The 65,507-nt window shown below is 72.0% G+C and overlaps 5 protein-coding genes across 5 annotated transcripts; 3 read left to right on the plus strand and 2 right to left on the minus strand.

Moving 5' to 3' along the window:
- The first annotated feature begins 4,066 nt into the window (after positions 1-4,066).
- Positions 4,067-18,741, plus strand: CCDC142 (coiled-coil domain containing 142). Its single transcript, XM_089777689.1, has 11 exons — positions 4,067-4,192; positions 4,763-4,856; positions 5,685-7,118; positions 11,948-12,034; positions 12,113-12,274; positions 14,575-14,735; positions 14,942-15,094; positions 15,427-15,541; positions 16,153-16,330; positions 17,895-18,106; positions 18,374-18,741. The coding sequence occupies exons 1-11, from the start codon at positions 4,091-4,093 to the stop codon at positions 18,628-18,630; spliced, it is 2,955 nt and encodes a 984-aa protein (XP_089633815.1). The 5' UTR covers positions 4,067-4,090; the 3' UTR covers positions 18,631-18,741.
- Positions 18,742-24,922: 6,181 nt separating this feature from the next.
- Positions 24,923-33,889, plus strand: LOC149524469 (programmed cell death protein 4-like). Its single transcript, XM_089777691.1, has 11 exons — positions 24,923-25,065; positions 26,323-26,593; positions 26,829-26,926; positions 27,080-27,193; positions 27,279-27,500; positions 28,369-28,466; positions 28,538-28,652; positions 28,720-28,827; positions 29,814-29,924; positions 30,080-30,219; positions 32,694-33,889. Exons 1-11 carry the CDS (start codon positions 25,033-25,035, stop codon positions 32,743-32,745), a joined length of 1,362 nt encoding a protein of 453 aa, XP_089633817.1. The 5' UTR covers positions 24,923-25,032; the 3' UTR covers positions 32,746-33,889.
- A 573-nt stretch (positions 33,890-34,462) lies between these two features.
- Positions 34,463-37,884, plus strand: MOGS (mannosyl-oligosaccharide glucosidase). Its single transcript, XM_089777652.1, is given in 6 exon segments — positions 34,463-34,585; positions 34,587-34,812; positions 35,859-36,076; positions 36,443-36,633; positions 36,733-37,670; positions 37,673-37,884. Coding segments are annotated over 6 exon segments (1,908 nt in total).
- A 57-nt stretch (positions 37,885-37,941) lies between these two features.
- Positions 37,942-49,674, minus strand: WBP1 (WW domain binding protein 1). Its single transcript, XM_075916694.2, has 4 exons — positions 49,468-49,674; positions 41,285-41,387; positions 39,265-39,426; positions 37,942-39,060 (listed from the first exon to the last, which is right to left on the minus strand). The coding sequence occupies exons 1-4, from the start codon at positions 49,534-49,536 to the stop codon at positions 38,432-38,434; spliced, it is 963 nt and encodes a 320-aa protein (XP_075772809.2). The 5' UTR covers positions 49,537-49,674; the 3' UTR covers positions 37,942-38,431.
- Positions 49,675-52,330: 2,656 nt separating this feature from the next.
- On the minus strand, positions 52,331-59,143 carry INO80B (INO80 complex subunit B). The gene is made up of 5 exons (XM_075916695.2): positions 58,986-59,143; positions 57,742-57,940; positions 57,343-57,461; positions 54,002-54,177; positions 52,331-53,684 (listed from the first exon to the last, which is right to left on the minus strand). Exons 1-5 carry the CDS (start codon positions 59,044-59,046, stop codon positions 53,220-53,222), a joined length of 1,020 nt encoding a protein of 339 aa, XP_075772810.2. The 5' UTR covers positions 59,047-59,143; the 3' UTR covers positions 52,331-53,219.
- Positions 59,144-65,507: the final 6,364 nt, after the last annotated feature.

The raw sequence follows: 65,507 nt of genomic DNA on the forward strand, positions 1-65,507 counted from the left end.
CAGGCGATGACATGGGGGCTCTGGGAGTTCTGGGGTGACACAGGAGGCTCTGGGGGGCTCTTGGGGTGACAGGGCACTCTGGAGGTTCTGGCAGTGACTCAGGGGGTAACAGAGGGCAACTCTGGGGATGACAAAGGGGCTCGGGAGGTTTGGAGGTGACATGGGGGCTCTGGGAGGGACTCGGGGTGACACAGGGGGTTCTGAGGTGACACAGGGGGGCTCAGAGGTTCTAGGGGTGATACAGGGGGCTCGGGGTGACTCAGGGGCTCTGAGGGTGAAACAGGAGGCTCAGAAGTTCTTGGGGCGACAGATGGCTCAGGGGGTGTCATGGGGGACTCAGAGATTCTAGAGGTGACACAGGAGGCTCAGGGTGACACAGGGGGCTCAGGGGTTCTAGGGGTGACACAGGGTCTCGGGGTGACTCGGGGGCTCTGAGGGTGACACAGGGGGCTCAGGGTGATACGGAGGCTCTGGGAGGGGCTGAGGCCGGTGACACGGGGGGCTCAGGGGTTCTAAGGAGGACACAGGGGGCTCAGGGTGGCACGGGGGGCTCAGAAGTTCTAGGGGTGACACGGGGGCTCAGATGTTCTGGGGGTGGCATGGGGGGCTCAGTTCTACGGGTGACACAGGGGGCTCAGGGTGACACGGAGGCTCTGGGAGGGGCTCAGGCGGGTGACACGGGGGCTCAGAGGTTCTAGGGGTGACACAGGGGGCTCAGGGTGACATGGGGGCTCAGAGGTTCCAGGGTGACACAGGGGGCTCAGGGTGACACGGAGGCTCTGGGAGGGGCTCAGGCGGGTGACACGGGGGCTCAGATGTTCTAGGGGTGACACGGGGGGCTCAGGCGGGTGACACAGGGGCTCAGAGGTTCTAGGGGTGACACAGGGGAGCTCTGGGGGTGGCACAGGGGGCTCAGTTCTACGGGTGACACAGGGGGCTCAGGGTGACACAGGGGCTCAGGGTGACATGGAGGCTCTGGGAGGGGCTCAGGCGGGTGACATGGGGGCTCAGAGGTTCTAGGGGTGACACAGGGGAGCTCTGGGGGTGGCACAGGGGGCTCAGTTCTACGGGTGACACAGGGGGCTCAGGGTGACACGGAGGCTCTGGGAGGGGCTCAGGCGGGTGACACGGGGGGCTCAGAGGTTCTAGGGGTGACAGGGGACTCAGGGTGACACGGAGGCTCTGGGAGGGGCTCAGGCGGGTGACACGGGGGCTCAGAGTTCTAGGGGTGACACAGGGGGCTCAGGGTGACACGGAGGCTCTGGGAGGGGCTCAGATGGGTGACACGGGGGGCTCAGGTGTTCTAGGGGTGACACAGGGGGCTCAGGATGACATGGGGGCTCAGAGGTTCCAGGGTGACACAGGGGGCTCAGGGTGACACGGAGGCTCTGGGAGGGGCTCAGGCGGGTGACACGGGGGCTCAGAGGTTCTAGGAGTGACACAGGGGGCTCAGGGTGACACGGAGGCTCAGAGAGGGGCTCAGGTGGGTGACACGGGGGGCTCAGAAGTTTTAGGGGTGATACAGAGGGCTCAGATGGGTGACACGGGGGGCTCAGGGATTCTAGGGGTGACACAGGGGGCTCAGGGTGACACGGAGGCTCTGGGAGGGGCTCAGATGGGTGACTCGGGGGCTCAGGGGCTCTAGGGAGGACACAGGGGGCTCAGGCGGGTGACACGGGGGCTCAGAGGTTCTAGGGGTGACAGGGGGCTCTGGGTGACATGGGGGGCTCAGGGATTCTAGGGGTGACACAGGGGGCTCAGGATGACACGGGGGCTCAGAGGTTCTAGGGTGATACGAAGGCTCTGGGAGGGGCTCAGATGGGTGACACGGGGGCTCAGGGGTTCTAGGGGTGACACAGGGGGCTCAGATGGGTGACACGGGGGCTCAGGGGTTCTAGGGGTGACACAGGAGACTCAGGGTGACATGGGGGCTCAGAGGTTCTAGGATGACACAGGGGGCTCAGGGTGACACGGAGGCTCTGGGAGGGGCTCAAGCGGGTGACACGGGGGCTCAGAGGTTCTAGGGGTGACACAGGGGGCTCAGGCGGGTGACATGGGGGGCTCAGGGGTTCTAGGGTGACACGGAGGCTCTGGGAGGGGCTCAGGCGGGTGACACGGGGGCTCAGAGGTTCTAGGGGCGACACAGGGGGCTCAGGGTGACACGGAGGCTCAGAGGTTCTAGGGGCGACACAGGGGGCTCAGGGTGACACGGAGGCTCAGAGGTTCTAGGGGTGACACAGGGGGCTCAGGGTGACACGGAGGCTCAGAGGTTCTAGGGGTGACACAGGGGGCTCAGGCGGGTGACACGGGGGCTCAGAGGTTCTAGGGGTGACACAGGGGGCTCAGGCGGGTGACACGGGGGCTCAGGGGTTCTAGGGGTGACACAGGGGGCTCAGGCGGGTGACACGGGGGCTCAGAGGTTCTAGGGGTGACACAGGGGGCTCAGGCGGGTGACACGGGGGCTCAGGGGTTCTAGGGGTGACACAGGGGGCTCAGGCGGGTGACACGGGGGCTCAGAGGTTCTAGGGGTGACACGGGGCTCAGGCGGGTGACACGGGGGCTCAGAGGTTCTAGGGGTGACACAGGGGGCTCAGGCGGGTGACACGGGGGCTCAGAGGTTCTAGGGGTGACACAGGGGGCTCAGGCGGGTGACACGGGGGCTCAGAGGTTCTAGGGGTGACACAGGGGGCTCAGGCGGGTGACACGGGGGCTCAGGGGTTCTAGGGGTGACATGGGGGGCTCAGGGGTTCTAGGGGTGACACAGGGGGCTCAGGCAGGTGACACGGGGGCTCAGAGGTTCTAGGGGTGACACAGGGGGCTCAGGCGGGTGACACGGGGGCTCAGAGGTTCTAGGGGTGACACAGGGGGCTCAGGCGGGTGACACGGGGGCTCAGGGGTTCTAGGGGTGACACAGGGGGCTCAGGCGGGTGACACGGGGGCTCAGAGGTTCTAGGGGTGACACAGGGGGCTCAGGCGGGTGACACGGGGGCTCAGGGGTTCTAGGGGTGACACAGGGGGCTCAGGCGGGTGACACGGGGGCTCAGAGGTTCTAGGGGTGACACGGGGCTCAGGCGGGTGACACGGGGGCTCAGAGGTTCTAGGGGTGACACAGGGGGCTCAGGCGGGTGACACGGGGGCTCAGGGGTTCTAGGGGTGACATGGGGGGCTCAGGGGTTCTAGGGGTGACACAGGGGGCTCAGGCAGGTGACACGGGGGCTCAGAGGTTCTAGGGGTGACACAGGGGGCTCAGGCGGGTGACACGGGGGCTCAGAGGTTCTAGGGGTGACATGGTGGGCTCAGGGGTTCTAGGAGTGACATGGGGGGCTCAGGGGTTCTAGGGGTGACATGGGGGGCTCAGGCGGGTGACACGGGGGCTCAGAGGTTCTAGGGGTGACATGGGGGGCTCAGGCGGGTGACACGGGGGCTCAGAGGTTCTAGGGGTGACACAGGGGGCTCAGGCGGGTGACACGGGGGCTCAGGGATTCTAGGGGTGACATGGGGGGCTCAGGGTTCTAGGGGTGACACGGGGGCTCAGGGGTTCTAGGGGTGACACGGGGGCTCAGGGTTCTAGGGGTGACATGGGGGGCTCAGGGGTTCTAGGAGTGACATGAGGGGCTCAGGCAGGTGACACAGGGGCTCAGAGGTTCTAGGGGTGACACAGGGGGCTCAGGCGGGTGTCACGGGGGCTCAGAGGTTCTAGGGGTGACACAGGGGGCTCAGGCGGGTGACACGGGGGCTCAGAGGTTCTAGGGGTGACATGGGGGGCTCAGGCGGGTGACACGGGGGCTCAGGGGTTCTAGGGGTGACATGGGGGGCTCAGGGGTTCTAGGGAGGACACGGGCGAGTTCTGGGGGTGGCACGGGGGGGGGGGCTCAGCCGGGTGCGAGCAGGGACCAGCTGGCTGCCGAGTTCGGAGCCATTTCGCATAGCCCCGCCCCCTCTACGAACACCGGGAACTCCTTAACACGTCACTGCGTGGGCGGGGCAGGGCTCAGGCGGGCGCTCCTCACGTGGCAGTGCCTCGCCCGCTGATTGGCTCCCGGGGGCACTTCGGCAAACGGCGGCCGGTGGGTGTCTGGCGCTGGTTGTCATGGCTACCGAGGTTCCCATGGGGCGGGGCCTGCTCCGAGCGGGCGGGGGAGTGATCCCGCCCCATGCGCAGCCGCGGAACAGGGGGGCCCGGCAGCCCCAGGTACCGCCCCCCGCCCGGGCCCCGGCCCCTCCCCCCGCCCCGTAACCCCCCCCCCCGCCCGGGCCCCGGCCCCTCCCCCCGCCCCGTAACCCCCCCCCCGCCCGGGCCCCGGCCCCGCCCCGTAACCCCCCCCCCCGCCCGGGCCCCGGCCCCGCCCCGTAACCCCCCCCCCGCCCGGGCCCCGGCCCCTCCCCCCGCCCCGTAACCCCCCCCCGCCCGGGCCCCGGCCCCTCCCCTCCCCCCGCCCCGTAACCCCCCCCGCCCGGGCCCCGGCCCCTCCCCCCGCCCCGTAACCCCCCCCCCCGCCCGGGCCCCGGCCCCGCCCCGTAACCCCCCCCCCGCCCGGGCCCCGGCCCCTCCCCCCGCCCCGTAACCCCCCCCCGCCCGGCCCCGGCCCCTCCCCTCCCCCCGCCCCGTAACCCCCCCCGCCCGGGCCCTGGCCCCCCCCCCCCCCCCGCCCCGTAACCCCCCCCGCCCGAGCCCCGCAACCCCCCTCCCCCTCCCCCCGCCCGGGTTCCGGCCCCCCCGCAGTGTCCGGGCGGGCCCTGAGAGCGGCGCGTGTCCCCGCAGGCGGCGGGCGGCGCCGGGCTGGAGAGCGTCCTGCTGCTGCTCATGTCGCGCGTGGGGCCGGGGCCCCTCCCGGCAGCGCCCGGCCCGGGATCAGGTGAGGCCGCTCGCTCGGTCACCGCCTCCCGCCCCCCCCCCCGGCCCGGGAGTCACCGCCTCCCGCCCCCCCCCCCCGGCCCGAGAGTCACCGCCCCCCCCCGGCCCGGGGTCACCGCCCCCCCCCGGCCCGGGATCAGGTGAGGCCGCTCGCTCGGTCACCCCCCCCCCCCCCGGCCTGGGAGTCACCGCCTCCCGCCCCCCCCCCCCCCCCGGCCCGGGGCCCCCCCCCCCGGCAGCGCCCGGCCCGGGATCAGGTGAGGCCGCTCGCTCGGTCACCCCCCCCCCCCCCGGCCCGGGAGTCACCTCCCGCCCCCCCCCCCCCCCCGGCCCGGGAGTCACCGCCCCCCGCCCCCCCCCCCCCCGGCCCGAGAGTCACCGCCCCCCCCCCCCGGCCCGGGGTCACCGCCCCCCCCCGGCCCGGGATCAGGTGAGGCCGCTCGCTCGGTCACCCCCCCCCCCCCCCGGCCCGGGAGTCACCGCCCTCCCCCCCCCCCCCGGGCCTGGGATCAGGTGAGGCTGCTCGCTCGGTCACCGCCCCCCCCCCGCCCGGGAGTCACCGTCCCCTCCAGCAGGCGGCCAGGCCAGCGCTGCTCCAGCTCCTGGGCGGGGCGGGGCGCTGCGGGAGGGCAGGGCTGAGGAGGGGGCAGTGCCGGGTGGCCGTGGTTCCTTGTACCCCAGGCCACGGGGTGAACTAGGGAGCAGGAGCATGATGGGCTGCCGAGGGCACCCCCCCCCCCGCGCCCTTTCTCAGCCCAGCCTGGCCCTGCTTGCTGCTGGGGCGCTTAGGGGGTTCCCAGGGGCTGCAGCCTCCCGCTCCCCTCTCCAGGCTCCCTGAGCGGAGGCTTCGCCAAGTCCCTGCAGAAGGCAGAGGCCCTGCTGTGGAGCTGCGTGACCCCCAGCGTGCGGCGCCTCCTGCAGCAGCATGCGGATGCCAGTGCCTACGACAGCGACGAGGAGGACTCGCCCGGCGCCCTCGCCCGCCTGGCCCAGGTGGAGCACAGCTTCCTGGGGCTTGGACGCTGCCTCTGCGTGCAGGAGAACCCCCGCACGGAGACCTTCCGAGGCCACGTCAAGCCGGCGGCCAGCGACGCGGCCCAGGGCCCCTTCTCCTACCACCCCGTCTACCCCAGCGTGGCCAAGCACTGTGCCACCTTGCACGCCCTGCTGCAGCACCGCCACCGCCTCCGCCTCGCCCGCGAGTACAGCCGCCGCCTCAAGGGGGCCTCCGACTTCGTCCGCCACCTGCTGGCGCTCTTGGCGGGGCAGCAGCAGGTGCTGGAGGACTGGGGAGGGGACCCTGGGGGGAGCAGGCAGCTGAGGGGGCTCTGTGAGGAGCTGCGGACTCACAGCAGCCACTGGAGCGGGCTGCAGCGCAAGATGCGCAGTGACCCCTGGCTGCGGGCGCTGCTGCTGCAGCATCACGAGGCGGCGAGGCACATGCAGCAGGCACTGGGCCTCCTGGCCCTGCACGCCGCCCGCCTGGTGGAGCGCTACGTGGAGGTGCTGCTGCGCAGCCTGGCGCGGGCCAGCCCCGCCACCGCCTCCCCTGCCCAGCTCTCTGACCTGTTCCAGGGCCTGGAGGTGTACAACCACGTGCTGAGCGAGCAGGCCCTGGAGCCCGGCACGGAGCCCGCTGCGCTGCTCCAGCACAGGAGGGCAGCAGGGGGCGGCGCTCAGGCCTATCCCGTGGGGCGGGTGCTGGGCGTGCTGGCGGCCGAGAGAGGCAGGCTGGCTGCTCACAGACTCCACCGGCTCCTGCAGCAGGCGCACGTGTGCTGGGATAAGGCCGGGGTGCCTTGGGCCTCGGACTGCAGTGGCAGCGAGACAGACGTGGGGTGCGCGGGGGCCCCCCCAGGCCTCCCCGAGGAGCTGCATGCGCTGTGCAGGGAGGACAAGCAGCTCCTGGACCTCGTGCTGGGCGTCCTGGTGGCCTCCAGCGACACCCTCTGGCACCATGTGCTCAAGAGGCCCAAGCAGGAGAAGCCCCCAGCAGAGGAGGGCCAGGAGCCCCCGGTGGGGCCAGCAGCCAGCCCAGGCCTGAGCTCGGCCTCTCTGCCCAGCTGGAAGTCCGTGCACTGGCGGGACGCGTCCTACTCGGAGGCTGCTGAGGCTCTGTATGCGCAGTACCGCCCGCTCTTCTGGGAGGCCGCCAGCGCCGCGCTGGCCCATGGCCTGGAGCTGCCCTCTGGAGGCCTGCCCCACGGCACGGGGTGGGCAGCAGTCAGAATGGCGCGAGAGCTGAGCCAGGCGCTGAGTCCAGGTGAGTGAGGGAGGCAGGGCAAGGGGCCTTCCCCTCGGGGGGCGCTGGCTCTGATCTGGGGGGATGTGCTGTGGGGCCTTCCCCTCGGGGGGCGCTGGCTCTGATCTGGCCCCCAGGCTGGCGGGGGGGATGTGCTTTGGGCCTTTCCCCTCTGGGGGCGCAGGGTTTGATCTGGCCCCCAGGCGGGTGGGGGGGGGATGTGCTGTGGGGCCTTCCCCTCCGGGGACGCTGGCTCTGATCTGGCCCCCAGGCTGGCGGGGGGGATGTGCTTTGGGCCTTTCCCCTCTGGGGGCGCAGGGTTTGATCTGGCCCCCAGGCTGGGGGGGGGGATGTGCTGTGGGCCTTTCCCCTCTGAGGGCGCAGGGTTTGATCTGGCCCCCAGGCTGGGGGGGGGGATGTGCTTTGGGCCTTTCCCCTCTGGGGGCGCTGGCTCTGATCTGGCCCCCAGGCTGGCGGGGGGGATGTGCTGTGGGCCTTTCCCCTCTGGGGGCGCAGGGTTTGATCCGGCCCCCAGGCTGGCGGGGGGGATGTGCTGTGGGCCTTTCCCCTCTGGGGGCGCAGGGTTTGATCTGGCCCCCAGGCTGGCGGGGGGGATGTGCTGTGGGCCTTTCCCCTCCGGGGGCGCAGGGTTTGATCTGGCCCCCAGGCTGGCGGGGGGGATGTGCTGTGGGCCTTTCCCCTCCGGGGGCGCTGGCTCTGATCTGGCCCCCAGGCGGGAGGGGGGGGGGATGTGCTGTGGGCCTTTCCCCTCTGGGGGCGCTGGCTCTGATCTGGCCCCCAGGCTGGGGGGGGGGATGTGCTGTGGGCCTTTCCCCTCCGGGGGCGCAGGGTTTTCTCTGGCCCCCAGGCGGGGGGGGGGGGGATGTGCTGTGGGCCTTTCCCCTCTGGGGGCGCTGGCTCTGATCTGGCCCCCAGGCTGGCGGGGGGATGTGCTGTGGGCCTTTCCCCTCCGGGGGCGCAGGGTTTTCTCTGGCCCCCAGGCGGGGGGGGGGGGATGTGCTGTGGGCCTTTCCCCTCCGGGGGCGCAGGGTTTGATCTGGCTCCCAGGCTGGCGGGGGGGATGTGCTGTGGGCCTTTCTCCTCTGGGGGCGCTGGCTCTGATCTGGCCCCCAGGCGGGTGGGGAGGGGATGTGCTGTGGGCCTTTCCCCTCTGGGGGCGCTGGCTCTGATCTGGCCCCCAGGCTGGCGGGGGGATGTGCTGTGGGCCTTTCCCCTCTGGGGGCGCTGGCTCTGATCTGGCCCCCAGGCTGGCGGGGGGGATGTGCTGTGGGCCTTTCCCCTCTGGGGGCGCTGGCTCTGATCTGGCCCCCAGGCTGGCGGGGGGGATGTGCTGTGGGCCTTTCCCCTCTGGGGGCGCTGGCTCTGATCTGGCCCCCAGGCTGGCGGGGGGATGTGCTGTGGGCCTTTCCCCTCTGGGGGCGCTGGCTCTGATCTGGCCCCCAGGCTGGCGGGGGGGATGTGCTGTGGGCCTTTCCCCTCTGGGGGCGCAGGGTTTGATCTGGCCCCCAGGCTGGCGGGGGGGATGTGCTGTGGGCCTTTCCCCTCCGGGGGCGCTGGCTCTGATCTGGCCCCCAGGCGGGGGGGGGGGGGATGTGCTGTGGGCCTTTCCCCTCTGGGGGCGCTGGCTCTGATCTGGCCCCCAGGCTGGCGGGGGGATGTGCTGTGGGCCTTTCCCCTCTGGGGGCGCAGGGTTTGATCTGGCCCCCAGGCTGGCGGGGGGGATGTGCTGTGGGCCTTTCCCCTCCGGGGGCGCTGGCTCTGATCTGGCCCCCAGGCGGGGGGGGGGGATGTGCTGTGGGCCTTTCCCCTCTGGGGGCGCTGGCTCTGATCTGGCCCCCAGGCTGGCGGGGGGGATGTGCTGTGGGCCTTTCCCCTCTGGGGGCGCAGGGTTTGATCTGGCCCCCAGGCTGGCGGGGGGATGTGCTGTGGGCCTTTCCCCTCCGGGGGCTCAGGGTTTTCTCTGGCCCCCAGGCGGGGGGGGGGGGATGTGCTGTGGGCCTTTCCCCTCTGGGGGCGCTGGCTCTGATCTGGCCCCCAGGCTGGCGGGGGGGATGTGCTGTGGGCCTTTCCCCTCTGGGGGCGCTGGCTCTGATCTGGCCCCCAGGCTGGCGGGGGGGATGTGCTGTGGGCCTTTCCCCTCTGGGGGCGCAGGGTTTGATCTGGCCCCCAGGCTGGCGGGGGGATGTGCTGTGGGCCTTTCCCCTCCGGGGGCTCAGGGTTTTCTCTGGCCCCCAGGCTGGCGGGGGGGATGTGCTGTGGGCCTTTCCCCTCTGGGGGCGCAGGGTTTGATCTGGCCCCCAGGCTGGCGGGGGGGATGTGCTGTGGGCCTTTCCCCTCCGGGGGCGCTGGCTCTGATCTGGCCCCCAGGCTGGCGGGGGGATGTGCTGTGGGCCTTTCCCCTCTGGGGGCGCAGGGTTTGATCTGGCCCCCAGGCTGGCGGGGGGATGTGCTGTGGGCCTTTCCCCTCCGGGGGCGCTGGCTCTGATCTGGCCCCCAGGCGGGGGGGGGGGGATGTGCTGTGGGCCTTTCCCCTCTGGGGGCGCTGGCTCTGATCTGGCCCCCAGGCGGGGGGGGGGGGGATGTGCTGTGGGCCTTTCCCCTCCGGGGGCGCTGGCTCTGATCTGGCCCCCAGGCGGGGGGGGGGGGGATGTGCTGTGGGCCTTTCCCCTCTGGGGGTGCTGGCTCTGATCTGGCCCCCAGGCTGGCGGGGGGATGTGCTGTGGGCCTTTCCCCTCCGGGGGCGCTGGCTCTGATCTGGCCCCCAGGCGGGGGGGGGGGGATGTGCTGTGGGCCTTTCCCCTCTGGGGGTGCTGGCTCTGATCTGGCCCCCAGGCTGGCGGGGGGGATGTGCTGTGGGCCTTTCCCCTCCGGGGGCGCTGGCTCTGATCTGGCCCCCAGGCGGGGGGGGGGATGTGCTGTGGGCCTTTCCCCTCTGGGGGTGCTGGCTCTGATCTGGCCCCCAGGCTGGCGGGGGGGATGTGCTGTGGGCCTTTCCCCTCCGGGGGCGCTGGCTCTGATCTGGCCCCCAGGCGGGGGGGGGGGGATGTGCTGTGGGCCTTTCCCCTCCGGGGGCGCTGGCTCTGATCTGGCCCCCAGGCGGGGGGGGGGGGATGTGCTGTGGGCCTTTCCCCTCTGGGGGTGCTGGCTCTGATCTGGCCCCCAGGCTGGCGGGGGGGATGTGCTGTGGGCCTTTCCCCTCTGGGGGCGCAGGGTTTGATCTGGCCCCCAGGCTGGCGGGGGGATGTGCTGTGGGCCTTTCCCCTCTGGGGGCGCTGGCTCTGATCTGGCCCCCAGGCGGGGGGGGGGGGGGATGTGCTGTGGGCCTTTCCCCTCTGGGGGCGCTGGCTCTGATCTGGCCCCCAGGCGGGGGGGGGGGGGGATGTGCTGTGGGCCTTTCCCCTCCGGGGGCGCTGGCTCTGATCTGGCCCCCAGGCGGGGGGGGGGGATGTGCTGTGGGCCTTTCCCCTCTGGGGGCGCAGGGTTTGATCTGGCCCCCAGGCTGGCGGGGGGGATGTGCTGTGGGCCTTTCCCCTCTGGGGGCGCTGGCTCTGATCTGGCCCCCAGGCGGGGGGGGGGATGTGCTGTGGGCCTTTCCCCTCTGGGGGTGCTGGCTCTGATCTGGCCCCCAGGCTGGCGGGGGGGATGTGCTGTGGGCCTTTCCCCTCTGGGGGCGCTGGCTCTGATCTGGCCCCCAGGCGGGTGGGGGGGGGATGTGCTGTGGGCCTTTCCCCTCTGGGGGCGCAGGGTTTGATCTGGCTCCCAGGCTGGCGGGGGGGATGTGCTGTGGGCCTTTCCCCTCTGGGGGCGCTGGCTCTGATCTGGCCCCCAGGCTGGCGGGGGGGATGTGCTGTGGGCCTTTCCCCTCTGGGGGCGCTGGCTCTGATCTGGCCCCCAGGCGGGGGGGGGGGGGGGGATGTGCTGTGGGCCTTTCCCCTCTGGGGGCGCTGGCTCTGATCTGGCCCCCAGGCTGGCGGGGGGATGTGCTGTGGGCCTTCCCCTCGGGGGGCGCTGGCTCTGATCTGGGGGGATGTGCTGTGGGGCCTTCCCCTCGGGGGGCGCTGGCTCTGATCTGGGGGGATGTGCTGTGGGGCCTTCCCCTCTGGGGGCGCAGGGTTTGATCTGGCCCCCAGGCTGGGGGGGGGATGTGCTGTGGGTCTTTCCCCTCTGGGGGCGCTGGCTCTGATCTGGCCCCCAGGCTGGGGGGGGGATGTGCTGTGGGCCTTTCCCCTCTGGGGGCGCTGGCTCTGATCTGGCCCCCAGGCTGGGGGGGGGATGTGCTGTGGGCCTTTCCCCTCTGGGGGCGCTGGCTCTGATCTGGGGGGATGTGCTGTGGGGCCTTCCCCTCTGGGGGCGCTGGCTCTGATCTAGGGGGATGTGCTGTGGGGCCTTCCCCTCGGGGGGCGCTGGCTCTGATCTGGGGGGATGTGCTGTGGGGCCTTCCCCTCGGGGGGCGCTGGCTCTGATCTGGGGGGATGTGCTGTGGGGCCTTCCCCTCCGGGGGCGCAGGGTTTGATCTGGCCCCCAGGCTGGGGGGGGGATGTGCTGTGGGGCCTTCCCCTCTGGGGGCGCAGGGTTTGATCTGGCCCCCAGGCTGGGGGGGGGATGTGCTGTGGGCCTTTCCCCTCTGGGGGCGCTGGCTCTGATCTGGCCCCCAGGCTGGGGGGGGGATGTGCTGTGGGCCTTTCCCCTCCGGGGGCTCAGGGTTTGCTCTGGCCCCCAGGCGGGGGGGGGGATGTGGCAGGAGGTAGGTTTTCTACCCCAGCCCTGGCCGGATCCCCTGCTCCGTGGCTCTGTGCCCACCTGGTGCTCACCCCTGTGCTCACTTGCAGCCCACGTGCCCCCGGAGTGCGTGGCGGCGCTGCAGCGCCTGGGCCTCCACCTGCTCTCTCAGGGCGTCTTCCAGAGCTGGGACCAAGGTAAGGGCCAGGCGCGGGGGCTCTGCGCTGTGCCAGGGTCCCTAGGCGGCGCCCACCACGACGCTCTCCCCTCCCCAGGGTTCTGCCGGGCCCTGGGCTCCGGCCTGAGCGACAAGTGTGTGCCTGGGCCCCGGAGGGTGGGCCTGGCGCACAGCAGGACAGCCCAGCGCCTCCGGGAGCTCCACCCTCCCCTGGCCTTCGCCCTGCGGCACCTGGGGCCTCCGCCTGCCGTCCAGCCCGGTGAGTGGAGCCCTGCCTGGGCCTGGGCGCCCGGCCGCGGGCCTGGAGGCAAGGGAGGGTTCTGCCGGAGGGGGCGGGGCGGGGGGCAGGGGGATGCTGCTCATGGGGGACCCCGTCCTAATGCTCTGCAGAGAAATCAGGTTCTCGGCCCCCAGCCACGCCCCCTCTTCCGCCCTCAAGGCTCCCCATGGTACTGCCCCCCCTCATATCCCCCCCAGCGCTGCCCCCCCACTCCCACCCTCAAGGCTCCCCGTGCTACTGCCCCCCCTCAGATCCCCCCCAGCGCTGCCCCCTCTCCCGCCCTCAAGGCTCCCCATGGTACTGCCCCCCCTCAGATCCCCCCCAGCGCTGCCCCCCCACTCCCACCCTCAAGGCTCCCCGTGCTACTGCCCCCCCTCAGATCCCCCCCAGCGCTGCCCCCCCACTCCCACCCTCAAGGCTCCCCGTGCTACTGCCCCCCCTCAGATCCCCCCCAGCGCTGCCCCCCCCACTCCCGCCCTCAAGGCTCCCCGTGCTACTGCCCCCCCTCAGATCCCCCCCCAGCGCTGCCCCCCCCACTCCCGCCCTCAAGGCTCCCCGTGCTACTGCCCCCCCTCAGATCCCCCCCCGCGCTGCCCCCCACTCCCGCCCTCAAGGCTCCCCATGGTACTGCCCCCCCCTCAGATCCCCCCCAGCGCTGCCCCCCCACTCCCGCCCTCAAGGCTCCCCATGGTACTGCCCCCCCTCAGATCCCCCCCGCGCTGCCCCCCACTCCCGCCCTCAAGGCTCCCCGTGGTGCTGCCCCCCTCAGATCCCCCCAGCGCTGCCCCCTCTCCCGCCCTCAAGGCTCCCCGTGGTACTGCCCCCCCTCAGATCCCCCCCAGCGCTGCCCCCTCTCCCGCCCTCAAGGCTCCCCGTGGTACTGCCCCCCCTCAGATCCCCCCCAGCGCTGCCCCCTCTCCCGCCCTCAAGGCTCCCCGTGGTACTGCCCCCCCTCAGATCCCCCCCAGCGCTGCCCCCCCCACTCCCGCCCTCAAGGCTCCCCGTGGTGCTGCCCCCCCTCAGATCCCCCCCAGCGCTGCCCCCTCTCCCGCCCTCAAGGCTCCCCGTGGTACTGCCCCCCCTCAGATCCCCCCCAGCGCTGCCCCCCCACTCCCGCCCTCAAGGCTCCCCGTGGTACTGCCCCCCCTCAGATCCCCCCCAGCGCTGCCCCCCCACTCCCACCCTCAAGGCTCCCCGTGGTACTGCCCCCCCTCAGATCCCCCCCAGCACTGCCCCCCCACTCCTGCCCTCAAGGCTCCCCGTGGTACTGCCCCCCCTCAGATCCCCCCCAGCACTGCCCCCCCACTCCTGCCCTCAAGGCTCCCCGTGGTACTGCCCCCCCTCAGATCCCCCCCAGCACTGCCCCCCCACTCCTGCCCTCAAGGCTCCCCGTGGTACTGCCCCCCCTCAGATCCCCCCCAGCGCTGTCCCCCCACTCCTGCCCTCAAGGCTCCCCGTGGTGCTGCCCCCCCTCAGATCCCCCCCAGCGCTGCCCCCCCACTCCCGCCCTCAAGGCTCCCCGTGGTGCTGCCCCCCCTCAGATCCCCCCCAGCGCTGCCCCCCACTCCCGCCCTCAAGGCTCCCCGTGGTGCTGCCCCCCCTCAGATCCCCCCCAGCGCTGCCCCCCCACTCCCGCCCTCAAGGCTCCCCGTGGTACTGCCCCCCCTCAGATCCCCCCAGCGCTGCCCCCCCTCTCCCGCCCTCAAGGCTCCCCGTGGTACTGCCCCCCCTCAGATCCCCCCCAGCCACGCCCCCTCTCCCGCCCTCAAGGCTCCCCATGGTACTGCCCCCCCTCAGATCCCCCCCAGCGCTGCCCCCTCTCCCGCCCTCAAGGCTCCCCGTGGTACTGCCCCCCCTCAGATCCCCCCCAGCGCTGCCCCCCCACTCCCACCCTCAAGGCTCCCCGTGGTACTGCCCCCCCTCAGATCCCCCCCAGCACTGCCCCCCCACTCCTGCCCTCAAGGCTCCCCGTGGTACTGCCCCCCCTCAGATCCCCCCCAGCGCTGCCCCCCCACTCCCACCCTCAAGGCTCCCCGTGGTACTGCCCCCCCTCAGATCCCCCCAGCACTGCCCCCCCACTCCTGCCCTCAAGGCTCCCCGTGGTACTGCCCCCCCTCAGATCCCCCCCAGCGCTGTCCCCCCACTCCCGCCCTCAAGGCTCCCCGTGGTGCTGCCCCCCCACTCCCTGGGCCCCAATCTGCATGGTCTCCCAGTAGCCCCTGTGCCACGTCACTCGGGGCCGGTCTGGCTGTGCCACTAACCCGCTGTCCCTCCTGCAGCGAGCAGCGAGCTCCTGTCCCCAGGCCTCCGGCTGGAGCTGCTGGCTCGCTGCCTGGCCACGGGGCAGGCCGCCTGCTCCTGGCTCATGGCCAAGGCCTATCAGCACCTGGCGGCCTGGTCCCTCTGCCCGTTCCTGCTCGTCGCCCAGGGCGACCTCCAGGCAAGTATGGCTCCTGGGCCCTCGGCCATGGCGGGCGGGGCGGGGCGGGGCTCTTCCCTCCCCAGGAGGGACCTGCCGCCCGCGCCAGCTGCCCCAGGCCGGCGCCCCCGGGAGGGCGGGTCCGCGGGTGCGGCTGGCAGCAGAGGGGAGGGCTGCAGCTGGCCCCCGCTCAGACTTGGGGCCTCAGGTCTTCCTCTCCTCTGCAGCTGCTAAAGGCAGAGAGCAGCTCGCTGGCAGAGCTGGTGAGGGGGGCCTTCCCTGAGGGTGGAGACAGCCCCTGGTGGGGGCAGCCAGCCCTCAGCTCCTACCAGGAGCAGCAGCTGTGCCTTCAGATCCACTCCACGGCGGCCAGCATCCAGGTAAGGGCTAGGAGCACTGCGGCTCCCCCGGGGGGGTTGCCAGCCCCTTCCTCTCTGAGCTGCAGGCAGCTGGGCCCGGCTGGGCAGGGTGGAACCCCCTTCAAAGAGGGTCGGAGCTGCGTCCTGTCCCAGCCTGTCTGGGGCTGCCTGGGGGGCAGTGGAGGGCGAGGCGGGGTCGAAGGACGGTGGCAGCTCTAGTCAGATGGGTGCCATGGGGTGCATAGTGCTGGTGCTGGCCTGGGCAGGGCAGGCCCCCCAGTGGCGGCACTGGACAGACGCTCTGTCCCCTGGCACGTGTGCCCGGCCCCACTCCCAGACCCCTCTGTCCCCAGAGCTTCTCGCGGGATGTGCTGCGGCTGTTCGCCACTGACTGCAAACGGATGTCGGCAGAGATCTTCGGCCAGACCATGCCGCTGGGCAAACACTGGAGGGCTGGCCTCCGGGCGGGTAGGTCCCTGGCCCTCCGTGGCCAGCCCCGCTCGCTGGCCACCCTGGTGGGCAGAGCAGCTGGGAGCTGGCACGTCCAGCTGAGAACAGCTTCCTTTGGCCTGGCCCTGTGACCCGGCGCGCTGACCCACAGCCTGCCTGGCGCTGCTGGGGCCGTCCTGCCTCCCTGGCCCCCGGAAGGCCCGCTCCGATCCCCAGGACAAGTGCTAGGTCGGGGGTGGTGGGAGCGCTTCCCTCCCTCTCCAGCCCCAGCCGGCGCGTTGGGGTCCCTGGGCTCGCTACGCAGTCACGCCCGAGGGGTGCCAGTGTCCCACAAACGCCAAGTTCTGCCTCCTCCGGGCTTTGCCCAGGCCCCTCTGCTCTGGGCTCCGGCCAGACGCATGGCAGTGAGCAAGACAGACCTGCTCCTACCCCGTCAGCCTGGCAGCAGGCCCTTCCCACAGCCCTGAACCTGCCCCAGGCTCCCCTGCGTCCAGGGCCAGGCTCTCCCTCCCGCCCCAGCTGCCCTCGGCCCGGGGCCACACGAGTGCCCTATGGCGCCCTCAGCTCCCCTGGACCCTTGCGGTGCCCATGCAGGGCATGCCCCCTCACAGCCCCTCCTGCTCCCTCAGACCTGCCCAGCACCCCCAGCGAGTACGCCTCGGTTGCCACCCAGAGCGTCCTGGGCCAGGTCCTGCAGGGCGTCCAGCTGCTCCCGCGCGACTCCCAGGTGCCCACGCTCACCCACGTCGTGACAGCCTTTGTGGAAGCCTGGATGGACCATATCCTAGCCCAGAAAATCAAGTTCAGGTAGCCGGGCTCCCGGGCCTGGGGGGCTGCGAGTCGGGAGCGAGGATCCCAGCAAAGCTGGGGAGGGAAAGCCCAGGGCCGGGCTAGCAGGGCCGTGGCTCAGGATGGGGGTGGGGGGGCACCGGCTGGGCTGGGCTGGCAGGGCCGTGGCTCAGGATGGGGGTGGGGGGGCACTGGCTGGGCTGGGCTAGCAGGGCCGTGGCTCAGGATGGGGGTGGGGGGGCACCGGCTGGGCTGGGCTGGCAGGGCCGTGGCTCAGGATGGGGGTGGGGGGGCACCGGCTGGGCTGGGCTGGCAGGGCCGTGGCTCAGGATGGGGGTGGGGGGGCACTGGCTGGGCTGGGCTAGCAGGGCCGTGGCTCAGGATGGGGGTGGGGGGGCACCGGTTGGGCTGGGCTGGCAGGGCCGTGGCTCAGGATGGGGGTGGGGGGGCACTGGCTGGGCTGGGCTAGCAGGGCCGTGGCTCAGGATGGGGGTGGGGCGCACTGGCATGGCTGGGCTAGCACGGCCGTGGCTCAGGATGGGGGTGGGGGGCACTGGCATGGCTGGGCTGGCAGGGCCGTGGCTCAGGATGGGGGTGGGGGGTGGCACCGACTGGGCTGGGCTGGCAGGGCCGTGGCTCAGGATGGGGGTGGGGGGCACTGGCATGGCTGGGCTGGCAGGGCCGTGGCTCAGGATGGGGCTGGGGGGGGGCACCGGCAGGGCTGGGCTGGCAGGGCCGTGGCTCGGGGTGGGGGGGGGGGCACCGGCAGGGCTGGGCTGGCAGGGCCGTGGCTCGGGGTGGGGGGGGCACCGGCAGGGCTGGGCTGGCAGGGCCGTGGCTCAGGATGGGGGGGGGGAGCACCGGCAGGGCTGGGCTGGCAGGGCCGTGGCTCGGGGTGGGGGTGGCACCGGCTGGGCTGGGCTGGCAGGGCCGTGGCTCGGGGTGGGGGTGGCACCGGCTGGGCTGGGCTGGCAGGGCCGTGGCTCGGGGTGGGGGTGGCACCGGCTGGGCTGGCAGGGCCGTGGTCGGGGTGGGGGTGGCACCGGCTGGGCTGGGCTGGCAGGGCCGTGGTCGGGGTGGGGGTGGCACCGGCTGGGCTGGGCTAGCAGGGCCGTGGTCGGGGTGGGGGTGGCACCGGTTGGGCTGGGCTGGCAGGGCCGTGGCTCGGGGTGGGGGTGGCACCGGCTGGGCTGGGCTGGCAGGGCCGTGGTCGGGGTGGGGGTGGCACCGGCTGGGCTGGGCTGGCAGGGCCGTGGTCGGGGTGGGGGGGCACCGGCAGGGCTGGGCTGGCAGGGCTGTGGTCGGGGTGGGGGTGGCACCGGCTGGGCTGGGTTGGCAGGGCCGTGGCTCGGGGTGGGGGTGGCACCGGCTGGGCTGGGCTGGCAGGGCCGTGGCTCGGGGTGGGGGGGCACCGGCTGGGCTGGGCTGGCAGGGCCGTGGCTCGGGGTGGGGGGGCACCGGCTGGGCTGGGCTGGCAGGGCCATGGTCGGGGTGGGGGTGGCACCGGCTGGGCTGGCAGGGCCGTGGCTCAAGGAGGGGATGCCCACGGGTCCGATCTCTCCCCTGTCCCTTGGCTCCCCAGCCTGCAGGGTGCCTTACAGCTGAAGCAAGACTTTGAGGCGGTGCGGCAGCTGGTGCAGTCGGAGGCGTGTGGCCTGTCGCCGGAGATCCAGCAGTCGGTGCTGGCGCTGCGCGTCTTCCAGCAGATGGACAACGCCATCGTCTGCCTCCTGCAGCAGCCCAGCAACAAGGCCTGCCTGGCCTCCTCCACCTGGGAGTCCTTCCGCAAGTGCTGTGAGTGCCACGGGCCGGACGGGCTCTGCTGGGGCTGTTCCAGGTGCGCGATTGGCGTGCGCTGGGGGCCCAGCTCTGCCCTGCCTGGCGCCCGGCGAGGGGGGAGGCTGGCTGGTGCTGGACCGTGGCCCTTTCTCAAGCAGCCTGCCGACAGCCTCCCATCCTGGAGCTGCCTGGCTCGGCCCGGGGGAGCAGTAGGGCGGTGGGACCCTCGAGCGCCCCTTCGTCCCAGGTCCCCTCAGGCTGACCTTTCCCCTCCTTGCCCAGGCTCTTACCACGGCAGCCGCACCCAGGACTTCCCCACGGGCAGCCTGAACAGCCTGGAGAGCCTGGACGTGCAGGCTTTGCGCAACAGCACCGCCCTGGAGAGCCAGAGCTCCGACCTCCTCGGCCAGCTGCAGGGCAGCGGCACGCCCGAGTCCTATCTGCCCAGCACCCAGCAGGCCTGGCTGGCGCTGCGGCTGCACGGCGCCCGGCGCTGGAAGGTGCCCGGCCTGCCCTGCACCAGGAGCTCCGAGCCCTGAGGGCCTGGGCTGGGTTCCTGAGGCTGGGAGGGGCTGGGCAGAGCGGTGGGAGGCAGGAAAGCCCATGGGCTTTGTGCTTAGAAATAGAGCGGCCAGGTGGCCTCAAAGCTGCATGGCTCCGTGGTTCTGTTCTGCCCTGGGCCTGGGCAGCCACGGCCCAGTCCCCTGCCCGGCTTCCTTGGGCTGCGGCCCGTGGGGCTAAGCGTCCCCATGCCATGGGCCTGTGCCAAGGCTCACTGGCTGTAGAGCTGGCTCCCCAGAGCCATCGGCAGGAGAGCCCCGATGGGCGTGGTGGGCGACAGCCTACGGGTCCTGGGTGGAGTGGCTGCCCAGGGCCTTGTACCTGCTGCCCCGACTGGCCTGGGTCCTGCAGACTCAGCTGCGAGCCCCGTGCTGACAGAGGGTGGAGCCCACGCCCGCCAGCACGGGGCCTCCGCGGGCCGAGTCTGGCCCGGGGCCACCCTGCTGCTCCCCAGGTGGATCGAGCACGTGGCCCCAGAGGCACCCGAATAGCGGGCGGTTCTCTAGCCACTCGCTCCCCGGCCGGGGAGGGGGCGAGAGTCCTCCTCCCACTGTGGCACCTCGAGGGACCCGCCGGCTGGTTTATTCTCTGGGGGTGGGGGGAGACTGCAGGCGCTCGCCCCCCCCAGGCCGATCCGCGTCTGTGGGCGGGGCAGCAGGGAAGGCTCCTGGCCCCGTCCCTTCCGAGGCAGCTTCACAAGTTGGTGAAGTGATTGCTCTAGCGCCATGCTGGGGCGTGAGAGTGGGCAGTGCCAGGGCAGAGAGCAGCCCTGCAGCGCTCCTGCCACCGGAGCGGGCAAGGTGCTGGCCAGGGCTGCACCGCGCAGCTTGGCAGCCTCGCCTGGGGGCAAGGCGGCTGCAGGCCCCAGCTCTGGAGCAGGAACAGCCCTGGGCTGACGGCCGCAGCGGGCGGGTTGGCCAGGGCGCGGGCCTGGCGGCCGGGTGGCCGTGTTTCCGTTTGCAGCTCTGGAGCAGGAACAGCCCTGGGCTGACGGCCGCAGCGGGCGGGTTGGCCAGGGCGCGGGCCTGGCGGCCGGGTGGCCGTTTCCGTTTGCAGCTCTGGAGCAGGAACAGCCCTGGGCTGACGGCCGCAGCGGGCGGGTTGGCCAGGGCGCGGGCCTGGCGGCCGGGTGGCCGTTTCCGTTTGCAGCTCTGGAGCAGGAACAGCCCTGGGCTGACGGCCGCAGCGGGCGGGTTGGCCAGGGCGCGGGCCTGGCGGCCGGGTGGCCGTTTCCGTTTGCAGCTCTGGAGCAGGAACAGCCCTGGGCTGACGGCCGCAGCGGGCGGGTTGGCCAGGGCGCGGGCCTGGCGGCCGGGTGGCCGTTTCCGTTTGCAGCTCTGGAGCAGGAACAGCCCTGGGCTGACGGATGCAGCGGGCGAGTTGGCCAGGGCGCGGGCCTGGAGGCCGGGTGGCCGTTTCCGTTTGCAGCTCTGGAGCAGGAACAGCCCTGGGCTGACGGCCGCAGCGGGCGGGTTGGCCAGGGCGCGGGCCTGGCGGCCGGGTGGCCGTGTTTCCGTTTGCAGCTCTGGAGCAGGAACAGCCCTGGGCTGACGGCCGCAGCGGGCGAGTTGGCCAGGGCGCGGGCCTGGCGGCCGGGTGGCCGTGTTTCCGTTTGCAGCTCTGGAGCAGGAACAGCCCTGGGCTGACGGCCGCAGCGGGCGGGTTGGCCAGGGCGCGGGCCTGGCGGCCGGGTGGCCGTTTCCGTTTGCAGCTCTGGAGCAGGAACAGCCCTGGGCTGACGGCCGCAGCGGGCGGGTTGGCCAGGGCGCGGGCCTGGCGGCCGGGTGGCCGTTTCCGTTTGCAGCTCTGGAGCAGGAACAGCCCTGGGCTGACGGCCGCAGCGGGCGGGTTGGCCAGGGCGCGGGCCTGGCGGCCGGGTGGCCGTTTCCGTTTGCAGCTCTGGAGCAGGAACAGCCCTGGGCTGACGGCCGCAGCGGGCGGGTTGGCCAGGGCGCGGGCCTGGCGGCCGGGTGGCCGTGTTTCCGTTTGCAGCTCTGGAGCAGGAACAGCCCTGGGCTGACGGCCGCAGCGGGCGGGTTGGCCAGGGCGCGGGCCTGGCGGCCGGGTGGCCGTGTTTCCGTTTGCAGCTCTGGAGCAGGAACAGCCCTGGGCTGACGGCCGCAGCGGGCGAGTTGGCCAGGGCGCGGGCCTGGCGGCCGGGTTTCCGTTTGCAGCCGACAGGCAGGAGGTGCTGGGGTGGGTGGGTGGGAGGGGACACGGTGGGCTGCGGTGACACCTGCCCAGCTGCTCAAAGGGGCGGGGCCAGGCAGTCTGCCCACCTGTGGCTTCCTTCCTGAGCAGTGGGCCCTGGCGCGGCGCGGCGCCCCTCCTCCTGGAGCTTGACTGCGGGGCGGGGTTTTCCCTGGCTCCTTGGGCCAGAATCCATCTCCCCTTGGACCAGGCCGTCCCCACAACCCTGCCCTTTGCGTCCAGCCACAGCAGGGCAAACTGGCCTATGCCCCCGGCTCTTGGAGAGGCTGTGGGGAGGGCCCTGGGCTGCTCTCTGGGAGGGCTGTGCGACTGGGCCGAGGGTCAGACCAAAGGTCCATCTAGCCCAGTGTCCTGCTTGCCGCCAGTGCTCCAGGGGGCAGGGACCAGTGATCCCTACTGTCGCCCCTTCCCAGCCTCCGGCACACAGGGAGGGGGGACAGGCCTGTGTCTCGGGGAGGCTCCTGCTGCTCTTTGCACAGCTGCCAGGCAAGGGGGAGCCCACCCGAGCCACCTGGAGAACGAGGGAGCTGCTGCTCTGCCTGCCCGTGCGCTTGGAGCACAGGAGGGTGCGGCTCCACCTGGCTGCCCAGTAATTGCCCCACAGGCCCAAGGGAGCTGGAGGCGCTCTGGCGGGTCTCCCTCAGGGCTGCCAGTGCGCACGGGAACACGTGAAAGGCAGCTGGGGCCCCACCCCCAACTGGCCTTGGGCGGCTTGGAAGGCCCCCGAAGTCCAGGCGAACCTCGGAGCTGCTGAGAGCATGAGGGGTAGAAGATGCCGGAGGGGACCTGGCGGCTCCGTGACTGGCGCGTGGCTGCAGGCGCTGCTTTTGTTGGACAGGCTGCGCTCAGCCTCCGTTTGCCAGAAGCTGGGACTGGATAACGGGAGGGATCCCTTGATAACTGCCTTGTTCTGTTCATCCACCTGGCCCTGGCCACTGGGTGCACCGGAGCTTTGCTCGGGCCATTCGGATGTGGGGCAGGGCTGGGGCGCAGGGAGCTGGAAGAGAACCCGAGGGGTGTGGTGGTGACCTCTCTTCCAGGCGCCTGCGCTGGCTTCAAGCGAAAGGGAGACGCGCCGGGGGGGGGGGGGTCACGCTGCTGCTGTCTGAGCCTCATGGGACCCGGCAGCTGCTGGCAGCACCGAGACAGGGTGGGTGGGAGCAGCGTGGCACGGAGCTACCTGGCATGTGTGGGCAGAGTTGAGAGGTGATTAGTTGGGGCCCAGGCCCTGCCCACGAGCCAGGGGGTGGGTGATAGAGCAATACAAACGGGGGCCGCCTCTTGCTGAATAGAGGCTGGGTGCAAGGGTGCCCTCCTGGGCATGCCCCCTGGGGGGCAGAGGCCAAGTCTCAGCCCGGTTTTTATCCGTGCTATGCCTATCCACCCCCCGACTCCAGCAGCAGCCCAAGAAGGGGGCTGGGAGAGAGGCAGTCTGGCCTTGCTTCGCACTTACCACTGGGACAACGGGCTGGGCCTATGCCACTGGGGGCCGGGGAGTGAAGGAGGAATCGGGCAGACGCTGAAGAGGCGTTTACAGCGCTGAGCTCACCAGCCTCCTTTTCCCTGGGGGCCAGGCCAGGCCAGAGCTCCCCCTCTGTTGGGTGGCACCCCAAGGGGTTGCCCTGCCCCCACACCTTTTGCCTCTGAGGAAGAGTCACCCAGCCACGCCCCACATGCAGCCTCCATCCGGCGTCCTGGCCCCAGCACGTCTCTACCATGGTGAGCTGCCGAGAGTCGAGGGGCAGCCAGCTTACTCGGAAGAGCCCTGGGGTCTGCCCTGCCCCCAAACTCTGGTCGGCCAGTAGCTGAGGCCAACGAGCACTGGCCTGTAGCCCTTTGGTCTCCCTGTTCCCTGCTGCCCCTGTGCAGCTGCTCGGTGGCTGTGCACTGCAGGGAGGCTGCGGGCAGTGGCCATGCGGGAGGAAAGGGCTGATTGCTCCGTGCATTCTCCTTCCTTCCCAAGCGCAAATCCTGCCTCCCTTATGCGCTAGGCCGGTCAGCTGCTGCCCTAGGCGCCCTGTCTGCTCCCTCGCTGGGCCTTGCTCCGCTGCTGCCTGCTCTCTTCTCTGGGCTGTCTCCTGCTCACGTGCCCGTGTGGCAACCATCCCCGGTGCCATCTCCGCCGCAGGGCTCAGCTCTGGCCTTGCCAGTACCACAGGCAGCGGCTGCCTGTTGCTTCCTCTCTCATCATGTGTGACGGCGCGTTGGGGTTCTCCCGTCTCCTGCACCCCTGTAATGGCACGAACAGACTCCACCAGCCAGTAGAGCAGAGGGAGTTTATTGCTCCTCCAGGATACAGCCCAGATGTCATCTGGTTACAGGAACGGGGGCTAAGAGGCCTCGGGGCCCCCCCTTGAGATGGGGGATGGCTGGGCCCTAAAATCCCAGCCCCCCCTCCCCAGCTCCTTCTCCCCTGCTTTCCAAACAGAAACTAACTCTCCTCCAGCCCTGCCCCCAGCCAGGACCAGCATTCCCCCTTCCTTTGTTCCTCTCCCTGGGGTAGCTGGTCAGACAGGTTTGGAGCCCCCTTTGCATAATGACTCACCCCCTGCCCTGCTGGGCCGTGCTGCAGCCAGCAAGTTACCCCCCACTACGATACACCATGCAATAGAGTGCTGATTTGCCCCTTGCGTGTGCCTGAGTGGGGGGCTTGACATCCTCAGCGTCTTGCCGGCTGGCCCCACCCACGGGCGACATGAAGGTCTCCGGAATGGGCCCAGCACATATGCCTGCCCCCCCCTCTGCTGCCCTGCAAGGGGGTGGGGGGTCTGTGGCAGAGCCCTGAGCCACAGCCCAGTCCACTGTCTGCCTGTGACGTAGTGTGGGTACCTTGCTGGTTGCTGGGATGGGGCTGTGGGTGACCCCTGCTGACTGCACCATGGCCTAGCCGAGTAGCTGATGGGACAGGGAGGTGCCTGTTCGACCGGGTACCTCCCCGGGAGAGGAACAAAGGGAGGTACAACGCTGCCCCTGGCTGGGGGGGCGGGGCTGGAAGGGGGGCTTTAGTTTCTGGCTGGAATCATGGAGGAAGCAGCCTAAGCAAGGGGCTGGGATTTAGGGGCCCAGGCTCCCCCATCTCAAGGGGGCTGAGGCATCCCAGGCCTGCCCTGGAACCTGATGACATTTGTGCTGGGCTGTACCCTGGAGGAGCAATAAACCCCCTCTGTGCTACTGGCTGGGGGAGTCTGTTCGTGTCATTACGGGGTGCAGGAGGCGGGGACCCCAACGCGCCGTCACACAGCCCTACTCCCTGTCCCTGTGCCATGGGTCAATCTGCCCCCTCCTTCCCTGCAGCCATGGGTCAGTCCCTCCTCTGCCCCTCCCAGACATGGGTCAGTCCACTCTCTGCCCCCCCCCAGGAATGAGTCAGTCCACTCTCTGCCCCCCCCAGGAATGAGTCAGTCCACTCTCTGCCCCCCCCAGGAATAGGTCAGTCCATCCTCTGCCCCTCCCAGCCATGGGTCAGTCCACTCCCTGCCCCCCCCCCCCAGGAATGAGTCAGTCCACTCTCTGCCCCCCCCAGGAATAGGTCAGTCCATCCTCTGCCCCCCCCAGCCATGGGTCAGTCCACTCTCTGCCCCCCCCCAGGAATGGGTCAGTCCATCCTCTGCCCCCCCCAGCCATGGGTCAGTCCACTCTCTGCCCCCCCCCCAGGAATAGGTCAGTCCATCCTCTGCCCCCCCAGCCATGGGTCAGTCCACTCTCTGCCCCCCCCCAGGAATAGGTCAGTCCATCCTCTGCCCCCCCAGCCATGGGTCAGTCCACTCTCTGCCCCCCCCCAGGAATAGGTCAGTCCATCCTCTGCCCCCCCAGCCATGGGTCAGTCCACTCTCTGCCCCCCCCCAGGAATAGGTCAGTCCATCCTCTGCCCCCCCAGTCATGGGTCAGTCCCTCCCTGCCCCCCCCCAGGAATGGGTCAGTCCATCCTCTGCCCCCCCCCCCCCCCCCGTCATGGGTCGGGCCAAGCGCGGCGGCTCCAGGCCGCTAGGGGGCGGCGCAGCGCGGCCCTCGGGGCGGGGCAGTTGGGGCTCGTGGCCGCTCGCGCTCCGTAGGGCGGGGCTTCCAGCGACCCCCCCCCCGCCGCGTCACTTCCGCTGAGGGCGGGACCGCGGCGGCGGCGGCAGCAGCGAGGCCCAGGAGTGTCGGGATCGGCGCTGCCTCCTGCGGCCATGTCCGGCTCGGCCCCCGCCCCCCCCGCGCTGGCAAGTACCCCCCCGCGGGCCCCCCCGCGCTGGCAAGTACCCCCCCGCGCCCCCGCCCCCCCCCCCCGCCCCCCCCCCGCCACGAGCGTCCCCGCCTCCCAGAGCCCCTCCGACCCCCCCGCGTCTTTTGCCCCGTCACCATGTGCGCTGGGGGCGGGGTCTCGGGGCCGAGCGCCACGGGGCAAAGACTGTCTGGGCTGCGGCGGCCCCGCCCCTCCCCCTCGGCGCGGGGGGGCTGGGACGACAGGGGCTGGGGGGGAGGGGCGCTGTGGGGGTGGGGGGCCCGGGACGACAGGCGCTGTGGGGAGGGGCGCTGTGGGGGTGGGGGGCCCGGGACGACAGGCGCTGGGGGGGAGGGGCGCTGTGGGGGTGGGGGGCCCGGGACGACAGGCGCTGTGGGGAGGGGCGCTGTGGGGGTGGGGGGCCCGGGACGACAGGCGCTGGGGGGGAGGGGCGCTGTGGGGGTGGGGGGCCCGGGACGACAGGCGCTGTGGGGAGGGGCGCTGTGGGGGTGGGGGGCCCGGGACGACAGGCGCTGGGGGGAGGGGCGCTGTGGGGGTGGGGGGCCCGGGGCTGGGATGACAGGCGCTGGGGGGAGGGGCGCTGTGGGGGTGGGGGGCCCGGGGCTGGGATGACAGGCGCTGGGGGGAGGGGCGCTGTGGGGGTGGGGGGCCCGGGGCTGGGATGACAGGCGCTGGGGGGGAGGGGCGCTGTGGGGGTGGGGGGCCCGGCGCTGGGGGGGGCGGGTGTCAGCGGTCGGCCAGTCCCTCTGGTTCTAGGTTGTTTTTCTTCCACCTTTTCCCGGCCCAGAGTCCAGCCGTGCAGGCCCGGGAATCCGCAGGGCCGGTTGAGGGACTTGGCCCCTGCCAGGGCGCAGCCCCATAGTGCGGCTGTGGGGGAGCCTTGTTCTGGCAGGGTCCCTTTGGGGCCGCTGGACCCCGCAGGGACAGGGGGAGAGGAGGCAGCCTGCAGGCAGGGCCACCCTGCCCCACCCTGCCCCTCCCCTGCCAGCTGGTGCGGGTTTGGCTTTGGAGTTTCACTTATGGGGGGGGGGGCTCATCTGCTCTGGCTTCCCATGTCACATGGGGAAGGGTACAAAGAAATACCCCCCCCCCCAGCTGCGGCTCCAGTCTGGGGCAGCTCCTGGCTCCTTCCCCCCCCCACAGGAGTGTTGTGGGGCGTGGCCGTGGGTCTGTGTGGGCACAGCAGGGGTGCACAGGGTGTCTGACGTGGCCCTTCCTGCCCCGTCCCTCGCAGGCCCCAGGCCAGGGAGGCTCAGAGGACGAGGCCTTGGAGGACGACCTGCTCGATGGGGAGGGGCGCCCCTGGACCCCGCAGGAGAAGGCCCTGCACGAAGCCCGGCTGAAGGCCAAGGCCAAGCGACGCCTGCGGCGCACCTCGTCCCGTGACTCCACCCGGGAGCCGGCGCCCGAGGGGGGGGAGCCCAGCCCTGACCCCAGCAGCCCCAAGGGCAAGACTAATGACAGGAAGTCGCGCATGGGCAAGGGCCGTGGGCTCCCCAAGAAAGGTGAGGTGGGGAGCAGTCCTGGTCCTCCCCCCTCCCGGCTGCCCCATGTTGCAGGGTGTCGCCCCCCCCCAGCTGTCACAGTGCACAGCCCCTGCAGGCCCATCTCGCCTGGCTCGCTACCTCCCGTGTCCCTGCCCAGCCCTCTCGCTGCCTCCTTCCCTCTTCCCGGCCCTTCTGTAGCTGGCCAAGCAGAGCGGGTGCTTGGTGTGGGGCTCAGCCAGTGTCTCTCCTGCAGGTGGTGCAGGGGGCAAGGGCGTGTGGGGCGCACCTGGCCTGGTGTACGGGTACCAGGAGCCCGATGCACGGGACCCCAACTACGACGAGTCAGCTCAGGTAGGTGCCCAGGGCAGGGTGGCGCACACGGCCCGGCCGAGCCGCATCACAGGACGCGGGCCTGCCAGCCGCTTGCTCTGGCCTTTGCCCATGGCCTGGTCCTGCGCGTGGGTGGGCCCGGGCTGTGATCCCTCTGCCCATCCCTCTCTGCAGGGCGACACGGTCTACGCCACAGTGACGCCGGAGCTGGAGGAGGGGGAGCTGGAGAAGAACGTGCACCCCATGGTGCTGGAGTACTTTGAGCACGGGGACACCCTGGAGGTGATGGTGAGTCTGGGAGGGAGCAGAGGGGCAGCTGCGGTGCCAGGGAGCCCGGGGCCTGGAGCCGGGCTGACGCGTGTGCTGCGTGCAGGAGCTGCTGAAGGAGCTGAACCTGGGCAGCAGGAAGCATGCCGTCCCCTCGCTGGCCGTGGCGCTGGCGCTGGAGGGCAAGGCCAGCCACCGTGAGCTGACCTCCCGCCTGCTCTCCGACCTCGTGGGCAAGGTCATGAGCTCCGAGGACATCGCCAGGGCCTTCGACAAGATGCTCAAGGACCTGCCTGACCTCATCCTGGACACTCCTGAGGCGCCCCAGGTGTGGGCGGGGGCTGGGAATGCCCTGCGGGGGAGCTGCCTGGGGGCAAGGGCAGGGGCGGGCTATGGGGCAGGACTGGGAATGCCCAGGAGGGGGAGAGGGAGCAGGCTAGGGGCGGGGGCTGGCTATGGGGCAGGACTGGGAATGCCCGGCGGGGAGGGGGAACTGGCTTGGGGCGGGCCGGAGGTGGGGAACTGGGAATGCCCGGCGGGGAGGGGGAACTGGCTTGGGGCGGGGCGGGCTATGGGGCGGGCCGGAGGTGGGGGGCTGGGAATGCCCGGCGGGGCGGGGGAACTGGCTAGGGGCAGGGGCGGGCTATGGGGCAGGACTGGGAATGCCCGGCGGGGCGGGGGCGGGCCGGAGGTGGGGGGCTGGGAATGCCCGGCGGGGCGGGGGCGGGCTATGGGGCGGGCCGGAGGTGGGGGGCTGGGAATGCCCGGCGGGGCGGGGCGGGCTATGGGGCGGGCCGGAGGTGGGGGGCTGGGAATGCCTGGCGGGGCGGGGGCGGGCCGGAGGTGGGGGGCTGGGAATGCCCGGCGGGCTATGGGGCGGGCCGGAGGTGGGGGGCTGGGAATGCCTGGCGGGGCGGGGGCGGGCCGGAGGTGGGGGGCTGGGAATGCCCGGCGGGGCGGGGGCGGGCTATGGGGCGGGCCGGAGGTGGGGGGCTGGGAATGCCTGGCGGGGCGGGGGCGGGGCGGGGGCGGGCCGGAGGTGGGGGGCTGGGAATGCCCGGCGGGCTATGGGGCGGGCCGGAGGTGGGGGGCTGGGAATGCCCTGGCAATCAGGAAGGCCAGGGCCAGCTGGATGAAATGGGGGGCTCTAGGCGGACGTGCTGGAGCCGCCTGTGCTCTGACTGGCCTCTGTGCAGATGCTGGGCCAGTTCATCGCCCGGGCCGTGGCTGACCACGCGCTGCCCCTGGACTTCCTGGACCGCTACAAGGGGCGCGTGGACTGCGAGCATGCCCGGTAAGTCCCTTGCCCCCCCCTGGCAGCGGGCCCTGCCCTGGCCCCTGCCCCTCACCCGCCTCCTCCCGCAGGGCCGCCCTGGACCGTGCCGCGGTGCTGCTGCGCATCAAGCGGGACGTGAACCGCCTGGACAACGTGTGGGGCGTGGGGGGCGGCCAGCGGCCCGTGAAGCATCTCAGCAAAGAGGTGAGCGCCTGTCCCCCCAGGCCCCGCGGGCGCCCGGCCTGTGCTCACCCCGCTGCCTTGCCCGCAGATGAGCCTGCTGCTGCGGGAGTACCTGCTGTCCGGCGAGGTGGCCGAGGCGGAGCAGTGCCTGCGGGAGCTCGAGGTGCCGCACTTCCATCACGAGCTGGTCTATGAGGTAGGCGCAGCGGGGCCGGGCGGCGGTGGGCAGAGCCGTGGCCGTTCCACGCTGAGGCCCGGCCAGGTCGGGGTCCCCCACGGGGCCGGGCGGCGGTGGGCAGAGCCGTGGCCGTTCCACGCTGAGGCCCGGCCAGGTCGGGGTCCCCCACGGGGCCGGGCGGCGGTGGGCAGAGCCGTGGCCGTTCCACGCTGAGGCCCGGCCAGGTCGGGGTCCCCCACGGGGCTGGGCGGCGGTGGGCAGAGCCGTGGCCGTTCCACGCTGAGGCCCGGCCAGGTCGGGGTCCCCCACGGGGCCGGGCGGCGGTGGGCAGAGCCGTGGCCGTTCCACGCTGAGGCCCGGCCAGGTCGGGGTCCCCCACGGGGCCGGGCGGCGGAGGGCAGAGCCGTGGCCGTTCCACGCTGAGGCCCGGCCAGGTCGGGGTCCCCCACGGGGCCGGGCGGCGGAGGGCAGAGCCGTGGCCGTTCCACGCTGAGGCCCAGCCAGGTCGGGGTCCCCCACGGGGCCGGGCGGCGGAGGGCAGAGCCGTGGCCGTTCCACGCTGAGGCCCAGCCAGGTCGGGGTCCCCCACGGGGCCGGGCGGCGGAGGGCAGAGCCGTGGCCGTTCCACGCTGAGGCCCAGCCAGGTCGGGGTCCCCCACAGGGCCGGGCGGCGGAGGGCAGAGCCGTGGCCGTTCCACGCTGAGGCCCGGCCAGGTCGGGGTCCCCCACGGGGCCGGGCGGCGGTGGGCAGAGCCGTGGCCGTTCCACGCTGAGGCCCGGCCAGGTCGGGGTCCCCCACGGGGCCGGGCGGCGGTGGGCAGAGCCGTGGCCGTTCCACGCTGAGGCCCGGCCAGGTCGGGGTCCCCCACGGGGCCGGGCGGCGGTGGGCAGAGCCGTGGCCGTTCCACGCTGAGGCCCGGCCAGGTCGGGGTCCCCCACGGGGCCGGGCGGCGGAGGGCAGAGCCGTGGCCGTTCCACGCTGAGGCCTGGCTCCCTCCCTGCAGGCTGTGGTGATGGTGCTGGAGTCCACGGGAGAGACCCCCGTTGTCATGATGGTGAAACTGCTCAAGGTGCTGTGGGAGACTGGCCTGGTGACCCTGGACCAGATGAACCGGGTGAGTCGGGCGGGGAGGAGGAGCCAGCCAGTCTGTAGGGATGGGGCGGCTGCAGCCGAGGGGTTTCCCTGGGGTGCTTTGGGGGGGGGCACTGTGGCTGCTGCCCGCCCCACCCCTGCACGCCTGGCTCTGACCCAGTGTGCCTGGTGCCACAGGGCTTCCAGCGCGTCTACCATGAGCTTGGAGACCTCAGCTTGGACGTACCCCTGGCTCACCGCATCCTGGAGCGCCTGGTGGATCTCTGCTTTGAGGAGGGGTTCATCACCAAGCAGCTGAGAGACGCCTGCCCAGCCAGGTACCTATGGCCTGTGGGGCGGCCCGTCAGGATTCAGGAGCCCAGGGCAGGGCTGCGGGTCGGGAGTGAGGGGGAGCCCAGGGCGGGGCTGTGGGTCGGGGGCGAGGGGGAGCCCAGGGCGGGGCTGCGGGTCGGGGGCGAGGGGGAGCCCAGGGCGGGGCTGCGGGTCGGGGGCGAGGGGGAGCCCAGGGCGGGGCTGCGGGGTCGGGGGCGAGGGGGAGCCCGGGGCGGGGCTGCGGGGTCGGGAGCGAGGGGGAGCCCGGGGCGGGGCTGCGGGTCGGGAGCGAGGGGGAGCCCGGGGCGGGGCTGCGGGTCGGGAGCGAGGGGGAGCCCGGGGCGGGGCTGCGGGGGCGGGAGCGAGGGGGAGCCCGGGGCGGGGCTGCAGGGGCGGGAGCGAGGGGGAGCCCGGGGCGGGGCTGCGGGTCGGGAGCGAGGGGGAGCCTGGGGCCGGGCTGCGGGGGCGGGGGCGAGGGGGAGCCCGGGGCGGGGCTGCGGGAGCGGGGGTGAGGGGGAGCCCGGGGCGGGGCTGCGGGGGCGCGGGGAGCCCGGGGCGGGGCTGCGGGGTCGGGAGCGAGGGGGAGCCCGGGGCGGGGCTGCGGGGTCGGGGGCGAGGGGGAGCCCCGGGCGGGGCTGCGGGGTCAGGAGCGAGGGGGAGCCCGCGGCGGGGCTGCGGGTCGGGAGCGAGGGGGAGCCCGGGGCGGGGCTGCGGGTCGGGAGCGAGGGGGAGCCCGGGGCGGGGCTGCGGGGGCGGGAGCGAGGGGGAGCCTGGGGCGGGGCTGCCGGGGCGGGGGCGAGGGGGAGCCCGGGGCGGGGCTGCGGGGTCGGGAGTGAGGGGGAGCCCGGGGCGGGGCTGCGGGTCGGGAGCGAGGGGGAGCCCGGGGCGGGGCTGCGGGGGCGGGAGCGAGGGGGAGCCTGGGGCGGGGCTGCCGGGGCGGGGGCGAGGGGGAGCCCGGGGCGGGGCTGCGGGGGCGGGGGCGAGGGGGAGCCCGGGGCGGGGCTGCGGGGGCGGGAGGGAGGGGGAGCCCGGGGCGGGGCTGCGGGGGCGGGGGCGAGGGGGAGCCCGGGGCGGGGCGCGGGGGCGGGGGCGGGGGCGAGGGGGAGCCCGGGGCGGGGCTGCGGGGGCGGGGGGCGGGGGAGCCCGGGGCGGGGCTGCGGGGTCGGGAGGGAGGGGGAGCCCGGGGCGGGGCTGCGGGGTCGGGAGGGAGGGGGAGCCCCGGGGCGGGGCTGCGGGGTCGGGAGGGAGGGGGAGCCCCGGGGCGGGGCTGCGGGGTCGGGAGGGAGGGGGAGCCCCGGGCGGGGCTGCGGGGTCGGGAGGGAGGGGGAGCCCGGGGCGGGGCTGCGGGGTCGGGGGCGAGGGGGAGCCCGGGGCGGGGCTGCGGGGTCGGGAGGGAGGGGGAGCCCCGGGCGGGGCTGCGGGGTCGGGGGCGAGGGGGAGCCCCGGGCGGGGCTGCGGGTCGGGAGTGAGGGGGAGCCCGGGGCGGGGCTGCGGGGTCGGGAGGGAGGGGGAGCCCCGGGCGGGGCTGCGGGGTCGGGGGCGCGGGGGAGCCCGGGGCGGGGCTGCGGGGTCGGGGGCGAGGGGGAGCCCGGGGCGGGGCTGCGGGGTCGGGAGCGAGGGGGAGCCCGGGGCGGGGCTGCGGGGTCGGGAGCGAGGGGGAGCCCAGGGCGGGGCTGCGGGTCGGGAGTGAGGGGAGCCCGGGGCGGGGCTGCGGGTCGGGAGCGAGGGGGAGCCCGGGGCGGGGCTGCGGGGTCGGGAGCGAGGGGGAGCCCAGGGCGGGGCTGCGGGTCGGGAGCGAGGGGGAGCCCGGGGCGGGGCTGCGGGGTCGGGAGGGAGGGGGAGCCCCGGGCGGGGCTGCGGGGTCGGGAGCGAGGGGGAGCCCGGGGCGGGGCTGCGGGTCGGGAGCGAGGGGGAGCCCGGGGCGGGGCTGCAGGGGTCGGGGGCGAGGGGGAGCCCGGGGCGGGGCTGCGGGGCGGGGGCGAGGGGGAGCCCGGGGCGGGGCTGGGGGGCGGGGGCGAGGGGGAGCCCGGGGCGGGGCTGCGGGTCGGGAGCGAGGGGGAGCCCGGGGCGGGGCTGCGGGGTCGGGAGGGAGGGGGAGCCCCGGGCGGGGCTGCGGGGTCGGGAGCGAGGGGGAGCCCGGGGCGGGGCTGCGGGTCGGGAGCGAGGGGGAGCCCGGGGCGGGGCTGCAGGGGTCGGGGGCGAGGGGGAGCCCGGGGCGGGGCTGCGGGGGCGGGAGCGAGGGGGAGCCCGGGGCGGGGCGCGGGGGCGGGGGCGAGGGGGAGCCCGGGGCGGGGCTGCGGGTCGGGAGCGAGGGGGAGCCCGGGGCGGGGCTGCGGGGTCGGGGGCGAGGGGGAGCCCCGGGCGGGGCTGCGGGTCGGGGGGGGGGGGAGCCCCGGGCGGGGCTGCGGGGGCGGGGGCGCGGGGGAGCCCGGGGCGGGGCTGCGGGGTCTGGCTCACTGACATGTCTCCTCTCTCCCAGGGGCCGGAAGCGATTCGTGAGCGAGGGTGATGGGGGACAGATCAAGCAGTAACCAGCCATCTCGTCCGTCCCCCCCAGCCTGACAGTCCCTTGGAACTGCTCGTGATGGACACCCCCACCCTGGAGCTCACCCTTGTCTGTCTCCCACTGGGAGTGGCACCGGGGAGCCAGCCGCAGAGGCTGTGATGCATGAGGGGGAGGGGGGATCCCAGAGCAGGGAGCTGGGGTCATCTCTCAGCTGCAGCTGACCTGGAGGTGGAAGGGCCTGGACACAGCTGCAGGGCTCTTGCCCCTCTGTCTCCCTTCAGCCCCAGCTGGGAGATGCCCCTCCCTTGCCTACGGGGAGCTGGGTCTGCTCCCCTGGCTCCATGCATGGGGCTAGCAAGGGGGCGTGACCCTCCTTCGCTGGCTAGTGGAGGAAAGGGCCTGGTTCTCTGCGGGACCCCAGGGTGGCCAGGAGCTCTGCTTGGAGGCTTTGGGGTCCTTTCTCCCCACAGTGGGGCATGTGGGTCACCCCAATGTGCCTGCTGAGCTGGGGGTCCAGTGATCTCCCGCTGCCCCCAGTTCTCGCACCAGGCGCTGGGCCTGCAGGATGGGCTGGGGGAGCCCTGCCTGGCTTAGGGGAAGGCGCTGCCGGGAGCACGGCTGACGGGCCGAGGCCTCTCCCCTGCTCCGGGCACCTGGCCATGCAGGACAAGCTGCTTCCTTGTATCTTATGCCAAGGGGCAGTCTCCAGAGCAAAGGATTCTGGGTCACACTCATCAGCTTGCTCCTGGGCAGACACAGGTAAGGGGGCCACACTCATCTGCCCACATCTCAGCCCTGCCCCTCCCCCTCCCCCACCTCCAGGTGGTCAGCTGAGCATTACTCACAATCCAGTGCCCCCTATGGCTCCAGGGGCTCCCCAGCGGGTAGTGCCCCTCCCCCGTGCAGGCCTCAAGCCAGGGTACCAGCCGTGGTGCTTCTGCCTGGCCTGAGGGGGCCTAGTTGTGCAGGGTTGGGGGAGGGCGGGGGGAGTCCTGGGGCAAGGACAGGTGGGGGCCCAGCTGTGGAGTGGGAGTTCTAACCCCCCCCCCCATGCATGCTTGGGGCAAAGCCCAGGGAGACAACCAAAGGGGCCCCCAGGCTCAGGGCTGCCTGCAGCTGGGTGCTGTGGCCCTGGGGTGGGGCGGGGGGGGGGCTGGGTGCTCTGGGTGCTGTGGCCCTGTGGGGAGGCTGGGTGATGTGGCCCCGGGGTGGGGCGGGGGGGCTGGGTGCTCTGGGTGCTGTGGCCCTGTGGGGAGGCTGGGTGCTGTGGCCCAGGGTGGGGCGGGGGGGCTGGGTGCTCTGGGTGCTGTGGCCCTGTGGGGAGGCTGGGTGCTGTGGCCCCGGGGTGGGGGGGGGGCTGGGTGCTCTGGGTGCTGTGGCCCCGGGGCAGGGGGGGCTGGGTGCTGTGGCCCTGGGCGGGGGTGGTGTTGATGCTTCATCCAATAAAGATTGTCCAAAGGAACCTGGCTGGGCCTGGGTTTGTGTGGGCGCACGCGGGGGTGGGGGGTAGGTGGCCGTAGGGGCGGGGCACGCGGGGGGGGGGGGGGCGGCCGTAGGGGCGGGGCCAGCCTGTGGCCAGCGGGGCCCCCAGCCTAGCACGTGCGTCGCCCTCTGCAGAGACTACGAGTCCCGGCATGCGGCGCGGCAGGGACGGCGGCCGGTGCGGGCCATGCCGGGGGCCGGTGCCGCGCGGCGGCGCGCGGGCGAGTGACGCGTCAGCGCGGGCGGGGCCGGTGGCTGGCATGGCCCGGGAGCGCAGGCGGCGCGGGCGGGGGCCGGGGTCCCGGGAAGGGCGCGCGGGGCCCGGCGGGGGCGGGGGCGCGGCGCGGGGGCGGGGGGGCCGGCGCGGGCCGGGGCTGGGCGCTGCTGGCGCTGGCGCTGGGCGCCGCGGGGCTCTACGGGCTGGGCGGGCTCTACGGGCTCTACGGGCGCTGGCGGCTCGGCCGCCGCCTGGTCACCCCGCACCCCGCGCCCCGCGCCCTGCCCGCCGGCAGCGCCGGGCCCCGCGCCGCGCCCCAGCGCTTCTGGGGCTCCTACCGCCCGCACGTCTACTTCGGCATGCGGCCCCGCAGCGCCCGCCCGCCCGTGGCAGGTACCGCCGGGCGGGTCTGGGGTGGGTTGGGGCGCGCGGGGCCGGGCGGGGGCGCGTGGCTCGGGTGGCTCGGGGCGTGCGGGGCCGGGCGGGGGCGCGTGGCTCGGGTGGCTCGGGGCGCGTGGGGCCGGGCGGGGGCGCGTGGCTCGGGTGGGTTGGGGCGTGCGGGGCCGGGCGGGGGCGCGGGACTCGGGTGGCTCGGGGCGCGGGGGCCGGGCGGGGGCGCGTGGCTCGGGTGGGTTGGGGCGCGCGGGGCCGGGCGGGGGCGCGTGGCTCGGGTGGGTTGGGGGGCGGGGGCCGGGCGGGGGCGCGTGGCTCGGGGCGCGTGGGGCCGGGCGGGGGCGCGTGGCTCGGGTGGCTCGGGGCGCGTGGGGCCAGGCGGGGGCGCGTGGCTCGGGGCGCGTGGGGCCGGGCGGGGGCGCGTGGCTCGGGTGGTGGGCGCGTGGGGCCAGGCGGGGGCGCGTGGCTCGGGGCGTGCGGGGCCGGGCGGGGGCGCGGGCTCGGGGCGCGCGGGGCCGGGCGGGGGCGCGTGGCTCAGGTGGCTCGGGGCGCGTGGGGCCAGGCGGGGGCGCGTGGCTCGGGTGGGTTGGGGGGCGCGTGGCTGGGGTGGGTTGGGGTGCGGGGCCGGGCGGGGGCGCGTGGCGCGGGTGGCTCGGGGCGCGCGGGGCCGGGCGGGGGCACGTGGGGTGGGTTGGGGGGCGCAGGGCCGGGCGGGGGCGCGTGGCTCGGGTGGGTTGGGGGGCGCAGGGCCGGGCGGGGGCGCGTGGCTCGGGTGGGTTGGGGGGCGCGGGGCCGGGCTGCGTCTGACCAAGTGGGTCTTTGCCCACGAACAATTCTGCTCCGACACTTCGGTTAGTCTCTGAGGTGCCCCAGGGCTCCTGCCGCTTTTGCGGATTCAGACACACGCCGACCCCTCTGATACAGGGCCAGGTGGAGGCAGCTGGGTCGGGCTGATCTGGGCTGGGTTGGGGCGTGCAGGGCCTGCAGACCTCCCCCCCCCCCCCCCGGATGCTCCCGGCCCGCCTGAGCCGCCGCTCTCTCCTTAGGGCTGATGTGGCTGCCACAGGCGGCGGAGCCCCAGCTGCGCCACACGTGTGAGCAGAGCGACCGGCTGCCCAGCTACGGGTGGCTGCTGCACGACGGGCTGCACTTTGGGGCGCAGGAGATCCGCGACCGGGGCCTCACGCTGCGTACCGAGTTCGTGAAGCGACCAGGCGGGGAGCACGGCGGGGACTGGAGCTGGCGGGTCACTGCCAAGCCGGAGGTAGGGCCCGGGAGCTGGGGGGCCATGGGAATGAAGGCCCCTGCCCGTGGACAGAGCTGGGGAAGGAACCCAGGAGTCCTGATCTCCCCCTCCCCCTCCCCCGGGCCTTCCGGGGCTGGGTGTCTGGACCCTGGTCTGCTACCAGAGTCGGTGGCTCGGGCCCAGGGACACAGGCCAAGGCTCCCCCCCCTCCCCGCTGCTGTCCCTGGTTGTTTGGCCCACCCGGCCCGTGTGTTGCAGCTGCGGCTGTCCTGGCCCGGTGGCTGCCCCCAGGGGGGTGTCTGTGGGGTTGCTCCGTGGCTGTGTAGAGGGGCCCAGATTCTCCAGCGCACGTGCAGGAGCAAGTGTCCATCTCCCCCTCCGCAGAGCGCAGGCGACCAGGCCTCCCTTGTCTCCCTCCTCTTCTACGTGGCCACGGACGGGCAGGGGACGCTGCAGCCGCACGTGGACAAGACGCGATTGGTGTCTGTGACGGGGACGTCGGAGGAGCTGGGCCGTTTCAATATCACCTTCCACCAGCCCACCACAGAGACAGGGGAAGCCCTCAAGTATGCCAGGTACCGGGGGCCCTGGCGGTGGGGGGAGCGCTTGGCTGCAGGGGTGCTGTTGGGGGCCGTGGGGTGTCCCGCACTGCGCTGAGCCCTCCTCTCTTGCAGCTTTAACCACCTGGATGCCAGGAGCCCGGGGCTGCACCGCCTGACAGACGTGGTGAAGAGCAGCCTGCGCGGCCATTTTGTTCACGCTCCGCCAGGCGGGCCCAAGCGCCGCTACTTCGCGGTGGACACCTACCAGCTGCTGCCCGAGGAGCCAGACCAAGCTGCTCGGAGCCACCTGCTGCTGCACCAGGTGACGCTGCAGCCGCCCTGCCGCGTGGAGGTGACTTTTGAGTCTGGCAGCTTTGCCGAGCGGCCCGGCTCTTTGGCGGGGGAGGTGCTGAGCGAGGAGCTGGCCGGGCACGTGGCTGCCTTCGAGCAGCGCTTCGAGGAGACCTTCGCCCTGAGCCGCAAGGGCTTCACCCCCCAGCAGCAGCGCTTCGCCCAGGCCGCCCTCAGCAACATGCTGGGCGGGATGGGCTACTTCCATGGGCACTCCCTCGTGCAGTCCGCGCACAGCCAGCAGCCGCTGCTCTCCCCCGAGGGCTCCCTGTTCACCGCCGTGCCGTCCCGCTCCTTCTTCCCCCGCGGCTTCCTCTGGGACGAGGGCTTCCACCAGCTGCTGCTGGCCCGCTGGGACCCGGCCCTGAGCCGCGAGGTCGTTGCCCACTGGCTGGACCTGATGAACGTGGACGGCTGGATCCCACGGGAGCAGATTCTGGACGACGAGGCACGAGCCAAGGTCCCCCCTGAATTCATCCTGCAGCACAGCGAGGCTGCCAACCCCCCCACCCTCTTCCTGGCGCTGGAGCAGCTGCTGCGGGAGCCGGGCCAGGGCCCGGGCGAGCTGGCCTACCTGCGGCGGCTCTTCCCCCGCCTGCGCACGTGGTACGAGTGGTACAACACCACGCAGGCGGGGCCGCTGCCCTACAGCTTCCGCTGGCGGGGCCGGGACCAGGACACCGACCTCTTCCTCAACCCCAAGACGCTGACCTCGGGGCTGTGTGTGCGGCCGAGCGCCACCTGGACCTGCGCTGCTGGATGGCCCTGGCCGCGGGCGTCATGGCCGAGGTGGCCGAGCGGCTGGGCGAGCCCGCTGCCGAGTACCGGCACATGCAGCGGGCGCTGAGCGACACAGGCGGGAGGGGGGCAGCCGGGGGCTCAAGCAGCCCAGCAGAAGGGGAAAGAGGCCGGTTGTGTGTGGGGTGCAGCTAGGGCAGGAGCAGCAACGACCCCCGGCCCCCCTCCTGGTGCTGCACGCACACTGGAGGCTGTAATTCCAGATCTCTTTAATAATGCGAACGCTACTGGAGTTCCTGCCCCCCAAGCACAGGCCAGTCTGGGGGCAGCCCCAGGCCCCCGCCCCCCAGGAGAAGCAGGTGGAGAGGGAGGAATCGGATTGCGCACCCCGGCCCAGCATGGCAGCGCTACACATGGGACCCAACACATGACAACAGCACGCAGAGAGGGACACAGTCCACTGGGGCAGCCCCCCCAGGGCTCCGTGCCCAGAGTCCACAGCCCAGGGAGGGCTCCGGCTGAGCCAGGCAGTGTGCTGCCAGCGCTCCCTGCCCCAGCACAGACAGCGGCAGGGGAGGCGCAGAGCCCCAACTGTTCAGGAAAGGGAGAGGCTGACAGCCGCCTCGCTCTGGGGGGCAGGAAGAGGCTTGGGGCCGGGGCAGCAGCTCAGCCCCCTCCGTGGAGGAGCCTGCGGGGAAGAGCTGTCTGGAGCCATGGCGGTCACAGGCAGGAAGCCCAGGGCTCAGACAGGCATGGCGGGCGAGCTGGGCTCCCCGCTGCCCCCCTCGCTCGGGAGCCCGCCCAGGCTCCTGTGCTCAGGCCCCGCCTTGCTGAGCAGGTGCGTTTCCTCCTCGCTGTCCTCCTGGCAGCGCCCCACCTCTATGCCCGAGTCGCCCGTCAGGCGCCGGTGCCGGAAGTGCTCGCCGCTGTCGCCCTGGGCCGCGCCCTCCTCCTCCTCCTCCATGTCCGAGCTGCGGTGGGAGTCGGCCTCGAAGAAATCCACGTTGGAGGAGAAGAGGGTCTGCTTGGGCGGGGGCTCGCGGGGGGCCGGCTCCTCGGGCAGCTCCCAGCTGGCGCCGGTGCCCGTGCTGCTGCTGCCGCCTTCCTCGCTGGGCGTGCTGGCCTGGCTGCGCTCCGTCTCGTCCGTGAGCTGCACCGACAGCGAGGTGCTGCTGGGGGAGGTGAGGCAGCTCGACTCGCACGAGCAGCTGGTGAAGTTCTCCGAGCTGGGCGACAGGGTCAGGGGACTAGAGCCCAAGCGGCTGTGCGGCGCCCCCAGCTGGGCCAGGATGGTGCTGTAGGGGGGAGGAGGGGTGCTCGGGCGGTGGGCCACCTCCTCGTAGGCTGGCAGCTTCAAAGAAGCCAGCATCCCTGGAGGGGAGAGAGCGCGGTACCTGAGAACGCAAGGGCGACCAGCCAGCTCCATGGCCTGCCCCAGCATCCCAGCCTGCCCGGCCCAGGCCCCGCAGGCTCCTGCACTCGGTGTGCCCCGGGCTGGCCTCCCCACCGGCCCAGGGCGCACCCCAGCCCCAGGGAGGATCTGTTCCGGCGCGGAGCCGGGAGCCCGGCACTCACTGAGATCCAGCATGGAGCTGGGGTAGTTGCAGGCACCGTGGTAGGCGATGAGGTTGATCTCGCGCTGCCGCTGCTGCTGCTGCAGGCGCAGTTTGGCGCGGCGGTGCCGGTAGGCGCAGCAGCAGCTGAAGAGGATGAGAATAGTCCAGAGGAGCCAGAACCCTACAGGCAGGAGACGAGGTCAGAACCCTCCTGCAGCAACCGCCAGGCTGCCCACAGGGCCGCCGTCCATCCCCCAGCCCACAGGGCATCCCCCAGCCCACAGGGCCGCCGTCCATCCCCCAGCCCACAGGGCATCCCCCAGCCCACAGGGCCGCCGTCCATCCCCCAGCCCACAGGGCCGCCGTCCATCCCCCAGCCCACAGGGCATCCCCCAGCCCACAGGGCCGCCGTCCATCCCCCAGCCCACAGGGCATCCCCCAGCCCACAGGGCCGCCGTCCATCCCCCAGCCCACAGGGCATCCCCCAGCCCACAGGGCCGCCATCCATCCCCCAGCCCACAGGGCATCCCCCAGCCCACAGGGCCGCCGTCCATCCCCCAGCCCACAGGGCCGCCATCCATCCCCCAGCCCACAGGGCATCCCCCAGCCCACAGGGCCGCCATCCATCCCCCAGCCCACAGGGCATCCCCCAGCCCACAGGGCCGCCGTCCATCCCCCAGCCCACAGGGCATCCCCCAGCCCACAGGGCCGCCGTCCATCCCCCAGCCCACAGGGCATCCCCCAGCCCACAGGGCCGCCATCCATCCCCCAGCCCACAGGGCATCCCCCAGCCCACAGGGCCGCCGTCCATCCCCCAGCCCACAGGGCATCCCCCAACCCACAGCGCCCGGCCGGGCTGGAGGAGCCGGGAGCCCCCTCCCCCATGGACAGCGCCCGGCTGGGCTGGAGGAGCCAGGAGCCCCCTCTCCCCCATGGACAGCGCCCGGCTGGGCTGGAGGAGCCAGGAGCCCCCTCTCCCCCATGGACAGCGCCCGGCCGGGCTGGAGGAGCCAGGAGCCCCCTCTCCCCCATGGACAGCGCCCGGCCGGGCTGGAGGAGCCGGGAGCCCCCTCCCCCATGGACAGCGCCCGGCCGGGCTGGAGGAGCCAGGAGCCCCCTCTCCCCCATGGACAGCGCCCGGCTGGGCTGGAGGAGCCAGGAGCCCCACCCCACGGACAGCGCCCGGCTGGGCTGGAGGAGCCAGGAGCCCCCTCTCCCCCATGGACAGCGCCCGGCTGGGCTGGAGGAGCCAGGAGCCCCCTCTCCCCCATGGACAGCGCCCGGCTGGGCTGGAGGAACCGGGAGCCCCACCCCACGGACAGCGCCCGGCTGGGCTGGAGGAACCGGGAGCCCCACCCCACGGACAGCGCCCGGCTGGGCTGGAGGAGCCAGGAGCCCCCTCTCCCCCATGGACAGCGCCCAGCTGGGCTGGAGGAGCCAGGAGCCCCACCCCACGGACAGCGCCCGGCTGGGCTGGAGGAGCCAGGAGCCCCCTCTCCCCCACGGACAGCGCCCGGCTGGGCTGGAGGAACCGGGAGCCCCCCCTCCCCCATGGACAGCGCCCGGCTGGGCTGGAGGAACCGGGAGCCCCCCCCCCACAGACAGCGCCCGGCTGGGCTGGAGGAGCCGGGAGCCCCCCACCATAGACAGCGCCCGGCTGGGCTGGAGGAGTCGGGAGCCCCCCCACCCATGGACAGCGCCCGGCTGGGCTGGAGGAGTCGGGAGCCCCCCCACCCATGGACAGCGCCCGGCTGGGCTGGAGGAGCCGGGAGCCCCCCACCATAGACAGCGCCCGGCTGGGCTGGAGGAGTCGGGAGCCCCCCCACCCATGGACAGCGCCCGGCTGGGTGAGGCTGGGCTGGAGGAGCCGGGAGGTCCCCCCAGCCAGAGCCCCCTGCTGGGAAAGGGCAGCATGGGAGCAGCCCCCACACTTGCGACCCGTCCGACGGCCAGGAGAGGCCGAGCTCCCCTCACAGCACGGATCCCCCAGAGGGAGGGGCTGGCCCCAACCCCGAGGCAGCTGGTGCCGGCCCACTCACACCAGAGCTCATAGTAGTAGGTGCAGCATCCGGTCTCTCCGCAGCAGTGGCCCGTCTCGCACACGTAGGGCTGGTTCTTCACCCCCGGGCAGTATTCCCGAGCCTGCAGTGGGAGGGCCTGGCGTTACACCCCCCGCCCGCCGGCCCCTGCTCGGTCACCCGCCCGCCGGCCCCTGCTCGGTCACCCGCCAGCCGCCCGCCGGCCCCTGCTCAGTCACCCGCCCGCCGCCCGCCGGCCCCTGCTCGGTCACCCGCCAGCCGCCCGCCGGCCCCTGCTCGGTCACCCGCCAGCCGCCCGCCGGCCCCTGCTCGGTCACCCGCCCGCCGCCCGCCGGCCCCTGCTCAGTCACCCGCCAGCCGCCCGCCGGCCCCTGCTCAGTCACCCGCCAGCCGCCCGCCGGCCCCTGCTCGGTCACCCGCCAGCCGCCCGCCGGCCCCTGCTCAGTCACCCGCCCGCCGCCCGCCGGCCCCTGCTCGGTCACCCGCCAGCCGCCCGCCGGCCCCTGCTCAGTCACCCGCCCGCCGCCCGCCGGCCCCTGCTCGGTGACCCGCCAGCCGCCCGCCGGCCCCTGCTCAGTCACCCGCCCGCCGCCCGCCGGCCCCTGCTCGGTCACCCGCCAGCCGCCCGCCGGCCCCTGCTCAGTCACCCGCCCGCCGGCCCCTGCTCGGTGACCCGCCCGCCGCCCGCCGGCCCCTGCTCGGTCACCCGCCCGCCGCCCGCCGGCCCCTGCTCGGTCACCCGCCAGCCGCCCGCCGGCCCCTGCTCAGTCACCCGCCTGCCGCCCGCCGGCCCCTGCTCGGTGACCCGCCCGCCGCCCGCCGGCCCCTGCTCAGTCACCCGCCCGCCGCCCGCCGGCCCCTGCTCAGTCACCCGCCAGCCGCCCGCCGGCCCCTGCTCAGTCACCCGCCAGCCGCCCGCCGGCCCCTGCTCGGTCACCCGCCCGCCGGCCCCTGCTCGGTCACCCGCCCGCCGCCCGCCGGCCCCTGCTCGGTCACCCGCCAGCCGCCCGCCGGCCCCTGCTCGGTCACCCGCCAGCCGCCCGCCGGCCCCTGCTCGGTAACCCGCCCGCCGCCCGCCGGCCCCTGCTCGGTCACCCGCCCGCCGCCCGCCGGCCCCTGCTCAGAGTCACCCGCCCGCCGCCCCCTGTTCAGTCACCCTCCCACCGCCTGCCGGCCCCTGCTCAGAGTCACCCGCTCGCCGCCCCCTGCTCAGAGTCACCCGCCTGCCGGCCCCTGCTCAGTCACCCTCCCACCGCCTGCCAGCCCCTGCTCAGAGTCACCCGCTCGCCGCCCCCTGCTCATAGTCACCCGCCTGCCGGCCCCTGCTCAGTCATCCTCCCACCGCTCACTGCTCAGAGTCACCCGCCCGCCGCCCAGCGGCCCCTCCTCACAGTCACCCGCCCGCCGCCACCTGCTCAGTGTCACTCTCCCACTGCACCGCACAACGGCCCAGCAGCCCCTGTTCAGTGTCACCCTCCCATCACACCGCACCGCACCACCACCTGGCAGCCCCTGTTCAGTGTCACCCTCCCACTGCACCGCACCACCACCTGGCAGCCCCTGTTCAGTGTCACCCTCCCATCACACCGCACCGCACCGCCACCTGGCAGCCCCTGTTCAGTGTCACCCTCCCATCACACCGCACCGCACCACCACCTGGCAGCCCCTGTTCAGTGTCACCCTCCCACTGCACCGCACCACCACCTGGCAGCCCCTGTTCAGTGTCACCCTCCCATCACACCGCACCGCACCGCCACCTGGCAGCCCCTGTTCAGTGTCACCCTCCCATCACACCGCACCGCACCGCCACCTGGCAGCCCCTGTTCAGTGTCACCCTCCCATCACACCGCACCGCACCGTCACCTGGCAGCCCCTGTTCAGTGTCACCCTCCCACTGCACCGCACCACCACCTGGCAGCCCCTGCTCACTGCCTATCCAGCTGCACTGGAGCAGGTCTCCAGGACAATGCCAGCTACTGGCAGGCCATTTAGTCTGGGGGACTCGCCGAGTGCCATGATCACACAGGGGTCTGTCTGGTGGGTGCTGGGCGACTCTCCCCCCACATGCGGCCAGCGTATCATTGCAGTGCTGCAGGCTAGGCCTGGCTACCACTGCAAGAGAAGTGTCCTCATCGGGGGTCCTGCCAGGGGTATCCAAAGAACCACAACTCCTGTCTACACAGGACTGGAGCCACCCTCCCCAGGGACCACTTGGTTGCATCAACTCCCCCAGCAGGCCGCTGCCCCTACAGTCTCTAAGCAGGGGGTCATGCCTGCCTCCTACCCTTTTCCCTACAGAGCTTCCTCCTCATCCGGAGCCATCTGAGCCAGTTCAAAGCCTCTGAGGCCTTGTCCACATGTGGTCAGCTCCAGGATTACGCCGGGCTACACACACTGCTCCCCCTTGCTGCCTCTGTTTCAGGAGCAGGAGCCAGTACCCATGAAGAGCTGGCTTTAAGCAGGCTCCCCACCAGCACCAGATGCCCCTTCCCCCGTCAGCCCCACGTTGCTGCCTCTCATACAGAAGCAGCAGCATGGAGGATGAGGGGAGCAGGCTGGAGCTGGTATGTGCGGGGGAGTCAGCTTTCAAACAGGCTCCCCCATGTGACAGCTCCTCGGACCCGACTGCCCCCCACTGCCTCCTACACAGGCAGTGAGGGGGGCAGGCAGGAGGCTGTGCTGGGGGGAGCCAATTTAAAAGCCAGTTCCCCCAGCACCAGCTCCATGCCCCCTCCCTTGCTGCTGCCTCTATCAAAAGCAGCAGTGTGGGGGAGGGCGCGAGAGGCTGCCACGAAGCAGCCCGTGTCCACAGAGAGCTGGGACTCATGCACTCCTGGCCCCACTCTCGGGGAGCCCCTGCCACCCCCACACTGTTGCACCAGGAGCTGATTTTTAAACTGGTTCCCCTTGCAGACCAGCTCCCGCCTGCCACCCCGCACTGTATCAGAGGCAGGGGGCTCCCTGAGAACGGGGCTGGAGCGCCCCTGGGAACTACAGAATAGCCATGGAAGCGCTAAGATTTCATGCGTGACACGATACCCAGCACCCCATGTCTACCCAGACCTGTGCCAGCTGGACTGCAGACGTGCTGTTCAACCTCTGCAGGCCTGTCGCACAAGAGAGCTGTGCCCCTCGGACTAAAAACGGGCGATTTTTAAACTCCTTTTGTCCAGACTGCACGAAAGCAGCTTGGATGAAATCGGGCCCATTTCAGTCAGAAACCAGCACGTGCGAAGAAACCCTGTGGGAGGCAGCAGAGGGTCCCTAAACTGGTTTAAGTCACTCGGTGGAGCCCGAGCCGCTCTGCCTCCCAGACTGGCCCTGAGCACCCGCCCGTCTCTTCCCTGGCTGCAGCCATGCGGATTCACTGCGGCTCAGCCCTGCTGACAAGGCTGCAGCAGGGCCCCCCACCTACACGGGGCCAGGGCCCCCCACCTACACGGGGCCAGGGCCCCCCACCTACACGGGGCTAGGCCCCCGCACCTACACGGGGCCAGGGCCCCCCACCTACACGGGGCAAGGGCCCCCCCACCTACACGGGGCCAGGGCCCCCCACCTACACGGGGCAAGGCCCCCCCACCTACACGGGGCTAGGGCCCCCCACCTACACGGGGCCAGGGCCCCCGCACCTACACGGGGCCAGGGCCCCCCCACCTACACGGGGCAAGGGCCCCCCCACCTACACGGGGCCAGGGCCCCCCCACCTACACGGGGCCAGGGCCCCCCACCTACACGGGGCAAGGGCCCCGCACCTACACGGGGCAAGGGCCCCGCACCTACACGGGGCCAGGGCCCCCCACCTACACGGGGCTAGGCCCCCGCACCTACACGGGGCCAGGGCCCCCCACCTACACGGGGCTAGGCCCCCGCACCTACACGGGGCTAGGGCCCCCCCACCTACACGGGGCTAGGGCCCCCCACCTACACGGGGCCAGGGCCCCCCACCTACACGGGGCTAGGCCCCCGCACCTACACGGGGCCAGGGCCCCCCACCTACACGGGGCCAGGGCCCCCCACCTACACGGGGCTAGGCCCCCGCACCTACACGGGGCTAGGGCCCCCCCACCTACACGGGGCTAGGGCCCCCCACCTACACGGGGCTAGGCCCCTGCACCTACACGGGGCAAGGGCCCCCCACCTACACGGGGCCAGGGCCCCCCCACCTACACGGGGCTAGGGCCCCCCCACCTACACGGGGCCAGGGCCCACCACCTACACGGGGCCAGGGCCCCCCACCTACACGGGGCTAGGGCCCCCCACCTACACGGGGCTAGGGCCACCACCTACACGGGGCCAGGGCCCCCGCACCTACACGGGGCTAGGGCCCCCCACCTACACGGGGCTAGGGCCACCACCTACACGGGGCCAGGGCCCCCCACCTACACGGGGCTAGGGCCCCCCACCTACACGGGGCCAGGGCCCCCCCACCTACACGGGGCCAGGGCCCCCCACCTACACGGGGCCAGGCCCCCCCACCTACACGGGGCCAGGGCCCACCACCTACACGGGGCCAGGGCCCCCCACCTACACGGGGCTAGGGCCCCCCACCTACACGGGGCCAGGGCCCCCCACCTACACGGGGCTAGGGCCACCACCTACACGGGGCCAGGGCCCCCGCACCTACACGGGGCTAGGGCCCCCCACCTACACGGGGCTAGGGCCACCACCTACACGGGGCCAGGGCCCCCCACCTACACGGGGCTAGGGCCCCCCACCTACACGGGGCTAGGGCCACCACCTACACGGGGCCAGGGCCCCCCACCTACACGGGGCCAGGGCCCCCCACCTACACGGGGCCAGGGCCCCCCACCTACACGGGGCCAGGGCCACCACCTACACGGGGCCAGGGCCCCCCACCTACACGGGGCCAGGGCCACCACCTACACGGGGCCAGGGCCCCCCACCTACACGGGGCCAGGGCCCCCACCTACACGGGGCTAGGGCCACCACCTACACGGGGCCAGGGCCCCCCACCTACACGGGGCCAGGGCCCCCGCACCTACACGGGGCCAGGGCCCCCCACCTACACGGGGCTAGGGCCCCCCACCTACACGGGGCTAGGCCCCCGCACCTACACGGGGCCAGGGCCCCCCACCTACACGGGGCCAGGGCCCCCCCACCTACACGGGGCTAGGGCCACCACCTACACGGGGCCAGGGCCCCCCACCTACACGGGGCTAGGGCCCCCCACCTACACGGGGCTAGGGCCCCCCACCTACACGGGGCTTTGCCACACTCCAAGCCAGCCCATCCCAGCCATGCTCTGGCATCGGGTGGGTCACCCTGGCTGCAGCCTGAGAGCCTCCCAATGGGTAGTGCCTCGCTCTGTGGCTGCAAGTGCCCGTCTCATGGCGCCCTGAAGTGGACCCACCCCCTGCCCCGCCATCCCCCTATGTCTCCCCCCTCCCCCTCGCCAGCATCCCCCCCACGCTTCACCCTGCCTCGCCTGGCATCCCCCTCACCATTCCCTCTTGCCTCACCCCCGTGCCTCCCCGCATCCTCCCTTGCCCCGCCCACTGTCGCCTGGCATCCCCTTTGCCCCGCCCCTCCCGCATCCTGCCTTGCCCCGCCCCCCGCATTCTCCCTTGCCCCGCCCCCTGCCCCTCCCGCCTGGCATCCCCCTCGCCCCGCACCCCGCCCCACCCCCTCCCGCATCCCCCTCCCCTTGCCCCGCCCCCCCCCTGTCGCCTGGCATCCCCCCCGCCATCCCCCTATGTCTCCCCCCTCCCCCTCGCCAGCATCCCCCCCACACTTCACCCTGCCTCGCCTGGCATTCCCCTCACCATTCCCTCTTGCCTCACCCCCGTGCCTCCCCGCATCCTCCCTTGCCCCGCCCACTGTCGCCTGGCATCCCCTTTGCCCCGCCCCTCCCGCATCCTGCCTCGCCCCGCCCCGTCGCCTGGCATCCCCCTCGCCCCGCCCCTCCCGCATCCTCCCTTGCCCCGCCCCCGTCGCCTGGCATCCCCCTCGCCCCGCCCCTCCCGCATCCTCCCTTGCCCCGCCCCCTGTCGCCTGGCATCCCCCTCGTCCCGCCCCCCGCATTCTCCCTTGCCCCGCCCCCTGTCGCCTGGCATCCCCCTCGCCCCGCATCCTCCCTTGCCCCACCCCCTGTCGCCTGGCATCCCCCTCGCCCTGCATCCTCCCTTGCCCCACCCCTGTCGCCTGGCATCCCCCTCGCCCCGCATCCTCCCTTGCCCCACCCCCTGTCGCCTGGCATCCCCCTCGCCCCTCATCCTCCCTTGCCCCACCCCCTGTTGCCTGGCATCCCCCTGGCCCCGCCCCCCGCATTCTCCCTTGCCCCGCCCCCTGTCGCCTGGCATCCCCCTCGCCCCGCATCCTCCCTTGCCCCACCCCCTGTCGCCTGGCATCCCCCTCGCCCCGCATTTTCCCTTGCCCCACCCCCTGTCGCCTGGCATCCCCCTCGCCCCGCATCCTCCCTTGCCCCACCCCGTCGCCTGGCATCCCCCTCGCCCCGCCCCTCCCGCATCCTCCCTTGCCCCGCCCCCATCCCCCTGGCCCCTCCCGCCTGCCCCGCCCCCATCCCCCCCCCTCGCCCCGCCCCCGTCGCCTGGCATCCCCCTCGCCCTGCCCCTCCACATCCTCCCTTGCACAGCCCCCTGTCGCCTGGCATCCCCCTCGCCCTGCCCCCCTGCATCCGCCCTTGCCCCGCCCCCTGTTGCCCGGCATCCCCCCTCGCCATCCTCCCTTGCCCCGCCCCCTGTTGCCTGGCATCCCCCTCGCCCCACCCCCCCGCCATCCTCCCTTGCCCCACCCTGTCACCTGGATTCCCCCTCGCCCCGCCCCCCCGCATCCTCCCTTGCCCCGCCCCCTGTTGCCTGTCATCCCTCCTCGCCCCGCCCGCCATCCTCCCTTGCCCCGCGGTCCCCCCCCGCTCCCCCCCCTCTCGCCCCGGCATCCCCCTCGCCCCTTTTGCCCCGTCCCCTCAGCCAGCATCCCCCTTGCCCCCCGTTCCCTCTCGCCCCCCCACCCCTCCGCCATCCTCCCTTGCCTCACCCCCCAGCCCGAGATCCCTCGCCCCGCCCCCTTGCACCCTTTGCTCCGCCCCCCGGCCCGAGATCCCCTCGCCCCGCCCCCTCGCACCCTTTGCCCCGCCCCCCGGCCCGAGATCCCCTCGCCCCGCCCCCTCGCACCCTTTGCCCCGCCCCCCGGCCCGAGATCCCCTTGCCCCGCCCCCTCGCACCCTTTGCCCCGCCCTCCGGCCCGAGATCCCCTCGCCCCGCCCCCTTTGCCCCGCCCCCCGGCCCGAGATCCCCCGCCCCGCCCCCTCGCACCCTTTGCCCCGCCCCCCGGCCCGAGATTCCCCTCGCCCCGCCCCCTTTGCCCCGCCTCCCGGCCCGAGATCCCCCGCCCCGCCCCCTCGCACCCTTTGCCCCGCCCCCTCGCACCCTTTGCCCCGCCCTCCGGCCCGAGATCCCCTCGCCCCGCCCCCTTTGCCCCGCCCCCCGGCCCGAGATCCCCCGCCCCGCCCCCTCGCACCCTTTGCCCCGCCCCCCGGCCCGAGATCCCCTCGCCCCGCCCCCTTTGCCCCGCCTCCCGGCCCGAGATCCCCCGCCCCGCCCCCTCGCCCCCTTTGCCCCGCCCCCCGGCCCGAGATCCCCCCCCGCCCCGCCCCCTCGCCCCCTTTGCCCCGCCCCCCGGCCCGAGATCCCCCCCCGCCCCGCCCCCTCGCCCCCTTTGCCCCGCCCCCCGGCCCGAGATCCCCTCGCCCCGCCCCCTCGCCCCCTTTGCCCCGCCCCCCGGCCCGAGATCCCCCGCCCCGCCCCCTCGCACCCTTTGCCCCGCCCCCCGGCCCGAGATCCCCCCCCCCCCGCCCCCCCCCCGCCCCCCCCCTCGCCCTCGCCCCCTTTGCCCCGCCCCCCGGCCCGAGATCCCCCCCCCGCCCCGCCCCGCCCCCTCGCACCCTTTGCCCCGCCCCCCGGCCCGAGATCCCCCGCCCCGCCCCCTCGCACCCTTTGCCCCGCCCCCCGGCCCGAGATCCCCCGCCCCGCCCCCTCGCACCCTTTGCCCCGCCCCCCGGCCCGAGATCCCCCCCCCCCCCGCCCCGCCCCCTCGCCCCCTTTGCCCCGCCCCCCGGCCCGAGATCCCCCCCCCGCCCCGCCCCCTCGCCCCCTTTGCCCCGCCCCCCGGCCCGAGATCCCGCCCCGCCCCGCCCCGCCCCGTACCTGCTGCTGCTGCCGGCCCAGCAGCGCGGCCCAGGCCCCCTCGGAGCCGACGCCCCCGGGCCGCTCCATGGCGCCGACTACAGCCCCCCGCGGCCCCGCGCCGCCGCCCCGGCCCCCGCCGCGCGCAGCCGCCGCCGCTGCCCCGGCCGCGCCGCCGCCATCCCGGCCGCCCCCTCAGCCCGGGCCGCAGCCTCCGCCGCCGCCATCGCGCCCGGGCCGCAGCTCCCGCCCCGCCGCCGCGCCCGGCCAATGCGCGCCCGAGCTCCGGCCCGCAGCCAATCGGCGCCGCCGCCGCCGCGCCCTCCGCCAATCGGCGGCCACCTGCCTGCGCCCTCACGCCCAACAACAGGAGACAAAGGGACCGAGGCCCGCCTCCGTAGATGACGGACAGGCATCGTGGCCAGTCGAGATCGCAGTCCCTCCTTACCAAGCCTGACTGACAGCAGGTCCGGCCACAGGCAGGGCTGAGCGCGCGCTCGAGGGGTGACTGACAGATTCGTCCACAAATGGAAGATGGGGACCCGCCCTCTGGGTGTGCTTTAACGACGGTGAGACCCACCCTAGCTTATTAGTGACAGGAGCTGCGACCAATGGAATCCATAGACTGGCCCCTTTGTCTGTGACTGACAGGATCTGCCAGCGACAGCGCCGGGGAGCCCGGCGGCCGCTACTTGCTGCAGGCGGCCCCCTGCCGGCCGGCGCGGGGATTGTGGAGGGGGGGGGGCAGTGCACGGGGGAAGGGCGGAGGGCTGGGGGCAGTGCAGGGGGGCAGGGCAGGGGAGCTGGGGGGCAGTGCAGGGGGGCAGGGCAGGGGAGCTGGGGGGCAGTGCACGGGGGCAGGGCGGAGGGCTGGGGGCAGTGCAGGGGGGCAGGGCAGGGGAGCTGGGGGGGAGGGCAGGGGAGCTAGGGGGCAGTGCACGGGGGCAGGGCGGAGGGCTGGGGGCAGTGCAGGGGGGCAGGGCAGGGGAGCTGGGGGGCAGTGCAGGGGGGCAGGGCAGGGGAGCTGGGGGGCAGTGCACGGGGGCAGGGCGGAGGGCTGGGGGCAGTGCACAGGGGCAGGGCAGGGGAGCTGGGGGGCAGTGCACGGGGTCAGGGCGGAGGGCTGGGGGCAGTGCACGTGGTCAGGGCGGAGGGCAGTGCACGGGGGCGGGGCAGGGGAGCTGGGGGCAGGGCACGGGGGCGGGGCAGGGGAGCTGGGGGCAGGGCGGAGGGCTGGGGGCAGTACAGGGGAGCTGGGGGGCAGTGCACAGGGGCAGGGCGGAGGGCTGGGGGCAGTGCACGGGGTCAGGGCGGAGGGCTGGGGGGCAGTGCACGGGGGCAGGGCAGGGGAGCTGGGGGCAGGGCACGGGGGCGGGGCAGGGGAGCTGGGGGCAGGGCGGAGGGCTGGGGGCAGTGCAGGGGGGCAGGGCGGAGGGCTGGGGGCAGTGCACGGGGGCAGGGCGGAGGGCTGGGGGGCAGTGCACGGGGGCAGGGCGGAGGGCTGGGGGCAGGACAGGGGAGCAGTGCACGGGGGCAGGGCAGAGGGCTGGGGGCAGTGCACGGGGGCAGGGCGGAGGGCAGTGCACGGGGCAGAGTGGAGGGCTGGGGGCAGGGCAGAGGGCTGGGGGCAGGGCACGGGGGCAGGGTGGAGGGCAGTGCACGGGGCAGAGTGGAGGGCTGGGGGCAGGGCAGGGGAGCAGTGCACGGGGGCAGGGCGGAGGGCTGGGGGCAGTGCAGGGGGGAGGGCAGGGGAGCTGGGGGGCAGTGCAGGGGAGCTGGGGGGCAGTGCACGGGGGCAGGGCGGAGGGCTGGGGGGCAGTGCACGGGGGGCAGAGTGAAGGGCTGGGGGCAGGGCAGGGGAGCAGTGCACGGGGGCAGGGCAGAGGGCTGGGGGCAGTGCCAGCCAAGTGCTTTGGGCAAGAGGGCAGAGGCGTGGTGGGAGGGGCACCACAGAAGGGGGCGGGGCCTGAGCAGTGGCTGGCCAGGGGGTGAGGAAGGCCCTTGTTGTTAGCACTTGGCCCAGTGCTGCGGTACAGGCCCCAGGCTCTCAGCTTTCCAGCCAGCCAGGTCTGTCTATAGTCCAGTCCCATTTCAGCCCCTTAAGGCAGACACCCAGCTTTAGAGCCCATCTCTGCCCCCTTTCCCTGTGTCACTTACAGAGGCTGGGCTGCGTCCCTCCAGCTGGGGGAGCCCTCTGGGGCCCGGGGCAGGAAGCAAGGCCTGCAGGACGCTGCCTTATGCCCAGAAGTGTTTCCCAGAAAGCCCTGCAGAACTACAGCGCTTAGAAACCAGCCCGCCTGAGCCGCCTGCCCCGGGCAGCAGTGCGGCGCCTCTGCCCTTTCCCCAAGCAGTGCCAGCCTGCCAGCAAAGCCCATCTGTGCACCAAGTGCTCCTACGCTGCCCTCGCCGCCCCAGGCCAGGTGTGCCGGGTCCTTGGATGACACAACTGCTGTGCCGGGGGAGCCACTGGGCCGGGCCTCCCAGGGCATCCTTCCTGAGGGCTAACTCTGGCCCTTCCACAGCCAAGGCAGCCTCAAGGATGCAACACAACAGGCTACCCAGGTGGGACGGAACCAGGCAGCCCTGGGCCAATATAGCAGCAAGGCACAAAACACATCCCAAGCTGGTCCAGGCACAGCCCCCTCCGCCCTGGCTGGGAGGTTCATGGCCCAGTCAGAACCCCCTCCCCCCCAAAAAAAAGCTGGAGCAATCGGGGGTCTGGAAATGGTCCCGACCTGGGCGAGGGGTGGCCGAAGGCCCAGGCTGGGTGCTCTTTCCTGGCTGCCTTCACCAACAGAGCCTGGGAGCTCCCCCCAGGCACGTCCCTCTCCCCCAGCCACCACAGGGAGTCCCCCCTAGGGCCCCAGCAAGGGAGCGACAGACCTTCCTTCCGCACCACGTTTAATACACCTTACAGGTAAGGAGGAGCGCAACGGCCCAGCCGCAGGAGAGCAGGGGAAGAGCAGGAAGGCACCTTGCACCAGTCAAGTCTGCTCGGCAGGATTCCACCAGACGTGCTCCCCCCCAAGCCCAGCCCCGCCCCACGCCATGGCCCCGTTCCGCCCCCAGTAACCAAGGCCCAAGCCCCCAGCTGGGACCGCACTGAACCCTGGCTGCAGCTCAGGCAGCGAGCCAGGCCCAGCAGCCCTCTCCCACGGCCCTGCGGCAGGCCAAAGCCCCCTTCCCCGCAAGGATCTCCACCCACGTTGGCCCCGCTCAGCCACCTCCCCACGTCAATCGCTGCTGAGCAGCGGCAGAGGGTCCCACCCACACCCCCCAGCCTGCCCCGGCGGGAAGGGCTCCGCAGCCAGCAGAGACCCCCCCACACACCCCAGCGCACGGGGCAGCCAATTTACCTCTCCTGCCTTGGGGTGGAGAGCACTGGGAGACAACCTCGGCAACGCTCCCCTGCCGCCAGCCCCGCTCTGCATGGCCCCTGCCGCCAGCCCCGCTCTGCATGGCCCCTGCCAGCCCTTCCACTGACAGCTGGAAGCCACCCGGTGGCGGGGTCTGGAGACGCCATGTGGCCAAGCCCAGCCCCAGCTCAAGCCGTGGCACATCCCTCCCTCGCCAGCGAGGGTGGGAGCCACGTGAGCCGCACTGCAGAGGGGGCCCATGCAGCCACAGCTCTCAGGGAACGAGTCCAGTGCAAGGGCAGGTCCCAGACGCCAGGGTCCTCGGCTCACTGGCACAAGGCAGCAGCTGTGTCCTGAGCCGCTCGTTCTCCCAGGGGGCTCAGGGACCTTCGAGAGCAAGGCTCGGTGCCAAGACCCCTAGCCCACCGCCTCCTGCAGCTGCAGGTTCTTCTGGTAGCAGGCCAGGCTGCAGAGGGGCACGCCGGTGCGGGAGCAGGAGTAGCGCTTGAGGTGGGGGCAGCCACTGACCCCGCAGGGGGTGGGAGAGGGCACAGGGGTGGGGGCGCAGGGCGGCAGGGGCAGCGCGGCCCCTGGCGGGAAGGACACGGTGATCTGGTCGGCAGCGTTGCAGTAGCGGATCATGGGGCACGGGGCCTGTTTGGCCTTGCGCTCCCGCAGCGTCTTCACCTTGGCCTTGCTGGTCTTGGTGAGGCGCTCGATGGTCTGGTTCTTGTTCTCCTCTGCCTTCTTGGCCGCCTGCAGGCGCCGCTTCCGGGCCCGCTCCTCCCGCTTCACCAGCATCTCCTCCGTCAGCTCCTTGGCCTTGTAGCCCATGGGCAGCTCCAGGAGCGGCTGGCTCTGCTGCTTGTGCAGGAGGGCTTTCTGCAGGGGCAGAACAGAGGAGATGGGCAGGGGCTTTCCCCACTGGGGAACCGGCTCCAGGCCAGCCCCAGGGAGTGTGCGTGTGTCCAGGAACAGGCCTCTCTGCAGGGAGCCTGGCAGGACACAGGCTCTGAGGCACCAGCCATGGCAGAGTTTTGGGCCCAGGTGGACTCTGTGCTACCTGGCTCCTGGCTGCACGGAGCCACAACCCCCAGCCACTGCAGCGCGTGGTGCTGGAGCCTTCCCAGGCCTCATGGGGGAAGAGCTGAATCTACCCCTTGGAACTGCCACACGGAGCCGCTCCCAGTCCCCCTCACCTGTCTGGCCGTGAGCAACGACTCGTCCACCTCCTTCCGAAGCTCGCCATTCTCGTCCAGCTCACCCTTCTCCAGCGCGTCCAGCCAGCGCTCCTCCTCCTCGTCCTCGCGGGCAGGGACGCAGCTCTCCGAGTCCAGCTCCGGCAGGGGCAACGGGTCCAGGTTACTGTCTTCATCTGGGCACCCCAGCCAGGAGACACAATGATACCACCTGCCCTGGCCAGGCCTCGCCTGCTCCCAAGAGCTGTGTCCCGGGGAGAAGGCCCAGCAGACCCCCACTAGGACCTGGCTGCCACTTGCTTTGGCCCTGAGTGTCAGGTCCGGCTCCGGCTCCCACCAGAGCATGGCGGAGCCGAGCCTGGCTCCCACGGCGGCAGCCCAGCCAGAGAGGCAAGGGAGAGCTGCCTGCTGCCCTCCCCCACTCACGGTCTTCAGGAGGGAAACCAGAACACTTGGGCTACGTCTACACTGGCGGCTTCTTGCACAAGAAAGCGTCCACACTGCCTTGTGGGAGCTGTGCCCTTGCGCAAGAAATCCCGGCCGAGCGTCCACACTGCCTTGTGGGAGCTGTGCCCTTGCGCAAGAAATCCCTGCCGAGCGTCCACACTGCCTTGTGGGAGCTGTGCCCTTGCGCAAGAAATCCCTGCCGAGCGTCCACGCTGCCTTGTGGGAGCTGTGCCCTTGCGCAAGAAATCCCTGCCGAGCGTCCACGCTGCCTTGTGGGAGCTGTGCCCTTGCGCAAGAAATCCCTGCCGAGCGTCCACACTGCCTTGTGGGAGCTGTGCCCTTGCGCAAGAAATCCCTGCCGAGCGTCCACACTGCCTTGTGGGAGCTGTGCCCTTGCGCAAGAAATCCCTGCCGAGCGTCCACACTGCCTTGTGGGAGCTGTGCCCTTGCGCAAGAAATCCCGGCCGAGCGTCCACACTGCCTTGTGGGAGCTGTGCCCTTGCGCAAGAAATCCCTGCCGAGCGTCCACACTGCCTTGTGGGAGCTGTGCCCTTGCGCAAGAAATCCCGGCCGAGCGTCCACACTGCCTTGTGGGAGCTGTGCCCTTGCGCAAGAAATCCCTGCCGAGCGTCCACACTGCCTTGTGGGAGCTGTGCCTTTGCGCAAGAAATCCCGGCCGAGCGTCCACACTGCCTTGTGGGAGCTGTGCCTTTGCGCAAGAAATCCCTGCCGAGCGTCCACACTGCCTTGTGGGAGCTGTGCCCTTGCGCAAGAAATCCCGGCCGAGCGTCCACACTGCCTTGTGGGAGCTGTGCCCTTGCGCAAGAAATCCCGGCCGAGCGTCCACACTGCCTTGTGGGAGCTGTGCCCTTGCGCAAGAAATCCCTGCCGAGCGTCCACACTGCCTTGTGGGAGCTGTGCCCTTGCGCAAGAAATCCCGGCCGAGCGTCCACACTGCCTTGTGGGAGCTGTGCCCTTGCGCAAGAAATCCCTGCCGAGCGTCCACACTGCCTTGTGGGAGCTGTGCCCTTGCGCAAGAAATCCCGGCCGAGCGTCCACACTGCCTTGTGGGAGCTGTGCCTTTGCGCAAGAAATCCCGGCCGAGCGTCCACACTGCCTTGTGGGAGCTGTGCCCTTGCGCAAGAAATCCCTGCCGAGCGTCCACACTGCCTTGTGGGAGCTGTGCCTTTGCGCAAGAAATCCCGGCCGAGCGTCCACACTGCCTTGTGGGAGCTGTGCCTTTGCGCAAGAAATCCCTGCCGAGCGTCCACACTGCCTTGTGGGAGCTGTGCCCTTGCGCAAGAAATCCCGGCCGAGCGTCCACACTGCCTTGTGGGAGCTGTGCCTTTGCGCAAGAAATCCCTGCCGAGCGTCCACACTGCCTTGTGGGAGCTGTGCCCTTGCGCAAGAAATCCCGGCCGAGCGTCCACACTGCCTTGTGGGAGCTGTGCCCTTGCGCAAGAAATCCCGGCCGAGCGTCCACACTGCCTTGTGGGAGCTGTGCCCTTGCGCAAGAAATCCCGGCCGAGCGTCCACACTGCCTTGTGGGAGCTGTGCCCTTGCGCAAGAAATCCCGGCCGAGCGTCCACACTGCCTTGTGGGAGCTGTGCCTTTGCGCAAGAAATCCCTGCCGAGCGTCCACACTGCCTTGTGGGAGCTGTGCCCTTGCGCAAGAAATCCCGGCCGAGCGTCCACACTGCCTTGTGGGAGCTGTGCCCTTGCGCAAGAAATCCCTGCCGAGCGTCCACACTGCCTTGTGGGAGCTGTGCCTTTGCGCAAGAAATCCCGGCCGAGCGTCCACACTGCCTTGTGGGAGCTGTGCCCTTGCGCAAGAAATCCCGGCCGAGCGTCCACACTGCCTTGTGGGAGCTGTGCCCTTGCGCAAGAAATCCCTGCCGAGCGTCCACACTGCCTTGTGGGAGCTGTGCCCTTGCGCAAGAAATCCCGGCCGAGCGTCCACACTGCCTTGTGGGAGCTGTGCCCTTGCGCAAGAAATCCCTGCCGAGCGTCCACACTGCCTTGTGGGAGCTGTGCCCTTGCGCAAGAAATCCCTGCCGAGCGTCCACACTGCCTTGTGGGAGCTGTGCCCTTGCGCAAGAAATCCCGGCCGAGCGTCCACACTGCCTTGTGGGAGCTGTGCCCTTGCGCAAGAAATCCCGGCCGAGCGTCCACACTGCCTTGTGGGAGCTGTGCCCTTGCGCAAGAAATCCCGGCCGAGCGTCCACACTGCCTTGTGGGAGCTGTGCCCTTGCGCAAGAAATCCCGGCCGAGCGTCCACACTGCCTTGTGGGAGCTGTGCCCTTGCGCAAGAAATCCCGGCCGAGCGTCCACACTGCCTTGTGGGAGCTGTGCCCTTGCGCAAGAAATCCCGGCCGAGCGTCCACACTGCCTTGTGGGAGCTGTGCCCTTGCGCAAGAAATCCCTGCCGAGCGTCCACACTGCCTTGTGGGAGCTGTGCCCTTGCGCAAGAAATCCCGGCCGAGCGTCCACACTGCCCCTTGCGCAAGGGGACTTACCCGTTAGAAGAGAGCGTAGCTCTTGCGCAAGACGCCCTCTCTTGCCGCGCCGGTCGGTAAATTCCTTGCGCGAGAGCGGGCGGGCAGCGGGGACGCTCTGCAGATTCTTGCGCAGGAAGCCGCCAGTGCAGACACAGCCTCCGAGAGCCCGGCTTGGATGCCATTGCTCTTGTCCTGCTCCCTCCCTGGTCCAGGGGCCTCTCCATGCTGCCATTCGAGACCCCTCCCTGCGTCACAGCACTGCCCCAGGGGCCCCTCGGCACCCTGGGGCTCCCGCAGCCACACGGCCGCCCCGGGGCCTCTCCCCACCCTTACCCTGGGGCTGGGCTTTGACAGCTGGTTAGGACTGAGGGAGGATTTCCCACGGTTAGCACTCACCCAGCCAGGCCCGGTACTGCTCAATAGGGACCCCCTCCATGGGCTCATCCTCGTCATCCGCAACCAGCAGAGGGGAAGGGGAGCGCGGCGCCTCGGGGATCACCGAGAAGGTCGGCACGCTGGAGAGACAGCCCAAGCCCTGCCTGTCAGGGAGCGGCAGAGCACGCCTGGCCGCCCGCCCAGAGTGCTGCAGGAGGGCCTGGGCGCATCACCCCGCACTACACCCGCACTGGACCCTGCAAAGGCCCCAGGGAAGACGGCCCTTGGGCTATTCTGGGGAGGTGGGCAAGGGGGAGACCAGGCTGGTTGGCTCCAGGCATGGCCCCTGGCTTGCTGCACCCTGGTGAGCCACTATGGCGAGTGCTAGTTTTAAGTATAAGCCTTGGCCACCTCCCTTACCTCTTGGTGCCCAGAATCTGCCCCCCCAGCTTGATTTTGAGCTTGAGCTGAGGCTTGGGAAGCAAGGGGCTGGCCTCCAGGGTCTCGGAGGAGAAGCTAGGCCCCACGTTGTCATGGTGATTCTTCTTCTTGTGCTTCTTCTTGTGCTTCTTGTGCTTCTTCTTGTGCGAGCCGTGCCCGCTGGACTCGTCCTGTTCTCCTGGGGACACGCACAACCAGTCATACCACCCCGCCCCCCACGGGCTCACACAGCCCCCCCCCCCGACCTCCTGGGCAAGACAGAGGGGCTCTGCCCCTCCCAAGGGAAGGGGGCACCGAGGGCTCTGGGGCGGGGCGGGGCAGGACCACAGGCGACATGACTGCCCCGCCAGAGGACAAGGCCCAACAGGCCCCATGGGGGAGGAAGCCCCCGTCCAGTGCTTCTCAGCCTATGGCCCACCCCGGCCCCACTGAGCCCCGCCCCCGACTCAAGCCCCCAGCCCGGCCCCACTGAGCCCCGCCCCCGACTCGAGCCCCCAGCCCGAGCCCCGCTGAGCCCCACCCCCAAGACACCCCATCCCCACAATGCCCCGGCTCGAGCCCCGCCCCCCACAACTCCCCAGACTGAGCCCTGCCCCCCATAACTCCCAGCCTCACTGAGCCCTGCCCTGACTCCAGCCCCGCCCCCACGATTCCCCAGACTGAGCCCTGCCCCCCACTCCCCAGGCCCTCCCCAGCCCCTGCCCCCCACGGCCCTGCCCCAACCCCGCCCCCCACGATTCCCCAGACTGAGCCCTGCCCCCCACGGCCCTCCAGCCCCACTGAACCCCGCCCCCCACGATTCCCCAGACTGAGCCCTGCCCCCCATGGCTCCCCAGCCCCTGCCCCCCACTCCCCAGCCCCAACCCCGCCCCCCACGATTCCCCAGACTGAGCCCCGCCCCCCCCCCCACGATTCCCCAGACCCCCCCCCCACTGCCCCACTGACCCCGCCCCCCACGATTCCCCAGACTGAGCCCTGCCCCCCACGGCCCTCCAGCCCCACTGAACCCCGCCCCCCACGATTCCCCAGACTGAGCCCTGCCCCCCATGGCTCCCCAGCCCCACTGAACCCCGCCCCCCACGATTCCCCAGACTGAGCCCCGCCCCCCACGAGCCCTTCCCCAGCCCCACTGAACCCCGCCCCCCACGACTCCCCAGACTGAGCCCCGCCCCCCATAGCCCCGCGCCTGAGCACAAGGGGGCGGGGCCGCGCGCGCTCCTCACCCGCCTCGGGCCCCTCCACCCTGCCGCCGGGGGCGCCCCCCCTCCGCCAGGCCTTGCTCATCGGGCCGGGCTCGGCCGCGGCAGCCGGGCGGCCTGTTCCGGCGGCCCCGGGCCCCGTTTCCGCCCCGCGCCAAGCTCGGCCCCAGCATGCCCCGCGGGCGGCGGCCATCTTTGTTCGGGGCAGAGTCCGAGGCGAAAGGGCTCCGTCCGGAAACAGGCCCCGGCCACTTTGTGTCCGGCCGGGGGGAAAGGCCCCGGGGGGGGGGGCAGCGCCCCCCAGCCAGTGCAGCCCGGCAGGTCGCTCGCTGCGTGGCGGGGGAGGGTATTGGCAGGGGCCGTGCTCCGTGCCCCCCCGTGCCCCCCCCATGCCTCGGCCGGCCCCTTCCCAGCAGCGAAGCTGGAGGGTCCCGCCCGACGGGCCGGGGGGGTGTCAGCGGCCAAGGGACCCCCCCCCCCAACCTGTCCCGCCGGGCCCCGGCCCCGGCTGCTGCTTCTGAGAACGAGGCAGCAGCGCAGCCGGCAGGGGGGGCCCGAGCCCTTCAGCCTGCCCCTCCCACCCTGAAACGCAGCCAGGGCAGAGCGGCAGGGGGGCCTGCGCTACAGCATTAACCCAGCCGCGTTGCATCGCCTGCGCCAGGGCTGTGTCTACACTGGCAGGGGGGCGTTACAGCATTAACCGAGCCGCGTTGCATCGCCTGCGCCAGGGCTGTGTCTACACTGGCAGGGGGGGCTACAGCATTAACCGAGCCGCGTTGCATCGCCTGCGCCAGGGCTGTGTCTACACTGGCAGGGGGGCGTTACAGCATTAACCGAGCCGCGTTGCATCGCCTGCGCCAGGGCTGTGTCTACACTGGCAGGGGGGGCTACAGCATTAACCGAGCCGCGTTGCATCGCCTGCGCCAGGGCTGTGTCTACACTGGCAGGGGGGCGTTACAGCATTAACCGAGCCGCGTTGCATCGCCTGCGCCAGGACTGTGTCTACACTGGCAGGGGGGGCTGCGCTACAGCATTAACCTAGCCGCGTTGCATCGCCTGCGCCAGGGCTGTGTCTACACTGGCAGGGGGGGCTGCGCTACAGCATTAACCGAGCCGCGTTGCATCGCCTGCGCCAGGACTGTGTCTACACTGGCAGGGGGGCCTGCGCTACAGCATTAACCTAGCCGCGTTGCATCGCCTGCGCCAGGGCTGTGTCTACACTGGCAGGGGGGCTGCGCTACAGCATTAACCTAGCCGCGTTGCATCGCCTGCGCCAGGGCTGTGTCTACACTGGCAGGGGGGGGCGCTACAGCATTAACCGAGCCGCGTTGCATCGCCTGCGCCAGGGCTGTGTCTACACTGGCAGGGGGCCCTGCGCTACAGCATTAACCTAGCCGCGTTGCATCGCCTGCGCCAGGGCTGTGTCTACACTGGCAGGGGGGCTGCGCTACAGCATTAACCAAGCCGCGTTGCATCGCCTGCGCCAGGGCTGTGTCTACACTGGCAGGGGGGGCGCTACAGCATTAACCGAGCCGCGTTGCATCGCCTGCGCCAGGGCTGTGTCTACACTGGCAGGGGGGGGCCTGCGCTACAGCATTAACCTAGCCGCGTTGCATCGCCTGCGCCAGGGCTGTGTCTACACTGGCAGGGGGGCCTGCGCTACAGCATTAACCTAGCCGCGTTGCATCGCCTGCGCCAGGGCTGTGTCTACACTGGCAGGGGGGCCTGCGCTACAGCATTAACCTAGCCGCGTTGCATCGCCTGCGCCAGGGCTGTGTCTACACTGGCAGGGGGGCCTGCGCTACAGCATTAACCTAGCCGCGTTGCATCGCCTGCGCCAGGGCTGTGTCTACACTGGCAGGGGGGCCTGCGCTACAGCATTAACCTAGCCGCGTTGCATCGCCTGCGCCAGGGCTGTGTCTACACTGGCAGGGGGGCCTGCGCTACAGCATTAACCTAGCCGCGTTGCATCGCCTGCGCCAGGGCTGTGTCTACACTGGCAGGGGGGCGTTACAGCATTAACCAAGCCGCGTTGCATCGCCTGCGCCAGGGCTGTGTCTACACTGGCAGGGGGGCGTTACAGCATTAACCTAGCCGCGTTGCATCGCCTGCGCCAGGGCTGTGTCTACACTGGCAGGGGGGCCTGCGCTACAGCATTAACCTAGCCGCGTTGCATCGCCTGCACCAGGGCTGTGTCTACACTGGCAGGGGGGGGCGCTACAGCATTAACCGAGCCGCGTTGCATCGCCTGCGCCAGGGCTGTGTCTACACTGGCAGGGGGGGCTGCGCTACAGCATTAACCGAGCCGCGTTGCATCGCCTGCGCCAGGGCTGTGTCTACACTGGCAGGGGGGGGCTACAGCATTAACCCAGCCGCGTTGCATCGCCTGCGCCAGGGCTGTGTCTACACTGGCAGGGGGGGCTGCGCTACAGCATTAACCTAGCCGCGTTGCATCGCCTGCGCCAGGGCTGTGTCTACACTGGCAGGGGGGGCCTGCGCTACAGCATTAACCTAGCCGCGTTGCATCGCCTGCGCCAGGGCTGTGTCTACACTGGCAGGGGGGGCCTGCGCTACAGCATTAACCCAGCCGCGTTGCATCGCCTGCGCCAGGGCTGTGTCTACACTGGCAGGGGGCTGCGCTACAGCATTAACCCAGCCGCGTTGCATCGCCTCCGCCAGGGCTGTGTCTACACTGGCAGGGGGCTGCGCTACAGCATTAACCTAGCCGCGTTGCATCGCCTGCGCCAGGGCTGTGTCTACACTGGCAGGGGGGCCTGCGCTACAGCATTAACCTAGCCGCGTTGCATCGCCTGCGCCAGGGCTGTGTCTACACTGGCAGGGGGGCCTGCGCTACAGCATTAACCTAGCCGCGTTGCATCGCCTGCGCCAGGACTGTGTCTACACTGGCAGGGGGCCTGCGCTACAGCATTAACCTAGCCGCGTTGCATCGCCTGCGCCAGGGCTGTGTCTACACTGGCAGGGGGGCCTGCGCTACAGCATTAACCTAGCCGCGTTGCATCGCCTGCGCCAGGGCTGTGTCTACACTGGCAGGGGGGCCTGCGCTACAGCATTAACCTAGCCGCGTTGCATCGCCTGCGCCAGGGCTGTGTCTACACTGGCAGGGGGGCCTGCGCTACAGCATTAACCTAGCCGCGTTGCATCGCCTGCGCCAGGGCTGTGTCTACACTGGCAGGGGGGGGCCTGCGCTACAGCATTAACCTAGCCGCGTTGCATCGCCTGCGCCAGGGCTGTGTCTACACTGGCAGGGGGCCTGCGCTACAGCATTAACCGAGCCGCGTTGCATCGCCTGCGCCAGGGCTGTGTCTACACTGGCAGGGGGGCCTGCGCTACAGCATTAACCTAGCCGCGTTGCATCGCCTGCGCCAGGGCTGTGTCTACACTGGCAGGGGGGCCTGCGCTACAGCATTAACCTAGCCGCGTTGCATCGCCTGCGCCAGGGCTGTGTCTACACTGGCAGGGGGGCGTTACAGCATTAACCGAGCCGCGTTGCATCGCCTGCGCCAGGGCTGTGTCTACACTGGCAGGGGGGGCTACAGCATTAACCGAGCCGCGTTGCATCGCCTGCGCCAGGGCTGTGTCTACACTGGCAGGGGGGCGTTACAGCATTAACCGAGCCGCGTTGCATCGCCTGCGCCAGGGCTGTGTCTACACTGGCAGGGGGGGCTACAGCATTAACCGAGCCGCGTTGCATCGCCTGCGCCAGGGCTGTGTCTACACTGGCAGGGGGGCGTTACAGCATTAACCGAGCCGCGTTGCATCGCCTGCGCCAGGACTGTGTCTACACTGGCAGGGGGGGCTGCGCTACAGCATTAACCTAGCCGCGTTGCATCGCCTGCGCCAGGGCTGTGTCTACACTGGCAGGGGGGGCTGCGCTACAGCATTAACCGAGCCGCGTTGCATCGCCTGCGCCAGGACTGTGTCTACACTGGCAGGGGGGCCTGCGCTACAGCATTAACCTAGCCGCGTTGCATCGCCTGCGCCAGGGCTGTGTCTACACTGGCAGGGGGCTGCGCTACAGCATTAACCTAGCCGCGTTGCATCGCCTGCGCCAGGGCTGTGTCTACACTGGCAGGGGGGCTGCGCTACAGCATTAACCTAGCCGCGTTGCATCGCCTGCGCCAGGGCTGTGTCTACACTGGCAGGGGGGGGCGCTACAGCATTAACCGAGCCGCGTTGCATCGCCTGCGCCAGGGCTGTGTCTACACTGGCAGGGCCCTGCGCTACAGCATTAACCTAGCCGCGTTGCATCGCCTGCGCCAGGGCTGTGTCTACACTGGCAGGGGGGCTGCGCTACAGCATTAACCAAGCCGCGTTGCATCGCCTGCGCCAGGGCTGTGTCTACACTGGCAGGGGGGGCGCTACAGCATTAACCGAGCCGCGTTGCATCGCCTGCGCCAGGGCTGTGTCTACACTGGCAGGGGGGGGCCTGCGCTACAGCATTAACCTAGCCGCGTTGCATCGCCTGCGCCAGGGCTGTGTCTACACTGGCAGGGGCCTGCGCTACAGCATTAACCTAGCCGCGTTGCATCGCCTGCGCCAGGGCTGTGTCTACACTGGCAGGGGCCTGCGCTACAGCATTAACCTAGCCGCGTTGCATCGCCTGCGCCAGGGCTGTGTCTACACTGGCAGGGGGGCCTGCGCTACAGCATTAACCTAGCCGCGTTGCATCGCCTGCGCCAGGGCTGTGTCTACACTGGCAGGGGGGGGCCTGCGCTACAGCATTAACCTAGCCGCGTTGCATCGCCTGCGCCAGGGCTGTGTCTACACTGGCAGGGGGGCCTGCGCTACAGCATTAACCTAGCCGCGTTGCATCGCCTGCGCCAGGGCTGTGTCTACACTGGCAGGGGGGCGTTACAGCATTAACCAAGCCGCGTTGCATCGCCTGCGCCAGGGCTGTGTCTACACTGGCAGGGGGGCGTTACAGCATTAACCTAGCCGCGTTGCATCGCCTGCGCCAGGGCTGTGTCTACACTGGCAGGGGGGCCTGCGCTACAGCATTAACCTAGCCGCGTTGCATCGCCTGCACCAGGGCTGTGTCTACACTGGCAGGGGGGGGCGCTACAGCATTAACCGAGCCGCGTTGCATCGCCTGCGCCAGGGCTGTGTCTACACTGGCAGGGGGGGCTGCGCTACAGCATTAACCGAGCCGCGTTGCATCGCCTGCGCCAGGGCTGTGTCTACACTGGCAGGGGGGGGCTACAGCATTAACCCAGCCGCGTTGCATCGCCTGCGCCAGGGCTGTGTCTACACTGGCAGGGGGGGCTGCGCTACAGCATTAACCTAGCCGCGTTGCATCGCCTGCGCCAGGGCTGTGTCTACACTGGCAGGGGGGGCCTGCGCTACAGCATTAACCTAGCCGCGTTGCATCGCCTGCGCCAGGGCTGTGTCTACACTGGCAGGGGGGGCCTGCGCTACAGCATTAACCCAGCCGCGTTGCATCGCCTGCGCCAGGGCTGTGTCTACACTGGCAGGGGGCTGCGCTACAGCATTAACCCAGCCGCGTTGCATCGCCTCCGCCAGGGCTGTGTCTACACTGGCAGGGGGCTGCGCTACAGCATTAACCTAGCCGCGTTGCATCGCCTGCGCCAGGGCTGTGTCTACACTGGCAGGGGGGCCTGCGCTACAGCATTAACCTAGCCGCGTTGCATCGCCTGCGCCAGGGCTGTGTCTACACTGGCAGGGGGGCCTGCGCTACAGCATTAACCTAGCCGCGTTGCATCGCCTGCGCCAGGGCTGTGTCTACACTGGCAGGGGGGCCTGCGCTACAGCATTAACCTAGCCGCGTTGCATCGCCTGCGCCAGGGCTGTGTCTACACTGGCAGGGGGGGGCCTGCGCTACAGCATTAACCTAGCCGCGTTGCATCGCCTGCGCCAGGGCTGTGTCTACACTGGCAGGGGGCCTGCGCTACAGCATTAACCGAGCCGCGTTGCATCGCCTGCGCCAGGGCTGTGTCTACACTGGCAGGGGGGCCTGCGCTACAGCATTAACCTAGCCGCGTTGCATCGCCTGCGCCAGGGCTGTGTCTACACTGGCAGGGGGGCCTGCGCTACAGCATTAACCTAGCCGCGTTGCATCGCCTGCGCCAGGGCTGTGTCTACACTGGCAGGGCCCTGCGCTACAGCATTAACCTAGCCGCGTTGCATCGCCTGCACCAGGGCTCTGTCTACACTGGCAGGGGGCTGCGCTACAGCATTAACCAAGCCGCGTTACATCGCCTGCGCCAGGGCTGTGTCTACACTGGCAGGGGGGGCTGCGTTACAGCATTAACCTAGCCGCGTTGCATCGCCTGCGCCAGGGCTGTGTCTACACTGGCAGGGGGCTGCGCTACAGCATTAACCTAGCCGCGTTGCATCGCCTGCGCCAGGGCTGTGTCTACACTGGCAGGGGGGCGTTACAGCATTAACCAAGCCGCGTTGCATCGCCTGCGCCAGGGCTGTGTCTACACTGGCAGGGGGGCCTGCGCTACAGCATTAACCTAGCCGCGTTGCATCGCCTGCACCAGGGCTCTGTCTACACTGGCAGGG

Source organism: Pelodiscus sinensis, chromosome 4, assembly GCF_052426305.1.
Source record: "Pelodiscus sinensis isolate ZL-2025 chromosome 4, ASM5242630v1, whole genome shotgun sequence".
Taxonomy (NCBI): domain Eukaryota; kingdom Metazoa; phylum Chordata; order Testudines; family Trionychidae; genus Pelodiscus; species Pelodiscus sinensis.

Coding starts and splice junctions, on each gene's coding strand:
- CCDC142 (XM_089777689.1), top strand. CDS start 4,091: ATGGCTACCGAGGTTCCCATGGGGCGGGGCCTGCTCCGAGCGGGCGGG. Junction 4,857..5,684: donor AGCGCCCGGCCCGGGATCAG/GTGAGGCCGCTC, acceptor TCCCCTCTCCAG/GCTCCCTGAGCGGAGGCTTC. Junction 15,542..16,152: donor GAGGGCTGGCCTCCGGGCGG/GTAGGTCCCTGG, acceptor CTGCTCCCTCAG/ACCTGCCCAGCACCCCCAGC.
- WBP1 (XM_075916694.2), bottom strand. CDS start 49,536: ATGGAGCGGCCCGGGGGCGTCGGCTCCGAGGGGGCCTGGGCCGCGCTG. Junction 41,388..49,467: donor TGGGCCGGCAGCAGCAGCAG/GTACGGGGCGGG, acceptor CTCCCACTGCAG/GCTCGGGAATACTGCCCGGG. Junction 39,427..41,284: donor CTACTACTATGAGCTCTGGT/GTGAGTGGGCCG, acceptor TCCTGCCTGTAG/GGTTCTGGCTCCTCTGGACT.
- INO80B (XM_075916695.2), bottom strand. CDS start 59,046: ATGAGCAAGGCCTGGCGGAGGGGGGGCGCCCCCGGCGGCAGGGTGGAG. Junction 57,941..58,985: donor GGTGGAGGGGCCCGAGGCGG/GTGAGGAGCGCG, acceptor GCGTGTCCCCAG/GAGAACAGGACGAGTCCAGC. Junction 53,685..54,001: donor CGTTGCTCACGGCCAGACAG/GTGAGGGGGACT, acceptor CTGCCCCTGCAG/AAAGCCCTCCTGCACAAGCA.
- LOC149524469 (XM_089777691.1), top strand. CDS start 25,033: ATGTCCGGCTCGGCCCCCGCCCCCCCCGCGCTG. Junction 26,594..26,828: donor CCGTGGGCTCCCCAAGAAAG/GTGAGGTGGGGA, acceptor TCTCTCCTGCAG/GTGGTGCAGGGGGCAAGGGC. Junction 28,467..28,537: donor GTGGACTGCGAGCATGCCCG/GTAAGTCCCTTG, acceptor CTCCTCCCGCAG/GGCCGCCCTGGACCGTGCCG.